This window comes from Hyla sarda, chromosome 1, assembly GCF_029499605.1.
Source record: "Hyla sarda isolate aHylSar1 chromosome 1, aHylSar1.hap1, whole genome shotgun sequence".
NCBI lineage: Eukaryota > Metazoa > Chordata > Amphibia > Anura > Hylidae > Hyla > Hyla sarda.
The window spans coordinates 583,734,888-583,806,976 of NC_079189.1; the positions used below are offsets into that span (position 1 = coordinate 583,734,888).

At 44.4% G+C, this 72,089-nt stretch overlaps 2 protein-coding genes across 7 annotated transcripts in view; both read right to left on the reverse strand.

The window, feature by feature from the left end:
- Positions 1–6,571: 6,571 nt before the first annotated feature.
- SMAD4 (SMAD family member 4) lies at positions 6,572–54,157 on the reverse strand. 3 transcript variants are annotated; one of them, XM_056545125.1, is made up of 12 exons: positions 53,871–54,157; positions 43,217–43,509; positions 33,142–33,316; positions 30,732–30,761; positions 24,711–24,929; positions 20,173–20,292; positions 19,182–19,295; positions 13,107–13,157; positions 12,503–12,686; positions 9,248–9,416; positions 8,517–8,655; positions 6,572–8,415 (listed from the first exon to the last, which is right to left on the reverse strand). In XM_056545125.1, the coding sequence occupies exons 2-12, from the start codon at positions 43,454–43,456 to the stop codon at positions 8,204–8,206; spliced, it is 1,653 nt and encodes a 550-aa protein (XP_056401100.1). In that variant the 5' UTR covers positions 43,457–43,509; positions 53,871–54,157; the 3' UTR covers positions 6,572–8,203. The 3 variants fall into 3 exon arrangements, with proteins under 3 accessions (XP_056401100.1, XP_056401093.1, XP_056401108.1); XM_056545118.1 differs by having other exon boundaries at positions 19,182–19,298; positions 53,871–54,156; XM_056545133.1 differs by lacking the exon at positions 19,182–19,295.
- Positions 54,158–61,959: 7,802 nt separating this feature from the next.
- Positions 61,960–72,089, reverse strand: part of ELAC1 (elaC ribonuclease Z 1) — a 16,584-nt gene continuing 6,454 nt past the window's right edge. For 3 of the 4 annotated variants that reach the window (XM_056545155.1, XM_056545168.1, XM_056545158.1), the window contains exons 3-4: positions 64,988–65,452; positions 61,960–62,523 (exon numbers count right to left, since the gene is read on the reverse strand). In XM_056545155.1, coding sequence (XP_056401130.1) covers positions 62,054–62,523; positions 64,988–65,452 — 935 coding nt within the window. In that variant the 3' untranslated portion in view covers positions 61,960–62,053. The remainder of the gene's footprint in view (positions 62,524–64,987; positions 65,453–72,089) is intronic. The other variant, XM_056545174.1, reaches the window with a different exon arrangement.

Consider the following 72,089-nt stretch of genomic DNA (forward strand, 5'->3'; position numbering starts at 1 on the left):
TTGTGTGCATTACCGATCACTAGTCCTGCCTTGTGTGCATTACCGATCACTAGTCCTGCCTTGTGTGTATTACCGATCACTAGTCCTGCCTTGTGTGTATTACCGATCACTAGTCCTGCCTTGTGTGTATTACCGATCACTAGTCCTGCCTTGTGTGCATTACCTATCACTAGTCCTGCCTTGTGTGCATTACCGATCACTAGTCCTGCCTTGTGTGTATTACCGATCACTAGTCCTGCCTTGTGTGTATTACCGATCACTCGTCCTGCCTTGTGTGTATTACCGATCACTCGTCCTGCCTTGTGTGTATTACCGATCACTCGTCCTGCCTTGTGTGCATTACCGATCACTAGTCCTGCCTTGTGTGCATTACCTATCACTAGTCCTGCCTTGTGTGTATTACCTATCACTAGTCTCACTGCTGCTATTCCTTTGCACTTTGCTTTTCTTGTTGCACTGTTCGTAGCTTTTTTGCACACAGCACTTTATTGATTGGTCATCTGTAGTTTAATTTTAGCACATATGCTAGGCAATTGTTAGCAGTTTCCCTATATTACTTTATTGCACTTTACTTCACTCCCCCTCATGCAGCAGTGACCTTATTTAGTGTGTATATAGACCTAATTGATTTTATATATTTTACTTGGCAATTTCTTGGACTTCCCTCCTGCTCCCTGTAGATTTTATCCATTTAAAACACACATATATTTTTATACTATTTTTTTATCATATTTTTTATTCAGTCCTTGTGTGTAATATATTGGTGCAATGATGATTTAATAAAAGTTTTTTCAAATTTTTTTTTGCTCATTTATTCAATTTTGGATTTTATTTGGGGTTATTTGTGTTATTAGAGATGAGCGAATTTACAGTAAATTCGATTTGTCACGAACTTCTTGGCTCGGCAGTTGATGACTTTTCCTGCATAAATTAGTTCAGCTTTCAGGTGCTCCGGTGGGCTGGAAAAGGTGGATACAGTCCTAGGAGACTCTTTCCTAGGACTGTATCCACCTTTTCCAGCCCACCAGAGCACCTGAAGGCTGAACTCATTTACGCAGGATAAGTCATCAACTGCCGAGCCGAGAAGTTCGTGACAAATCGAATTTACTGTAAGTTCGCTCATCTCTAGTTTAATTATTACAGGTGTAGTCTTATTACAGTGTTTCCCAACCAGAGTTGCCTCCAGCTGTTGCAAAACTACAACTCCCAGCATGCCCGGAAAGCCTTTGGCTGTCCGGGCATGCTGGGAGTTGTAGTTTTGCAACAGCTGGAGGCAAACCTGGTTGGAAAACATTGGATCTTGCCACAAGAGGGTGTAAAGGTGCTTCCATGTTGCCTAATAAAAATGCTCTCAGGCACTACTTTAGGGTAGTGTACCTCTTGATGAGAGGACATGGATCAAGACATTGCTCTACAACACACAAGATGACATTAATCAGAGTTGACAGACTTAGATGAGGCGGCATCATTCAAGAAGAGAAGCAGGATGGTTGTTATGACGAACTGCCTGCCATCTAGACCAGTGTTTCCCAAGCGCAGTCCTTAATTCCCCCCAACAGGTCATGTGTTGAGGATTTCCTTAGTCTTTCACAGGTAATATAATTGTGGTGTTCCTGATGCAATGAACATAAGTATATCACCTGTGAAATATTAAGGAATTCCCGAAAACATGAACTTTAGAATCCTTCTTTGAAAACACTGGCCTAAGCCATTTGGATCAAGCTGTTAGGTGAGGGCACGCGTGGTGAACGGGCTTCGGCTGGCCCACACAGATCACCAGTACAGAGGATTGTTTGATTTGCTGACAAGCAGGAGCAGATCCCAGTTTTCTTATTCACTAGAGATGAGCAAACTTACAGTAAATTCGATTCGTCACGAACTTCTCGGCTCGGCAGTTGATGACTTATCCTGCATAAATTAGTTCAGCTTTCCGGTGGGCTGGAAAAGGTGGATACAGTCCTAGGAGACTCTTTCCTAGGACTGTATCCACCTTTTCCAGCCCACCGATGCACCTGAAAGCTGAACTAATTTATGCAGGATAAGTCATCAACTGTCGAGCCGAGAAGTTCGTCACGAATCGAATTTACTGTAAGTTCGCTCATCTCTATTATTCACTATCCAGACACAAGTGGCTCCTTCATTACACACCGTCTATGCCAAAACTATTTTCAGGTGCTCCGTAGACCCTATTATCTTTAGTAAGGGTGCATTCACACAACCATCTGTCCCCGTTTTTTTTATCCCCACTTCAGTTCCGTTCTTGCAGGCTCTAAATAGATTAAAACCAGTTTAAAAAAAAAAAAAAACACAACAACATTCATGTCAATGAGATTTTTTTTACAATCTGTTTACATCCGTTTCTACCCGTCTGCGCTCATTTCCGGTTTTTGGACGGAAGAAAGAAAAACAGCACTTCCGTCAAAACAAACAGAAGAAAAACGGACACAGTAAATTTAACATGGAAGTCTATGGAAAACGGATGAGCCTTTAACCTCTTAAGGACGCAGGGCGTACCTGTACGTCCCGAGTCCACTCTCTTTCTATAACGCGGGGCCACAGCGTCATAGTGGATCGGGACCCGTGGGTAATAGCGTGTGGCACTGATCGTAGTGCTGGGCGCTATTAACCGTTTAGACGCAGTGTTCAAAGTTGATCGCCGCGTCTAAAGTGGAAGTAAACTACTCCCGGCTAGCTCAAAATTGCGTCGTCCCAAACAGCTGGAACACACAAGGAGGGCTGCTACCTTACAACTGCGAGTCCGATCGCCGAATAACTGCACAGAGCCTGAGATGTAGATCTGTCTCGGGCAAATATGTACGTTATTACAGGTTATTACAGCTAGCAGGCATGAGCAGTCAAGCGGCAAAATCATTGATCAATGTTATCCTATGGAATAACAATGATCAATGTAAAAGATCAGTATGTACAGTGTTATAGTACCCTATGGGAGCTATAACATTGCAAAAAAAAAAAAATAAATAAACAAAAAAGTAAAAAAAAAAAAAAGTTAAAGATCATTTAACCCCTTTCCTAATAAAAGTTTGAATCGCCCCCTTTTTCCCATAAAAAAAAAGTGTAAATAAAAATAAACCTATGTGGTATCGCCGCGTGCGGAAATGTCCAAATTATAAAAATATCGTTAATTAAGCCGCACGGTCAATGGCGTACAGCAAAGTAATTAAAAAAGTCCAAAATAGCGTATTTTTGGTCACTTTTAATATTTAAAAAATGTAAAAGCGATCAAAAAGTTCGATCAATGCAAAAATGATACCGCTAAAAACTTCAGTTCACGGCGCAAAAAATTAGCCCTCATCCCGCCCAGTACGCAGAAATATAAAGTTATAGGGGTCAGAAATTACAATTTTAAAAACGGATAAATTTTCCTGCATGTAGTTATGATTTTTTTCCACAAATACCACAAAATCAAACCTATATAAGTAGGGTATCACTTTAATTGTATGGACCTACAGAATAAAGAGATGGTGTCATTTTTACCGAAATGTACAGCGTAGAAACGGAAGACCCCCAAAAGTTACAAAATGACGCTCTCTTCAATTTTGTCGCACAATGATTTTTTTTTTCCGTTTCAACGTAGATTTTTGGGTAAAATGACTGACGTCATTACAAAGTAGAATTAGTGGCACAAAAAATAAGCAATCATATGGATTTTTAGGTGCAAAATTGTAAGAATTATGATTTTTAAAAAGGTAAAGAGGAAAAACGAAAGTGCAAAAACCCCTGAGTCTTTAAGGGGTTAATGTCATCCATTTGCCTCTGTTTTTTCAATCGTTTCTTTATCAGTTTTTACTTCTGAGCATGCTCAGAACAAAAAAATTTTATTTTTATTTACTGAACAATAACGGATCCAAACAGATAACATCAGTTATTGTCAATTTTTATTTTTGACGGGAGAACAGGAAGTATCTAGACGGCCGTGTGAACGCAGCCTAACAAAACTAGGTTCTATATGGAGGTCTGGTGGTGAGCACCTCAATTCCTCCTTTGCTGTGGAGCAACATCATATCCCAACTGCTGGTGTGATGATCCGGGGAGCCATTGTATATTTAGTCGGTCACCCCTAGTAGCGATATCTCACGAACAGCTCAGCGATATGTGCCAGACATTCTGCCGCCACGTGTCACCCATCATGGCTTCCAGCAGGATAATGTTTGCCCACACACTACAAGGGTCTCCCAGTAATGTCTCCACCAGATTGCAACACATTTCTGGCCGGCCCGGTCCCCAGATTTATCACCCATAAAGCATTTTTGGTTCCAGTTTTGGCAACCTACAAACGTGCAGTATCTACAGGCCCAGCGGCAACACCTGTGGCCAAGTGTGCTGTAGTATGCAACACGGAATCTGTATTCCTCCATGTATCTAAAATGTATCTCATCTTAGGGCAGTGGTCTCAGACTGTGCCCCCCCCACCCAGATGTTGCAAAACTTCAACTCCTGGCATGCCCGGACAGCCAACGGCTGTCCGGGCATGCAGGGAGTTGAAGTTTTGCAACATCTGGAGGGCCACAGTTTGAGACCACTGTCTTAGGGCATTCAAGTCTCCTTTTAATTGTATGATTTTCTCCCAAAAATGTTTTCCATCTGCTCTAATATTGTAATCACAAATATCATTACAGTCACATATAGAAAGTTTTCTTCTATTCCAATAACTCACTGTGTGTGTTATGCATAGAATATAATATATATATATATATATATATATATATAGACATATATATACATATATATACATACACACACACATACCTACAATATATATGTGTGTCTGTATATAAATATATATATGTGTGTGTATATATAATTTTTTTAAATAGGTACATTTATTTGATGAAACATTAATTTTTTTATTCATTCTCCATTATGAAAAGATTATCGCAGTCGCTCTTAATAAACCGATGTTTATTGAGAATTAGTAATTTGTTAGAACACAAGTCACTTTCTACTTTACAAGTCAACAAATAAGAGACACTACAACTGCTTGCTGTATAGAAAATTAAAACCACAGTAAGCAAAATCGGCTAAGAGTTGTGGTGCTACCATCTAGATAAAAAGCATACATGTCCCTCTGATGAATACGCCCTACCATCGGGATCATCTCATATATACAAGGCTGCTTAAGGTACGGACCTGTAATGGTATGGGGGGGGGGGGAGGTGCACGTAGTCTCCATCATGAACGATGCCTGTCATGCTTTCATGTGTAAAACTAGTACAGGTTAAGACAGAGTGTGTGTGTATGCGTGTGTGTTTGTGTATGCGTGTGTGCGTTTGTGTGTGCGTGTGTGTGTGCGTGTGTGCGCATGCGTGTGCGCGTATGCGTGTGTATGCGTGTGTGTGCGTATGCGTGTGTATGCATGTGTGTATGCGTGTGTGTGTATGCGTGTATATATATATATATATATATATATATATATATATATATATATATACACACACACATATATATACATACACATACATACACACACATACACACACATACATACACACACACACACAATATTTACAATGGGTAAGTATATAGCAAAATTAAGATAAAAAAAATTTAAGGATCATAAAATTGGAAAATTTACAATGATCATAAAGTCCTGTAGGGGCTGGTAAAGCCACATAAAGAACAAAAACACAGACCGAATTTAACAGTGTGTGTTAAGGGCAGGGTCACACAGAATGCATCCACAGTATGTTTCACGCTGCTGATGCACCGACTAGTCACCAGAGCTCCCTGCTGCGGGTGGGCAAGCTGTGTGTGTCCGCTCGTAGCGGTGATTTCTCGCTGCATGTCTGCTACCAGCAAGCACTGTGTCTGCAGTGGGAAATCTGCTAATATGAGCGGACACACAGAGCCACCTCGCCGCAGCAGCGTGTTCGCTCCTGTGCCTGCTGTTGGCTCATCCGCAAGTTAAACACGTTGTGGATGCGCTCCGCGTGACCCTACCCTAAATGTGTATTTTGCATATGTATTGCTGCCAGATATGGTCATTAGAAACACAGCCAGTCCAGGATTTACTTCCCTAACCCGGACTCAAAGATTAGTGCGAGAGCAGCCATAGGGTCCGTGCGGAACAGAAAAGCTTTGGACTTCTACCAAACAGGTGGATGACACTTTAAAGATTTATTCACATGCTGCACTGAAACTGACTTGTGGTACAGATGTTCACAGCGGCTTTCACCCCTTTTCCATATATCAGGACTAAGCGTGGACTTCTAACCCAGTGAGGTCACACCTGACGCTATCTAGCTGTTGAATGAGTGAACTCCTCCGAAAAAAATGGAGGTAACTTCCAAACTTGTTAAATATAAAATAAACTATATTTGGGGGGGACGACTAGAAATATAAAAACAATATGTTTCAGATATAATCCAGACCGCCTAGGCGACACACACTTCTCACTCGTGAAGAATACTGGATCATAGGGTTAAATACTCTGACACCTACTAATGCAGTGTTTCCCAACCAGGGTGCCTCCAGCTGTTGCAAAACTACAACTCCCAGCATGCCCAGACAGCCTTCGGCTGTCCGGGCATGCTGGGAGTTGTAGTTTTGCAAAAGCTGGAGGCACCCTGGTTGGGAAACACTGCTCTAGCTGGTGCAAACCTGCAACTCCCAGCAGGTTTTGCAACGGCTGGGAGAGCCATAGGTTGGACTGAATCCAAAACGTTAAAAAAAAGGTAAAACAATGAGGCGCGCACATTAACATGGTGTAGTATAAGGCTAGGTTCACACTGCGGAATCTCTGGGCAGAAAATTTCCACCCGGAGATGCCGAGTGCGGCCAAAGCCGGCTGAATCAGTCGGCACTAGGACCGTGCGGACACTGCAGTCTCCAATAGACTGCAATGTGATCCGCGAGTATTTTGAGAATTTTTTTTAAGGGAATTTTCCGTTCACAAATTGCGAGAAATTTTAAAGCGGAATTTTCGTTCACAAATTCCCAAGTGTGAATTTGTGAACGGAAACCCATTCACTACACTAGACATTTTAATAAGCGGAATTTCTGCCTGCAATTTAAAAGCGGAATTGCAGGCAGAAATTCCGTAGAGTGAATCTAGCCTTACAAGTCTTCAGTGTACATCACCTCCAATTCCATGACACAGTATATAGAAGTCAGGTTTAACCATTTCATGTTGCAAGACAAGGACACGGTGGAAAAAAATTTGGATAACCCCAACAAAGGAGGAACAAGTTCCCATTACAGAACAGAAGCAGGAAGGTGCCTTATGCCTCAAAGACGATAACATCCGAACTCTATAATAAAGCTCCCTCCGCTTTGTGCCAGTGCTGGTTCCTTGGATACAGCGAGCCCTGTCAAATATGGCAATAAATTAAAAAGAATTGCATGATCACGACTTACAGACAGGCATTGAACATTTGAGGGATCTGCAGATAATCCGCTTAGTGTATGAATCTACTCTTCAAATCTGTATTTAGGATGAGAATTAGACACGGTGAGCTTTAATGCTGTGACATGTAAAATCGGCATCATAGAAAAAAAAGAGAACGGACATTCACAAATAAAGGCAAAACAGGACAGAAGGACATACTGTAGTGATCACGGAGGGGCCGGGATATTTAGGGACACCACTTCAGTTATCAGAAAGTCTCTGTGGTTGATAACAGAACAATTAATTGAATCCATATGCGCAGGTAGATATAAGGTCTATTAGGGGGCCCCTTTAAATCCATCCATCCCATTGTTTATGAAATTACTGGTGTGGGGGGAGCAAAAAGAATTTAAAACAAATAAAAAAAAAATTAAAAAGTTGACAGAACTTTAGTAAAGTTTCCCTAATTTTCTGGGCAAATACCAAAGTGGTAAAGCTCAGCAAGATGGAGCTGGGTAGAAGAGCACAACACGTCCTGGTCTGAAGGCGGCTGCCGCTATTCTCCACGAGGCATTGGTGACGCCTTCACATCCTATTCATGAAGTCAGCAGTACCCAAAACTCTATGTAATTTCCACAGCAAAGAAAAATAAAAATGCTGTTATGCAGCAAAAAAGGGGACCAGGAAAAAAAATGTTGAATTCCACCCTGACTTGGAGTAAGCGGAAGATGATATGTGCATATATTTATATATATATATATATATCTATTTATATATTTTCATGATTACAAATAATGACCGATTTTTAGTCCGCCATCCAGACAGTGTAACCGATACATCTGATGGTGTCTTGACTCATCAGTCCAGGGGCTGTGGGTCTGCGATGGGCATGGTGTGAAGGACTTCATCCAGGAGCTGGAGAGCGCGGTGTAAGTGAATTTCTATCCAGCAAGGGGTCTCTTTTATACTCTGTCTAGGGTAATCTGGACCCCAGCCCTTCACAAAGCTCATCCGCAGGATACAAAGTCTTCGGAGATCATCTACTCCGATACCTGCAGCTGCAGAAAGACCTGAGAAAGAAAAAATTTATTAAAAAAAACAAAAAAAAAAAACTTTACTTTTGAGCAGATCTGGGGGAAAAATAATAAAATAAAATGGTGATGCCACTTACTGATTGCTGGAGCAATCCCACCCACAGATCCTGGACCAGGTATATTCCCGGCTACTGCTGCCGCTTGAGCTGCGGCTGCTGCCTGCGCCGTCGCTGCCTGCTGCTGCATTTGTCTGTGACACTGACGTAAGTCGAATACCTTAAAGAAAAAACATGGTCAGAAAACCAGGTTAGTTACAAAATCATGGGTAAACCCCTTTAAAGGAGTACTCTAGTGCTGAGTATTCCTGCTACGTCCTGCCCGGGCTGCAAAATAAATGAAAATGAACCATCACTCACCTCCTTGGGTTCCCGCGGAGCGTCACTACAGCTGATCGGTGCATCTCCTTCATACTTCCGGGTGTAACGAAGCGTCAAATGGCGCTCAGCGTATCGCCGGCCGAGGCTGAACATCGCGGCGGCCGCACCATGTGACGCTTCGTTACACCCGGAAGTATATCGAGGATGTACCGGAGGACTAATCAGCTGTAGTGACGCTCCGCAGGAACCCAGGGAGGTGAGTGATGGTTCATTTATTTTGCAGCCCGGACAGGACGGAGCAAGAATACTCTGCACTAGAGTACTCCTTTAAGGCATTACAGACATGTCAAAAGTTTTGATCGGTGGGGGTCATAGGTCTGCAAAAACAGACAGGCAAAGTGGGGCTTGACTCCCCAGCCCTGCACTCATTGACGGAGACTGGCTCCATTGTAGTAACAGTCATTTTATTTTTCCACTTAAGCGGTTATTACCTTAATGTAAGCGCTGGGATATATCTTGTGGACTGCGTCCCCGGGGGCTCGTCCTGCCTCTCTATCCAGGTAGTAGCTCTGTACAAACACTGCATGATCACTGAGACATCGCACCCAGACGTCACCTTCTCCTTTACACTCCAGCTGGACGCCTTTCCCTATGTGTAACCTGAAATTAATACAGAACACAAGGGGTAAAGTTCGTTCTCCCACTATGCTAACATAGATTATCAACCTAGAGAGCAGAGAGATTTACCAGGAAACAGTCAGGGGCTCTAAAATATTCAACTTCCAGTAATTTGTATTTTCACTACTACATTGAGGCAAGAACAATACATCCTGTACTGCTTCAAGCAGGAGTATGTGATGAGCAGATGTATCATGGATGTAGTGTTCTTTAAAACCGCTGCCCCCATTACACGCCCAAATTTATACCCATCACATACTTCATATTCCATGTAAATATTCAGAATAAGCAGTTATGTACAGGTATTTCTGATCTACAATGTCACCTGTATGATGCTCTTCTTACTTCCACAGTAGGAATTTATATAAAAACTAGCTGAGTACCCGGCGCTGCCCAGTTTTTCCTACATAATCTTTGTGTGGGGGGGGAAAAGCAACAAAAGGAGATAGCTTTTGTTCCCATACCCCAGCTTCATTTCTAATCCTCATATCCCGTCCTCAGGTGGGGCTGAGTTGTGGTAAAGATATTGTAAACTGAATATAAAAAGGGGTGTGGCTTAAAGGGTGGGCGTGTCTTTGCAAGATGGGCATGGAATGTGGGGAGGGTGTGGCTTGCCAGCCGGACTGACGCATTCACCAGGAGATGCAGAGCAGAGATTGTGGAGTAAGGAACCGGAAGTTCCATATACTTACATGGGACAAGAAACAAAAACCCCAGCCGATACGTTAGGGTTAATTTAATTATATATCTTTATTTGACATATAAGCAACATGTGACCAAATTAGCTAAATATCTCCGGCCGGATGGAAGTATGCTGGAACATACATTTCTTCTAGATTTGCGTTGGGCTTTAAACAAAAACCCCGACCCTCACAAATGAGGGTAGGTTAGGGTTAAATTAACTATCCAATATTTTTAGTGGACGTATAAGTAACATATGACCAAGAATTAGCGAAATATCTCCAGCCCTTTGGAAGTCATGACGTAACGTATTTACCATAGTCTTAAAACACAAACCCAGACCCTGACAAATGGGGGTGAGTAAGGGTTAAATCACCTATACTAGGTTTGTTGTAGACAGATAAGTAACATGTGGCCAAGTTTCATGTTAATATCTTTAGCCGTTTGGAAGTGATGCTGGAACATACATACATACATATATACACACACATACACTGGGGGAGATTTATCAAAACCTGTCCAGAGGAAAAAGTTGCTGAGTTGCCCATAGCAACCAATCAGATCTCTTTAATTTTTGACAAGCTCTGTGAAAAATGAGAGCGATAGAGAGAGAGAGCGAGCGAGCCAGCGATACAGAGAGAGAGCGAGCGAGCCAGCGATACAGAGAGAGAGCGAGCGAGCCAGCGATACAGAGAGAGAGCGAGCGAGCCAGCGATACAGAGAGAGAGCGAGAGAGAGAGAGAGAGAGAGAGAGAGAGAGAGAGAGAGCGAGCGAGCCAGCGATAAAGAGAGAGAGAGAGAACGAGCCAGCGATAGAGAGAGAGAGCGAGCGAGCCAGCGATAGAGAGAGAGAGCGAGCGAGCCAGCGATAGAGAGAGAGAGCGAGCGAGCCAGCGATAGAGAGAGAGAGAGCGAGCGAGCCAGCGATAGAGAGAGAGAGAGCGAGCGAGCCAGCGATAGAGAGAGAGAGAGCGAGCGAGCCAGCGATAGAGAGAGAGAGAGCGAGCGAGCCAGCGATAGAGAGAGAGAGAGCGAGCGAGCCAGCGATAGAGAGAGAGAGAGAGAGAGCGAGCGAGCCAGCGATAGAGAGAGAGAGAGAGAGAGCGAGCGAGCCAGCGATAGAGAGAGAGAGAGAGAGAGAGAGAGCGAGCCAGCGATAGAGAGAGAGAGAGAGCGAGCCAGCGATAGAGAGAGAGAGAGAGAGAGCGAGCCAGCGATAGAGAGAGAGAGAGAGCGCGAGCGAGCCAGCGATAGAGAGAGAGAGAGAGCGAGCGAGCCAGCGATAGAGAGAGAGAGAGCGAGCGAGCCAGCGATAGAGAGAGAGAGAGCGAGCGAGCCAGCGATAGAGAGAGAGAGAGCGAGCGAGCCAGCGATAGAGAGAGAGAGAGAGAGCGAGCGAGCCAGCGATAGAGAGAGAGAGAGCGAGCGAGCCAGCGATAGAGAGAGAGAGAGAGAGCGAGCCAGCGATAGAGAGAGAGAGCGAGCGAGCGATAGAGAGAGAGAGCGAGCCAGCGATAGAGAGAGAGCGAGCGAGCCAGCGATAGAGAGAGAGAGAGAGCGAGCGAGCCAGCGTTAGAGAGAGAGAGAGAGAGCGAGCCAGCGATAGAGAGAGAGAGAGAGCGAGCGAGCCAGCGATAGAGAGAGAGAGAGAGCGAGCGAGCCAGCGATAGAGAGAGAGAGAGCGAGCGGGCCAGCGATAGAGAGAGAGAGAGCGAGCGAGCCAGCGATAGAGAGAGCGAGCGAGCCAGCGATAGAGAGAGAGAGAGAGAGCGAGCGAGCCAGCGATAGAGAGAGAGAGAGAGAGAGCGAGCGAGCCAGCGATAGAGAGAGAGAGAGAGCGAGCGAGCCAGCGATAGAGAGAGAGAGAGAGAGCGAGCGAGCCAGCGATAGAGAGAGAGAGAGAGCGAGCGAGCCAGCGATAGAGAGAGAGAGAGAGCGAGCGAGCCAGCGATAGAGAGAGAGAGCGAGCGAGCCAGCGATAGAGAGAGAGAGCGAGCGAGCCAGCGATAGAGAGAGAGAGCCAGCGATAGAGAGAGAGAGCCAGCGATAGAGAGAGAGCCAGCGATAGAGAGAGAGAGCCAGCGATAGAGAGAGAGAGCCAGCGATAGAGAGAGAGAGCCAGCGATAGAGAGAGAGAGCCAGCGATAGAGAGAGAGAGCCAGCGATAGAGAGAGAGAGCCAGCGATAGAGAGAGAGAGCCAGCGATAGAGAGAGCAAGCCAGCGATAGAGAGAGCGAGCGAGCCAGCGATAGAGAGAGCCAGCGAGCCAGCTTTAGAGAGCGCGCAATAGAGCGAGCGAAAGAGAGATATATATATATATTATTTTATACATATATTATACACTATAGTTAACAGAAATGCTGCACTTTATCAGTTACATCAGTTACCTTGCTCGCTCAATGGCTTCTGTCCTGTGAACATTGGACAGTTGTCCCAAGCAGAACCGATCACCACCGGATGGGTCCACATAACCGTCGACAGTAACAATGGGGCAGCTCGATGGGACCTTGAACGTTTCTCCCACCTGAACATCCATTTCAAAGTACGCGATAGAGCACCAATATTCAGGAGCTGCAGAAGAAATGCAAGCGAGACCCAAAATATTACACAAGACTTAGGAAGGCCATATGCCCCATTTCTCTAATGCAGCGTTTCCCATCCAGGGTGCCTGCAGCTGTTGCAAGACTACATCTTCCAGCATGCCCAGACAGCCTTCGGCTGTCCGGGCATGCTGGGAGTTGTAGTTTTGCAACAGCTGGAGGCACCCTGGTTGGGAAACACTGCTCTAATGTGTATGGGAGCCTTTAGGGGGTGCTACAACTGGACAGAATACAGGAAGAGGATGCCGGAGAAGATATCATGATCTTTTGGACTTAGGTTGACTTCATTCCATCTTCCTTTGGAAAATAAAACAAATACCAAACAGGGTCAGGTAAGTGTGCCCTAAAAATAATACAAGACACATAATGAAGGATGCACTAGACGACTTACCTGGGTGATTAGAGATCGGAGGCTGGAATGCGAGCTCATTGTGCACAGGCCCTAAAAGACACAAATCACTGTTAGGCTGGGTTTACACCACATTTTTGCAATACAGTTCCCGTATCAGATTTTTGATTAACTGATTCCTCAAAACCTGACTAAACTGTATCAAAACGTGTGTACAAATCTTACTCCGTATACGGTTCGAAAAATGACATCAGGTTGAATCTTTTTTTTAAGAAACGTATAAGTTTTTAACTTTTCATTCCATTATGGATAAAGTTTTACTTGTTTGACTGAAAATCCAAGAAATAAAACTGTGCAAAGTCAAAAAACGATGGATCCGTACTCCCATACGGTCCTCTACAGTTCCCATTGACTCCCATGTTTAAAAAAATAAATAAAAAAAAAAAACACGTATACGTTTCAATACAGTTTTTCACCTGGACCAAAAACCGTGGTAGGCTTTTGGGTACAGGAAAAAAAAAAACTGACAAAACTGTACAGGATGCGAAATGGATACAACCTGATGCATCATTTGTCATACGGTTTTCAATGGAGAGTCAATGCATACAGTTTTCAATACGGTTCCATATCGTTTTCAAATTGAAAATGTATACGGGAACTGTATTGCAAAAATGTAGTGTGAGCGCAGCCTTAGTTGAGAAGTCCCATTATTTGCTGGTGTCTAAACCTAAAATTGTGCGATAAGAACACTTTCCATTTAAGAAGCCACCAAGCAAATAATGCTAAGTCTCTTTAAGGTGCTATGCCTGCCCATCATCTCCATATTCATTTTTCTCCACTTACAACCTAGTGACAGAAGAGTGAAGAAAAATTAAAGGGGTTATCCAGGAAAAACATATATTTGTAAATGACTTCTATTAAAAAAAAAAAACTTAATCCTTTCAATACTTATGAGCTGCTGAAGTGGAGTTGTTCTCTTGTAAGTGCTCTCTGATGACACCCGTCTCGGGAACTGTCCAGAGTAGAAGCAAATCCCCATAGCAAACCTCTTTTACTCTGTGCAGTTCCCGAGACAAGCAGAGATGTCAGCAGAGAGCACTGTTGTCAGACAGAAGAGAACAACTCAACTTCAGCAACTGATAATATTTTCAATAATTATCAGCTTTTGAAGTTGAGTTGTTCTTTTCTGTCTGCCAACAGTGCTCTCTGCTGACATCTCTGCTTGTCTCGGGAACTGCACAGAGTAAAAGAGGTTTGCTATGGGGATTTGCTTCTACTCTGGACAGTTCCCGAGACAGGTGTCATCAGAGAGCACTTAGACAGAAAAGAACAACTCAACTTCAGCAGCTCATAAGTGCCAAAAGGATTAAGATTTTTTAATAGAAGTCATTTACAAATCTGTTTAACTTTCTGGAACCAGTAAATATATAGAGATATATCTATATATCTATATATCTATATATCTCTATATCTCTATATCTCTATATATCTATATATATATCTCTATATAATTTATTTTTTCCTGGAATACCCCTTTAACATGTATAAGATGTACAGGCATAGGGCAGAACAGAGAATGGAGGCAGGGCAACTCGGCAAAGCCAGCTCCCCGCCACTAATGTGAACTAAAGACATTTAGTATTATAGAAACGTTTAAACTGCAGGACTAGTTCCAATAAGTGATATCTCTTTTTACTCCTGTTCACCCGCACTATGACCCAGTATATTGGTTTAGTGCGGATGAACAGTTTGTCAGATTCCCTTTCAACCTCACTTTACCCAGGGCCTGGTACAATTCAACTGAAAAAAGGGGTTTTCCCCGGCTGCATTAACCCCTTAAGGACCGTTTTTTTTTCCGTTTTTGCACTTTTGTTTTTTGCTCCTTGTCTTTAAAAAAAAAAAAATCATAACTTTTCAATTTTGCACCTAAAAATCCATATGATGGCTTATTTTTTGCACCACCAATTCTACTTTGTAATAACGTCAGTCATTTTGCCCAAAAATCTACGGTGAAACGAGAGAAAAAAAATCATTGTGCGACAAAATTGGAAAAAAAACGCTGTTTTGTAACTTTTGGGGACTTCCGTTTCTACGTAGTAAATTTTTCGGTAAAAATGACACATTATTCTGTAGGTCCATACGATTAAAATGATCCCCTACTTATATAGGTTTGATTTTGTCGGACTTCTGGAAAAAATCATAACTACATGCAGGAAAATTAATACGTTTAAAATTGTCATCTTCTGACCCCTATAACTTTTTTATTTTTCCGCGTATGGGGCGGTATGAGGGCACATTTTTTGCGCCGTGATCTGAAGTTTTTAGCAGTACCGTTTTTGCATTGATAGGACTTATTGATCGCTTTTTATTCATTTTTTCATGATATAAAAAGTGACCAAAAATGCACTGTTATGGACTTTGGAATTTTTTTGCGCGTACGCCATTGACCGTGCAGTTTAACAATATATTTTTATAATTCGGACATTTCCGCACGTGGTGATACCATATGTGTTTATTTTTATTTATACTGTTTTTTTTATGGGAAAAGGGAGGTGATTGAAACTTTTAATAGGGAAGGGGTTAAATGATCTTTATTCACTTTTTTTTCTGCACTTTTTTTTTGCAGTGTTATAGGTCCCATAGGGACCTATAACACTGCACACACTGATCTATTACATTGATCAATGGTTTCTCATAGGAAACCAGTGATCGATGATTCTGCCGCTTGACTGCTCATGCCTGGATCTCAGGCACTGAGCAGTCATTCGGCGATCGGACAGCGAGGAGGCAGGTAGGAGGCGGCTGTCCTGTAAGCTGTTCGGGATGCCGCGATTTCACCGCGGCTATCCCGAACAGCCCACTGAGCTAACCGGCAGTTTTTACTTTCACTTTTAGCCGCGTGGCTCAGCTTTGAGCATGCGGCTAAAGGGTTAATAGCGCGCGGCACCGCGATCAGTGCCACGCGCTGTTAGCGGCGGGTCCCGGCTTCACTATGACACCGGGCCTGCCGTGATATGATGCGGGGTCACCGTGGGACCCCGCGTTATATCACGGGAGCGGGACCAAGGATGTACTCATACGTCCTTGGTCCTTAAGGGGTTAAAGGGGTATTCCAGGAAAAAACTTTTTATATATCAATTGGCTCCGGAAAGTTAAACAGATTTGTAAATCACTTCTATAAAAAATAAAAATCCTTCCAGTAGTTATCAGCTGCTAAAGTTGAGTTGCACTTTTCTTTCTGACAACAGTGCTCTCTGCTGACACCTCTGCTTGTCTCAGGAACTGTCTGAAGCATTAGAGGTTTGCTATGATATTTGCTCTTACTCTGGACAGTTCCTGACATGAACAGAGGTGTAGCAGAGAGCACTGTGGTGAGACAGAAAAGAATAACTCAAATCCCGCAGCTGGTAACTACTGGAAGGATTAAGATTTTTTTTAAATAGAAGTAATTTACAAAATATATGTTTAACTTTCTGGAACCAGTTGATATGAAAATTTTTTTTACGTTTTTTCCTGAAATACCCCTTTAACTTGGAAGCGGCACTGCCTTGCCTTGTTAACCAAAGAAGAATTGCAAGAATTTTAAAGTATTAAACCATTATTATTGGTGGTACAGGCACATGTAGGCTACTTTGCATTATTTCTTTCCAGTGGATCATTACATGGCCTATACGACTCCACACACTTTTTAACGTCCTCCTAAAGCATAAACATTTTCCCTCTTTTAATGCCTGTAGAAAGCAACATATAAAAAGGAATCCGCTCCGCAACGCACAAGAGTGAGCACCCTGCTGCGGCTGGGTAGCTCTGGGTGTCTGCTTTTGACTGGCGGCAGGAAATTCACGCGACCCTACCATTAAAAAAAAAGGGGTTTTCCAGGAATATTTTTTTATTGATGGTTTGTTTTCCCTAGGATAGTCCATCAATATGCGATGGGTTGGGGTCTGACTCCAGGCACCCACGCTGAATGAAGAGACCGCTGTGCTCTTGTAAGGACTGTGGCCTCTTTCATTCCTACTAAGCATAGGATCTGTTCACTGAATAGTGAGTATACTTTGTTTTGGAGCTCCTCCCATTAAAATGAATAAAAATGAGCTTCAATACCAGGTGCAGCTGCTTGCCAGTGTATGGGACAGGCCATCAATATGTTTAAAAGGGGTACTCGCCTGGAAAACATTTTTTTTATATCAACTGGTGCCAGAAAGTTAAACAGATTTGTAAATGACTTCTATTTAAAAATCGTAATCCTTCCAGTACTTATCAGCTGCTGTATACTACAGGGGAAGTTCTATTCTTTTCGAAATTTCCTTTCTGTCTGGCCACAGTGCTCTCTGCTGACACCTCTGTCCATTTTAGGAACTGTCCAGAGAAGGAGCAAATCCCCATAGCAAACTTCTGTTCAGGACAGTTCCTGACATGGACAGAGGTGTAAGCAGAGAGCACTGTGGTCAGACAAAAAAGGAAATTTGAAAAGAACTTCCTCTGTAGTATACAGCAGCTGATAAGTACTGGAAGGATTAAGATTTTTAAATAGAAGTAATTTACAAATCTGTTCAACTTTCTGGCACCAGTTGATTTAAAAGAAAATGTTCTCCAGGGGAGTACCCCTTTAAACATATTGATGGCCTGTCCTATACGCTGACAAGCAGCTGCACCTGGTATTCAATCTCATTTTGATTCATTTTAATGGGATGAGCTACAAATCCAAGTATACCGTATATACTCGCGTATAAGCCGAGTTTGTCAGCACGATTTTTCGTGCTGAAAAAGCCCCCCTCTGCTTATACTCGAGCGAACTGTCAATCCCTTCTCAGTGGTCTTCAACCTGTGGACCTCCAGATGTTGCAAAACTATGTTTGGTACCCACCTCCCCTCGGTGGGAAGGAAGGGTGAGCTGGTCCGGGCCATCTATGCTGCAGGGACCCTCCGATGGGGAGGGTTAGTCGTTGCGGGCTGTCCATTTTCACCGGGGGGGGGGGGGAGGGGGGGGTTCTCTTCTCCGCGCTTTGGGCCCGGCCCCGGACTAGTGATGTTGTCTTGACAACGACGCACAGGGACGTTCATGCGCAACGTCCCTGTGCGTCGTCGTCAAGGCAACGTCACTAGTCCGAGGGGGCAGGCCCGAAGCGCGGAGAAGGGGCCCCCCCCGGTGAAAATGGACAGCCCTCACCCTTCCTTCCCACCGAGGGGAGGCGAGTACAAAACAAGGTGGGGGGGGCTGGATGATGACGAAGGCCGCAGTGGTCTTCAACCTGAGGACCTTCAGAAGTTTCAAAACTACTACAACTCCGGTGGCTGTCCGGGTATGTTGGGAGTTGTAGTTTTGCAACATCTGGAGGTCCACAGGTTGAAGACCACTGATGAAGGGATTGAGAGGCTGTGATGATGGAGGGGGGGGGGGGGGGGGGGGGGAGAGATGATGATGGAGGTCCGGATGAATACATGGGGGGGATGATGCATTTCCCACCCTTGGCTTATAGTCGAGTCAATAATTTTTCCTGGGATTTTGGGGTGAAATTAGGGGCCTCGGCTCATATTCGGGTCAGCTTATACTAGAGTATATACAGTAACTGCTATTAAGTGACCAGATCCTATGGTTAGTAGGAATTAAAGAGGCCACAGTCCTTGCAAGAGCACAGCGGTCTCTTCGTTCAGCGTGGGTGCCATTATGAAAAACTTGTGACACGTCCTAGAGCAGTGTTTCCCAACCAGGGTGCCGCCAGGTGTTGCAAAACTACAACTTCCAGCATGCCCAGACAGCCTTCAGCTGTCTGGGCATGCTGGGAATTGTAGTTTTGCAACACCTGGAGGCACCCTGATTGGGAAACACTGTCCTAGAGACATGTTAAAAGTTTTGCATGGGGAGTCTGGGTGTTCAGCCGTGAGAAGTCTGGGTTGCCGCACGCTCCCCTCACTGTACAGCAGTCACATGTTGCTCAACTGCAACATGTGACTACAACTGGACATAGTGGCAGAAAATCAAAGAGTTTGGAAATGACAAATTAAGTGGAAAACCCATAAAATAAATAAAAGTAAAATAAGTGTATGACTGATCAATGGTTAAAAAAATTAAATTAAAATAAAAAAGGTAAATTAATATTGGAAAGTCAAACTTACAGTAATGTCCAGGATGGGGCATGGGTGGATGATGCTGAAGATGTCCATTCTGGTGGTGAGACATATTGGGGGTGTAAGGTGCTGTTCTACTTCCAGTCCAGGTGGTGGTACTGTCTACTAAAACATCACACAGAATATGGTTACAATACCAGCCCTTGTAATATGTCTCCAAAGCACGCATGGAGTAACATGGCATGGGAGGCATTGACAGAATTTTAGTTTTTTAAAGGGGTACTCCGGTGGAAAACTTTTTTTTTTATCAACTGGTGCCAGAAAGTATAACAGATTTGCAGTGCTCTCTGCTGACATCACAACCACCGTGCTCTGCTGACATCACAACCACCGTGCTCTCTGCTGACATCACAACCACCGTGCTCTCTGCTGACATCACAACCACCGTGCTCTCTGCTGACATCACAACCACCGTGCTCTCTGCTGACATCACAACCACCGTGCTCTCTGCTGACATCACAACCACAGTGCTCTCTGCTGACATCACAACCACAGTGCTCTCTGCCGACATCTCTGTCCATAGTAGGAGAAAATCCCCATAGCAAACATATGCTGCTCTGGACAGTTCCTAAAATGGACAGAGATGTCAGCAGAAAGCACTGTGTTCAAAAAAGAAAAAAATTCCTCTGTAGTATTCAGCAGCTAATAAGTACTGGAAGGATTAAGATTTTTTTAATAGAAGTAATTTACAAATCTGTTTTACTTTCTGCCACCAGTTGATAAAAAAAAAAAAGGTTTTTCACCGGAGTACCCCTTTAAACCACTGGGATGAGGGGCAATGAAAAGAAAATAAGTGTAGAATAAGTCAATGGCAAAAGGGATGCTACACAATAGAGGAAGCCATTTATTGGTCATGAAGCAAATCAGCACAAATGCTTCCTCCACTGTGTGAGTGCGATAGTGGATTATACATGGTGCAGGGAGGCAATGAGGCACATTTGGTCTCTTATCTGTTTTTAGACACTTGGCAGCCACTTACTGTGATGATATGTGGCTGGCTGAGCACTGAAGCCGTTCTGTTGTGTCCCCTGAGGAGGCACCGAGGCGATCTGCAGCAATCCCTCACCGTGTGACGCTGCCAACAAACTGGTCGGCTGACCTGTGGAGGGAGAGAACATAGTCAGTCTTCCGGGATCGATACTGCCAATAGCTTTGTCTCTCGGCAAATCTGAAATTTACAATACAAATCGTCTGCTGTCACCCATTAACCCCTTCATGACCCAGCTAGTTTTGGCCTTCATGATCCAGTCCATTTTTTCAAATCTGACATGTGTCTCTTAAGTAGTAATAACCCTGAACTGCTTTTACCTGGCAAAGTGATTCAGAGATTGTTTTTTCGAGACATATTGTACTTTATATTAGTGGTAAATTTTTGTTGATGCATGAAGCGATTTTTGTGAAAAACTCAAATATTGTGAAAAATTGAGATTTTTTATACTTACCGTAAAATCTCTCTCTCGAAGGATCCATTGGGGGACACAGACCTTGGGTATATGCGGCTGTCTCTAGGAGGCTTGACATTATGGTAACCAAAAAGTCAGCTCCTCCCAGCAGGATATACCCGCCTCCAGGCCACTGAGCTAATCAGTTTTAGTCCCAGAACAATAGGAGGAGACCGACAGGTCAAAAGAAAAAAAACATGAACTGACCGAGAACCAGAAGAAAAATTTACTGAACACTCCCTCGGACAGATAACCGAATAGGAACCCCAGAAAAGGGCGGGAGTTGGACCCTTTAGAGGGGCCAGAAGTCCGAAAGGAAGAAGACTTTCTGCAGAAAGAAGTGCTAGACTTGTTTTGAGGTAATAAAGAGCTCTTGCCATCCGTCGCCTCAGAGAATTTCATCCAGGCGCTTGCCGAAAAGTCGGGAACCGGCAAAAGGAATCTCTGTGAGAGACTTCTTGGATGCAGCATCCGCGTTCCATGCTTTAAGCCAAACGGAACGATTGAGAGCCACTAGGTTACCGGTGGCAAAGGCAGTACAGCAAGCTGAGTTCAAGGAAGCAGAACACAAAGTCTCCAGCTTTGGAACATTGGAGGGCCAGAGCAGACAGTTCTTCTGGGGGAGATCCCGAAAGAATGCCCGGACGGAGTTGGGAATACCAAATCGAAAGGGCCTTTGACACCCAGGTGGAGGCGAAGGCAGGAAGCAGGGAGGAACCCGCTGCTTCAAAGGCATACTTCGCTAAAGACTCAACCTTCTTGTCTGCTGGATCCTTGAAGGCAGCTGCATCCGCCAGCGGCAGAGTAGTAGCTTTAGAGAGGCAGGAAACCAGAGGATTCACTGCCGGAGAGGAAGACAACTTAGAGACGAGGTCCTTGGCAAAAGGATATCGCGCTTGAACTTTCTTCAGTCCCTGAAACAACTTCTCAGGGTGCTTCCAGGCAGATTCAAGAAAGGCATCAAATTCAGCATGAGAGCTGAACACTTTGGGGGTCGGACGGGCACGATGAAAGGATACTTCTGGAGCTACGTTCGAAGTTCCTGGGTCCTCTAGGTTAAAGGTGTCTCTTATGGCCATAACCAATGAGTTCACCATGTCCACCGAGTCCGAACGGTCCAGAGTCAGATGCCGAATCGGAAAGCTCGTCCGCCAGTTCTCCAGGAGAGTGCGAATGAGTGGAGGCAGCCCTAGAAGAGGGAGACTCCGACCGGGTACGTGGCTCAGGGGAGTCAGAGCGGTGACCAAGGGAACGTCCTCTGGAAGAGTGACGCGTGTGGCCTGAAGAAGCAGCTGGGCGAGACCTGAGAGTGGAATGCCCGTGCCTACCAGAAGACTCAAGGGATGAGTCAGAGGAGACACCCCTAGTACGCTTGTGTGAAGCATAGGGAGAAGGGGAACGGGACCTTCTAGAGGGCCGGTGAAGGGTAGACCTCTCCAAGGCAGTCACCACTGAACGGGAGACCTGTGCCAAGTCGGATATAGACAGAGAGGGAGGAAACTCAGGCTGGAGGGGGCGGCCGAACCCACCGGGTCTGAAAGAGCACCTGGGTTAGAAATGGCAGGGGGGTCTGGGAGAGCAGTAGAGCAGGCAGAACAAGTGGGTTCAGCAGAACCAGGCATTCTTGCAGAGCAGTTTGTAAAAGCGTAATGAGTAACTAATATTCCAGATATCTGTTTTGAGGGAGGGACAGTTCTGGGCACGGACATAGCAAAAAATGAACAGTCGCACCCAAGTCTGTGTCCCTAGGCAGCTGCTGTGAGGAGAACTCCGCACCGGGGCTGTGAGGAGAGAGAGAAGCCGGCCAATAGAAGGAAGGGGCCGGGTCAGATGCAAGGGCTTTGAAATTGGCCCTTGCATGGTCCCAAACACGCGCACAGTGCTGATTGGTGGCTCAGTTTGCGCTCCTGAAGCACTTCTGCTGTTTGGTGGGAGGAGCTAACGTCCGCCAGGCCACCGAAGAAATACAGATTAACTTAATAATGGCGCCCGCTCCGAACCACGAGTGCACACGCCGCCTGTAGTGAACGCCTATGCGCCCAGGGGACGGGGCGGGCGAAGTAACAAAGTAAAACGGCGCGCATGTCCGCAGTGAAGAAACCTCCGGCGCATACATTTCCACACAGACTGCCCAGATAAAGTGCCCCTCTACTGTGAACACACTGCTCCCCCATATAATAAAAAAACATTCCCCCTGCAGGGAAAGATAAAACTATAAAATGGCCAGCCCCAGGTTCAGGAAGAATAGTGGTCCAAAAAAGGGGTCTCCAGCTGTTGCAAGACCTAAGGAGAAAAAAAATACTCACCTAAGAAGTCTTCAGAATGTAGTCTTCAGTCAGCATTGTCACCTGCAGCAAGCCAAGCTCATAGCGAGGCGAACAGGGAGGTAGGGGGACCCATGAGGTACAACCCCAAGCGCTGACCGTTTGCGAGAGGGGGTTAACAGTACATTCAGGATGCCTGCCACCTCTCGCAATGGGGAAACAGTGAACCACAGTTCCTGAGTTCCTGACTAAAAAAAGAAAGAAAAAGGAATAAAGCACTAACACATTCCCTAAACCAAAAAATAAAAAATATGAGACCTGGTCTGGAGAACTCCAGACCAGTGACTACCTCCTTAAGACACTAAGCTAAAACTGATTAGCTCAGTGGCCTGGAGGCGGGTATATCCTGCTGGGAGGAGCTGACTTTTTGGTTACCATAGTGTCAAGCCTCCTAGAGACAGCAGCATATACCCAAGGTCTGTGTCCCCCAATGGAGCAGATAGATAAATTCTCATTTCTCTGTCTGAAACTCTACTTGTAAGAGACATAGTCATGCCAAATAAATGTACTTATTAATTCACATCCAGAACATGTCTACTTTATGCTGGCATCATTTTTTAAACATTCTTTAAACTTTTTTACGACATTAGAAGGCTTATATTATGAGCATTTTTTTTAAATTTTCTACAAAAGTTCAAAATCCAATTTTTTGGGGGAACAATAAATATATATACACACACACACACACACGTATGTTTGTGCGCATGTATATATACACACACATACACATAAACATGCAGTAACAGGTTTAGGACACTAGAGGGAGCTGTTGTACAACGAAACAGCTCCTTCACAAAAAATAAATAAATAAAAAGTGAAAGTGAAACTAAAGCATGACGGGCACAGCGTCGGCAGCTCGGGATGGGTAAGGGACACTGGGGTCTCCTAGCACAGCAATACACACTGCGCTGCTCAGGATTTTTCTCTACGAAACGCTGCCATCAGCTAGTCAGATTTGACTAACCCCCTAGGTCCCGAGGCAAGATGGTTGACTATCAGTGATAGTCACCATTTTATCGGGCACGTCGGGAAGCCTCTGCATGACGTATATGTACATCATAGGTACATCATAGGCACATCATAGGTCGGGAAAACCTTCCCGGTCATGATGTACATGTATGTCATGGGTCGGGAAGGGGTTAAAGGGGTTATCTAGGAAAAAACAAAAATTTTTTATGTATCAACTGGCTCCAGAAAGTTAGATTTGTAAACTACTTCTATTAAAAAAATCTTAATCCTTTCAGTACTTATGAGCTGCTGAAGTTGAGTTGTTCTTTTCTGTCTAAGTGCTCTCTGATGACACATGTCTTGGGAACTTTCCAGAGTAGAAGCAAATCCTAATAGCAAACCTCTTCTACTCTGAGCAGTTCTCGAGACAATCATGTCAGGATTAAGATTTTTTAATAGAAGTAATTTACAAATCTGTTTCACTTTCTGGAGCCAGTTGATTAAAAAAAAAATTTTTTTCCTAGAATAAACCTTTAATAAAAAAATTGTCTGAAATAAAATGTTCATTAGGTTGTTTTTTTGTTTCCTATTTAATTTTTGTTGTTCAAGTAGGAGAATTTAGCTTTAAGGAATGAGTTCTGGGCCATGTAAAATAGACCTCAAACTTTCCTAGTATAGCACAATTGTGAAAGTGTTGGTATATAAATTGACACTTTGACATTCAGGACCCAAGGCAAGCTGGTTGTACAAGTCAGGAGATATTCGGTAAGTATTGTTATACAGTGAGAATCCTTGACACTTACTTGTTGAAGGGACGGGGATGCTAGAGAAGGTGGAGGCGTTGGGGGTGCTGGGCTCGCTAGATGCCAGCAGTGAGGAGTTGCTGTAGCTCTCGCTAGATGACCTGTTACTTGGTGGGTGCTGGATGGTTTGTATTGAATGCCCATCAGAAGAGGAAATGCTCTGCTGTCCTTCCACATAGTCATGGCCATACTCGTCCTTCACCAATAAGCCAGACGGAGCTGTGACACAAAGCAAGACCGGCAGACAATGAGTTACAATACTACCAGAGAGGGAATAACACAGTAAGAGATGAATCAACTCTATATGGTCCTTGTATTCTTTGCTTTTCTCTTTTGTGTTACACAATTACTCCTGAAGAAAGATGAATGACAAGTGCTGTAAGGATCGCTAGAAAAGATGGCATCTTCCTGCAGCAGGTGATCTCATAGCCCTACACAAACTACTCTCCATGTGAACATGATGAAATATGATGATATTTTTCAAAACACAATACCAATATGAAAGATTTAAGTGTATAAGGCTTAACTGATATACAATATATACCATGTATGAGTCAGTGTTAATGTTGAATTTTTTTTTTTATATATTTATTTATTTTAGGGATCGACCGATAGTGTTTTTTTTAGGGCTGATACCGATAATCGGTGGAGGTTAGGGCAGATAGCCGATAACTTATACAGACATTCCGGTATAAGTTATCGGCTATTTATCCCCCCTCGACACGGCTGCAGGTCATTGATTTAAAGCGGGCGCTTTAAATCAATGCACTGCAGTGGCTTTTGTGGTGCCATAGGCCGCCGCCGCCACCCGCTTCTCTCCCCCTACCTGTCAGGGTGGTCCGGGCCATCCATCCTTCCTGTAGTGTCCAGCGGCATTCCGGGTAGAGGGTGAACCGGTCCGGGCTGTCCTTCTCCGGGGGTCATCTTCTCCACTCCGGGCAGGCTCCGGCCTAGTACGCTGCATAGACGCCGCTGCGCAGTGACGCCCGTGCGCAGCGACGCACCTGACGTCACGGCGTAGCGACGTCTATGCAGCTGGAGCCTGCCCGGAGTGGAGAAGATGACCGCCGAAGAAGAAGGACAGCCCGGACCGGTTCACCCTTCACCCGGAACGCCCCCGGACACTACAGGAACGATGGATGGCTCGGACCACCCCCATTACGGCTAAGTTTTTTTTTTTTGTTTTTTTATTGACTCGGAGGGTGGGTGAGGGGCCCGACCGGTATAGCGGTATGGGCAAAAATCCATACCGGTATACTGCCCAGCATCACCGTGGGGGGTGCAACGCGGTGCGGTGGGTCGGTTGCGGTGTGGCCGGGGGGGGTTGGCGGTCGCGGTGCGCGGGGCATTATCGGCAAGGTAATTGCCAATACCGATAATGCCCAAAATCTTAATTATCGGCCAATAATATCGGCCATACCGATAATCGGTCGATCCCTAATATATATATTTATTATATTTATTATATATACACATACATATACACACACACACACACGAATACACACACGAATACACACACACAAAAACAGAATGGCTGCAGCACTCAAAATGTGGTGAAACAACAAGTGGGTAGCTTTATTCCATGGTAAAATACAGATGGAATATTTCGTCTGCCTGTGCAGCCTTTTTCTAGCAGGGACCTGTGACTGGGTTTGATTGGCCACCTGCACCGCCTTGCTTTTCTGTTTTTGGTTGTGCCGCTACTCTGCTATTTTTATATAAATACAGTCATGGCCGTAAATGTTGGCAACCCTGAAATTTTTCAAGAAAATTAAGTATTTCTCACAGAAAAGGATTGCAGTCACACCAATGTCACATAATGTCACCCCAAACTCCAAAAATGGGCTGGACAAAATTATTGGCACCCTTAATATTTGGTTGCACGCCCTTTGGAAAATATAACTAGAAATCAGTCACTTCCTATAACAATCAATAAGCTTCTTACACCTCTCAGCCGGAATGTTGGACCACTCTTCCTTTGTAAACTGCTCCAGGTCTCTCTTATTGGAAGGCCCCTTTTCCCAACAGCAATTTTAAGATCTCCCCACAGGTGTTCAATGGGATTTAGATCTGGACTCATTGCTGGCCACTTCAGAACTCTCCAGCACTTTGTTGCCATCCATTTCTGGGGGCTTTTTGACATATGTTTGGAGGTCATTGTTCTGCTGGAAGACCCAAGATCTCTGATGCAAACCCAGCTTTCTGATACTGGGCTGTACAGTGCGACCCAAAATCCATTGGTAATCCTCAGATTTCATGATTCCTTGTACACATTCAAAGTACCCAGTGCCAGAGGCAGCAAAACAACCCCAAATCATCATTGAACCTCCACCATATTTCACTGTAGGTGCTGTGTTCTTTTCTTTGTAGGCCTCAATACTTTTTCGGTAAAAAGTAGAATCATGCGCTTTACCAAAAAGCTCTCTCTTTGTCTCATCTGTCCACAAGACGTTTTCCCAGAAGGATTTTGGTAACAAGTTCATTTTGGCAAAATGTAGTCTTGCTTTTTTATGTCTCTGTGTCAGCAGTGGGGTCCTCCTGGGTCTCCTGCCATAGCGTTTCATTTCACTTAAATGTTGACGGATAGTTCGCGCTGACACTGATGCCCCTGAGCCTGCAGGACAGCTTGAATATCTTTGGAACTTGTTTGGGGCTGCTTATCCACCATCCAGACTATCCTGTGTTGACACCTTTTATCAATTTTTCTCTTCCGTCCACGCCCAGGGAGATTAGCTGCAGTGCCATGGGTTGCAAACTTCTTGATAATGTTGCGCACTGTGACAAAAGGCAAATCTAGATCTCTGGAGATGGACTTGTAACCTGAGAATGTTGATATTTTTCCACAATTTCGGTTCTCAAGTCCTCAGACCGTTCTCTTCTCTTCTTGTTGTCCATGCTTAGTGTGGAACACACAGACACACAATACAAAGACTAAGTGAACTTCTCTCCTTTTTATCTGCTTTCAGGTGTAATTTTATATTGCCCACACGTAACTTACCCCAGGTGAGTTTAAAGGAGCATCACATGCCTGAAACAATCTTATTTTTCCACAATTTTGAAAGGGTGCCAATAATTTTGCCCAGCCCATTTTTGGAGTTTGATGTGACATTATGTCCAATTAGGTTTTTTTCCCCCTCCTTTTTTTGGTTTAGTTCCTACTGACATAGAACACCACTATTTCTGTACACAACAGGGTGGTCGTGAATATTGGTTACAGAGTAAACCATATAAGCACACAAGTGTATTGAATCCGAAAAGGATACAACCACAATCGAAAAAATGATTGCCCTACAAAATTGTTCAATTTTATAATTTTTTTTCCAATTTTGCCCTACATATAATTTTCTGGCTTCGTAATACATAGTACAACTTGTCACACAGAAAATAAGCCCTTTTACAACTGTCAGTCGAAAAATAAAGTTAGGGATCTTAGAAGGTAAGGAGGAAAAAAACATGAGCCAGAAAAAAAAAAAAAATGCTGGGTCAAGAAGGGATTAAAGGGGCATTCCAGGAAATATATTAAATATATATATATTATATATTATATATTATATATTATATATTCTATATATATATATATATATCTATATCGATCTATATCTATCTATCTATCTATCTATCTATATATATATATATCTCTCTCTCTCTCTCTCTCTCTCTCTCAACTGGCTCCAGAAAGTTAAAAAGATTTGTAAATTACTTCTATTAAAAAATCTTAATCCTTCCAATAATTATAAACTGCTGAAGTTGAGTTGTTCTTTTCTGTCTGACAACAGTGCTCTCTGCTGACATCTCTGCTTGTCTTGGGAACTGCATAGAGTAGATGAGGTTTGCTATGGAGATTTGCTTTTACTCTGGACTGTTCCCGAGACAAGTGTCATCAGAGAGCACTTAGACAGAAAACAACAACTCTACTTCAGCAGCTCATAAGTACTAAAAGGATTAAGATTTTTTAATAGAAGTCATTTACAAATCTGTTTAACTTTCTGGAGCCAGTTGACATTAAAAATAAAAAAAATAAAAAAAAGGATTTTCCTGGATAAAGTTAATCTTTCTATTTCTCTTTCTCCTTACTCCTCAGGTCTGTATTCTGGGACTCATTGCTGCTGTTTATTCAGGCCCTTATAGGCGTTTGTTGATTCGCTTCCTCCTTTTTAGTGCTCAAAAGGATGTGTGATGACTTAGAAGGATGTCTCTCTCCCTCCGTTGTCCCGATGGATCTGTCTGGTTAATAAGTAAATGCTTTGTATCATGCGTTGTATACTAGTCGTAAATGCCCGAAGAAATTCAACAAGGTATGGATTCCTTGGTTGCTCCTTAGTGCATCTGCTGACTCTCCTAGTCTTAGGTCTTCGTGACTTGACTCTGCCTGAATCTATGCATGTTTTCTTAAAGCGGTACTCGGCTGTCAGACATCTTATCCCCTATCCAAAGGATAGGGGATAAGATGTCTGATCGCGAGGGGCCCGCCGCTGGGGACCCCCACGATCCCCCCCTGCAGCAGCCCGTTGCAGAGTTTTCTCTGAGGCTGATGACTGGTGGTGCAGGGGATGGGGCATCGTGACGTCACGTTCTCCCCCCTCAATACAACCCTATGGAAGGGGCATCACGCCCCCTCCCATAGACTTGTATTGAGGGGGCGATGCATGACATCACGAGGGGACAGGCTGTGACGTCACAATGCACCGTCCCCTGCACCACCCGTCATCAGCCTCAGAGAAAATGTCGCTCCAGGCTGCTGAGGCACCGGGCTGCTGCAGGGGGATTGAGTGGGGTCCCTTTTGGATAAGGGATAAGATGTCTAACAACAGAGTATCCCTTTAATGGGTCTACTGTATTCAATTATGGTTTAAAAAGTAGATAAAGTTAAAAAAAAAAAAAGTTAATCTCTCTAAACAGATGACTAACAATAAGGACTGTCAACTTTTACTACGCTATATTTATGTAATGTCCTAATGTCCGCCATTTTCCAATAAGAATATAATAAACATCCATTTTTATTTTTTTTATAAAGAAATTGTTCTGAAGTCCGTATATCATGAACATACAGTGATCCCCCAACTTACAATGGCCTCAACATACAATAGTTTCAACATACAATGGTCTTTTCTGGACCATTGTAACTTGAAACCAGACTCCACATACAATGCTATGGAATCTGCAAAACATGCCAATGGCTGGAAGAACCGACCAATCAAAATGGATATTTCACTGGTAAAACCCCTGTATTACTGAAGCGTATGCACTGACTGGTGTCTGGCAGTGCCCCCTACAGTACAGAGAGGTAGTACATGTTCTGTACTCTTTACCTGTGCCAGAGTTAGTTGCTCCTTTGGACACCAAGTAAGGTCGACTCCATGTTTTTTATATTATATTATATTATATTATATTTTATATATATATATATATATATATATATATATTTATTTTTTTTTAGGACATTGCGTGTTCTGTACAGGACCCTGAAGAAGCGCCTTTCCTCTACATAGACCAGTGTTTCCCAAAGAGGGTGCCTCCAGCTGTTGCAAAACTACAACTCCCAGCATGCCCGGACAGCCTTCGGCTGTCCGGGCATGCTGGGAGTTGTAGTTTTGCAACAGCTGGAGGCACCCTCTTTGGGAAACACTGAAATAGACAGTCATTTACAGCTCCCAGCAGATCTTTCTTACTTTTATATGTAAGGATTTGCTTTATCTGTATTAGTTATCTACTTATTTTTCTTTAATCCTCACTTTTTACTATTTTTGGATGACAATTTGGGGCTTCAGAAACAATTACCAGGTTTCCATATAGAGTTATAGTCTCTACATACAATGGTTTACATATATATACACACACACACACACAAATATATGTGTGTGAATATAAAGGTATTTATCACTGACCGACAGTGACCGTCTCCATCAACAACCTGCACAGAAAAGAGATGAGGATGCCAAGTGGCAGCACAATATGATCAAGGTCAATTCTGTTCCCAGTGGCAGCTAAAACGACTCATTTTATAGGAAAATGACTTACCTGTACTTTGAATGGTTAGCCCCGACAAGTCTGAAAAAGAAAAAGCATAGCATTATACAGTAAATAAGAACCAGGAAAGCCCACCAGTTTTCTATTCAGGATCCAGTGCTTTTTGTTCAAGACATATTAAGTGTTCATAAAAAAAAAAAAAAAAAAAAAAAAAAAGATTTAAGCAGAGGCAAATAATCTAAAATACAAAAATACTACAAGACAAAAAAAACTAAAACTTTCCATTTAGTGAAACACACGTGTGTAATGCAACGCCCTCTTGTGGAAGTCAGGGGTAACGTTTTTCTTTCACTTATTCTTTTAGCAGAGGTTGTACATTCAAGTTAACATAACCCCTAAATGTACTTGAGCAGAGTTGTCTTTGGAAGAATATTTATATTTTTAACCCCTTAAGGACCAAGCGTTTTTCTGCTTTTTGCACTTTCGTTTTTTCCTCCTTACCTTTTAAAAATCATACCCCTTTCAATTTTGCACCTAAAAATCCTTATGAGGGCTTATTTTTTGCGCCACCAATTCTACTTTGTAATGACATCAGTCATTTTACCCAAAAATCGACGGCGAAATGGAAAAAAAATTATAATTGTGCGACAAAACTGAAGAAAAAACACAATTTTGTAAATTTTGGGGGCTTCTGTTTCTACGCCGTAAATATGACACCTTATCTTTATTCTGTAGGTTCATACGATTAAAATGATACCCTACTTATATCGGTTTGATTTCGTTGTACTTTTGGAAAAAATCATAACTATATGCAGGAAAATTTATACATTTAAAATTGTCATCTTCTGACCCCTATAATTTTATTTTTCCACGTACAGGGTGGCATGGGGACTCAGTTTTTGCGCCGTGATCTGAAGTTTTAATCGGTACCATTTTTGTTTTGATCAGACTTTTTGATCGCATTTTATTCCTTCTTTTATGGTATGAAAAAAGTGACCAAAAATATACAATTTTGGACTTTGGAATTTTTTGCGCGTACGCCATTGACTATGCGGTTTAATTTACGATACATTTTTATAGTTTGGACATTAACTCACGCGGCGATATAATATATGTATATGTTTATTTTTATTATGTTTATATATTTTTATATGGAATTTGGGAAAAGGGGGTGATTTAAACTTTTAATAAGGAAGGGGTTAATGTGTGTTTTTAAACATTTTTTTTCCCCCCACACTTTTAATCCCCTTAGGGGACTTTTAGGAGGAATCATTAGATTCCTCATACAGATCAATGTGATTACATACAATCCCATTCATCTGTGTGCTCTGCGCTCGAATGATAAAGCCTGGTCCTGCCAGGCTGTATCATTCAGAGAGCTGGAGCAGACACGGTAGGGAGGTAAGCCCTCAGGCTACCTCAGCAGTGAATCACCTCCCCGAGATCGCACTGCGGGGGGACGATCCACCCCACTGGACCACCAGGGACTGAATACAGGCACCTTTAGATGCCGCTGTCAACTTTGACAGCGGCAATCTAAAGGGTTAATAGCGCCCCCCCCCCCGCATGTCCTCTATTAACGCCAGCCCCCAGCTACAGGAATCAGCTAGGGGCCGGCCGGTATGACGCGGGCTCAAGTCAGGAGCCCGCCTCATACCCGGTTTACGGCCATTGGACGTGTATACACATCCATGGTGCTTAAGAGGTTAAATAAGAATAAAAACACCAAGAAAGGTAGGTATCATTATATAAGAACAGCTATAATGACATCAGAGAAACCATTAGTTTCATGTGGTGGTCAACCTATGTGGAACACATTTTTATTGATGTAGGCACAGACAGTACTGCCTGCTTGTAATAATGTAGGACAGCGTTTCCCAACCAGGGTGCCTCCAGATGTTGCAAAACTATAAGTCCCAGCATGCCTGGACAGCCCTTGACACTACTTCCTGATTGAGCAGTTGCTCAGTATTACAATTACCAAAATGCATTGCTTTCTCTAAGCTTTTTGATCACAATCCTCTTTCCTTGCCTCCTACCTCTCCCAGAATATTTCAGTACCCAGCACACCATTACACTGCAGTCAGTAAATCTGTAGTACCTGCTGCATTCATTCCCTGTCTGCTTCTCTGCCTGTTGCTTTGCACAAGGCAGCATGCTGTAAACACGCCAAATTTTTCCCTAAATGTCCCATAAAAGATATATGTGAATATGAAAGGTCGATGTTGATGTAGCTGTAGAGGCTGGTCAGAGGTCATGACATCACTCAGGGGGTTGGACCAGAGCTCAGAGCAGTCTTTCCCAACCAGTGTGCCTCCAGCTTTTGCAAAACTTCAACTCCCAGCATGCCCAGACAGCCTTCGGCTGTCTGGGCATGCTGTGAGTTGTAGTTTTGCAACAGCCGGAGGCACCCTGGTTGGGAAAGACTGCCCTGATGGAACAGAACACAATGGCCTCTTACCTATTCCAGGGGAAACAACCCGCTCATAGTGATAAGGGTTGACACACACACTGTCGCACTTCAGATCAAACGCATACTGACAATATTTCACATGTTTCAGTTCGTTCTTGTGAAGATCCGGCCACCTCCAGAGACGGGCATAGATGACGTGAGGGAAACCTTTCCTGCCAGCAACCTGTAAGACAACAGAGAAATCAGAAGTCACCTAGAGATCTGCAGTTAATGAATTCGCTAAGGGACTGACAGTACTACAACACAGCGATATCTGGTGATCTTCTGATGACATGTACAGTGAATTCCTTCTAATGCTGAACATTACATAATAGACAATAAACACACACAAGACATGTACAGAAACAATACGCTCAGTGAAGAAATGATCTGTCCACGGACTTTGTCATTCAAGTGAATACTGCAATAACCACGGTCCAACAAGTGAAGCCCTGTTCCAGGAAGGAGGACATGTTTTCACTTATTACAGTGTTTAAACTCTTAAGGACGCAGGGCGTACCTGTACGCCCTGTGCCCGGTCCTGGTATATAAGGCAGGGTCCCGCCGTGACCCTGCGTCATAGCCAGGACCCTGGGCTAATAGCGTGCAGCACCGATCAAAGTTGATCGGCGAGTCTAAAATGAAAGTAAAAGCTTCCCAGCAGCTCAGTCGGGCTGATCGGGACCATCGCTATGGGAGCTATAACACTGCAAAAAAAAAAGTTCTAAGGTCATTTAACCCCTTCCCTAATAAAAGTTTGAATCACCCCCCCTCCCTTTTCCCATAAAAAAAAAAAAGTGTAAAAAATATAAAAATAAACATATGCGGTATCGCCGCGTGCGGAAATGTCCAAACTATAAAAATATATCGTTAATAAAACCATACGGTCAATGGCGTATGCACAAAAATATTCCTAAGTCCAAAATAGCGTATTTTTGGTCACTTTTTATATCATGAAAAAATATATTAAAAAGCGATCAAAAAGTCCGATCAATACAAAAATGGTACCGATAAAAACTTCACATCACGGCGCAAAAAAATGAGCCCTCATTCCGCTTCATACGCAGAAAAATAAAAAAGTTATAGGGGTCAGAAGATGAGAATTTTTAACATATAAATTTTCCTGCATGTAGTTATGATTTTTTTCAGAAGTGCGACAAAATCAAACCGATATAAGTAAGGTATCATTTTAACCGTATGGACCTACAAAATAATAAGGTGTTATTTTTTACTGAAAAATATACTGCTTAGAAACGGAAGCCCCCAAAACTTACAAAATTGTATTTTTTCTTCAATTTTGTCGCACAATGAATTTTTTTGCCGTTTTGCCGTGGATTTTTTGTTAAAATGACTGATGTCACTGCAAAGTAGAACTGGTGGCGCAAAAAATAAGCCATCATAGGGAATTTTATGTGCAAAATTGAAAGCGTTATGATTTTTAGAAGGTGATGAGGAAAAAATGAAAATGCAAAAACGCTGAGTCCTTAAGGGGTTAAAAAAAAAATTTGTATTCTAGGAAATGCTCCCATATCTACTGCTATAGAAAACAGTGTATAATATAAGATATCAATAACCACAGCCCGGAACATTCATTTGTCAGCAGATCTACTAAAAAAGCGGACGTCACAGGCCTGAAGACCGTTTGTAACCAATGAATAATGAGCACAAGCTGCGGGAACTCTACAGCTTCACCTCCATCATAAGACATAATGAAAGGAAACTAAATAGCCTTAAAGGGGTACTCCGTCCCTAGACATCTTATCCCCCATCCAAAGGATCATTGGGGGGGGGGGGGCGGCGTTCCGGACGCTATCTCAGGACCAAGCTCCAATGTTTGTTAAGTCATGCCACAGCCCCTCCATTCATGTCTGACAGCTAAAACCAGTGGTCTTCAAACTGTGGCCCTCCAGATGTTACAAAACTACAATTCCCAGCATGCCCGGACAGCCGTTGGCTGTCCGGGCATGCTGGGAGTTGCAGTTTTGTAACATCTGGAGGGCCACAGTTTGAAGACCGCTGGCTAAAACAGTCGTCAAACCATCATATGGCAAGAAGCGAAGTTCGCTCTGTGCACAGGATGACTTTGGCTCCACACTGGAAATTGCGGGGGTCCCGGCAGCTGGACCCCAACGATCAGACATCTTCTCCCCTCTTCTCTGGATAGGGGATAAGATGTTTAGAAGCAGAGTACCCCTTTAAGGCCATTTATTGATTTTTCGGACAGCACTCCACTTACTTGCTATGGGACAGATAAACATGCATTGTACTGAACGGGACAGTGATTAAAACACGTGCGCTGCCGCTCTCTGTTCTTGTAATATTGCTGGGATCCAACCCGGACTGATACTTTCATAATCACCCACTGTCTCCCAATGGTGGAGAGTAGTGCTGGGTGGTATGACCAAATGTGTGTATCAGTGTTTTTGCAACTTTCGGCGGTTCCACTGTATATAACGGTATTTCCTTCAATGCAAGCTTCAGGGCGGAGCGTGACGTCACACGGGGGCGGGGCCGTGACGTCACAATGCTCGGGCCCAGTGATCCCCAGTAATCAGACCCAGAGCGAACATGCACTGGGGACTGTTTGTAACGGGGTGCTGCGTGCAAGATCACCGGGGTCCGCAGCGGCAGGACCCCCACGATCAGGCATCTTATCCCCTATCCTTTGGATAGGGGATAAGATGTCTTAGCGCCGGAGTACCCCTGTAAGGCCCAAATAGGATGTGTCAGGCCACTCCCCCCTCAAATGAATGAATGATATAAATGGTTAAGTTGCCGGCGCTTTAGATGGTTAAGTTGCCAGCCGCCTGCGCTTTAAGCGAATGAGATGCGAGCCGCGGCAAGCGGTCACCTCCCCCTGCAAGCGCTAAAAGCCTGGCTTTTAGCACTGGCAGGAGGAGGTGACTGCTTCCGGCTCGCAACGTAAACATTTCCAGCGCCGCAGGCCGGTATGAGGTGGAATTTTGCAACCTCACACCGGCATCTCATTCATTTAAAGCGCAGGGGGCGGCACCGTAACCATTTAAAGCGCAGGGGGCGGCACCGTAACCATTTAAAGCGCAGGGGGCGGCACCGTAACCATTTAAAGCGCAGCGGGCGGCACCGTAACCATTTAAGGCGCAGCGGGCGGCAACGTAACCATTTAAGGCGCAGCGGGCGGCAACGTAACCATTTAAGGCGCAGCGGGCGGCAACGTAACCATTTAAGGCGCAGCGGGCGGCAACGTAACCATTTAAGGCGCAGCGGGCGGCAACGTAACCATTTAAGGCGCAGCGGGCGGCAACGTAACCATTTAAGGCGCAGCGGGCGGCAACGTAACCATTTAAGGCGCAGCGGGCGGCAACGTAACCATTTAAGGCGCAGCGGGCGGCAACGTAACCATTTAAGGCGCAGCGGGCGGCAACGTAACCATTTAAGGCGCAGCGGGCGGCAACGTAACCATTTAAGGCGCAGCGGGCGGCAACGTAACCATTTAAGGCGCAGCGGGCGGCAACGTAACCATTTAAGGCGCAGCGGGCGGCAACGTAACCATTTAAGGCGCAGCGGGCGGCAACGTAACCATTTAAGGCGCAGCGGGCGGCAACGTAACCATTTAAGGCGCAGCGGGCGGCAACGTAACCATTTAAGGCGCAGCGGGCGGCAACGTAACCATTTAAGGCGCAGCGGGCGGCAACGTAACCATTTAAGGCGCAGCGGGCGGCAACGTAACCATTTAAGGCGCAGCGGGCGGCAACGTAACCATTTAAGGCGCAGCGGGCGGCAACGTAACCATTTAAGGCGCAGCGGGCGGCAACGTAACCATTTAAGGCGCAGCGGACGGCAACGTAACCATTTAAGGCGCAGCGGGCGGCAACGTAACCATTTAAGGCGCAGCGGGCGGCAACGTAACCATTTAAGGCGCAGCGGGCGGCAACGTAACCATTTAAGGCGCAGCGGGCGGCAACGTAACCATTTAAGGCGCAGCGGGCGGCAACGTAACCATTTAAGGCGCAGCGGGCGGCAACGTAACCATTTAAGGCGCAGCGGGCGGCAACGTAACCATTTAAGGCGCAGCGGGCGGCAACGTAACCATTTAAGGCGCAGCGGGCGGCAACGTAACCATTTAAGGCGCAGCGGGCGGCAACGTAACCATTTAAGGCGCAGCGGGCGGCAACGTAACCATTTAAGGCGCAGCGGGCGGCAACGTAACCATTTAAGGCGCAGCGGGCGGCAATGTAACCATTTAAAGCGCAGCGGGCGGCAACGTAACCATTTAAAGCGCAGCGGCCAGGGGAGGAGGTGGGAATCAGTTAAATACCGTGGAACCGCCATAACTTACAAAAATACTGTGCTATGCATTTTTGGTCATACCGCCCAAGACTAGGGGGTCCTATTAAAAATAAAGCCAGTTAGGTAGAAAGATAAAATTAAAAATTTAAAAAGGACTGCTTTAAAGAATAGTACATGTAATAAAATGCTAAATCGTTAAGTGTTTAGTCATTTAGGTCTACTCTGGTTATTGACCCCTTCAAAGGATACTCTGACATCAGGCAGAGAAAAAATTTATAAAAACACTATAGAAGCATCTTGGGACATATAGGGAGAATTAGGTGTGTCTACAGCTGATCAGCGTCACAGGCAGAGGAGCAGACAGGGAAAGATAACAACAGGTGCTGCAACCTCGCTGATTGTAACAGTCTGCTATGAAATGTTCTTCAACAGCCATAGGCAGGAGACTGCCAGGGGTCCTATGAAAAGAGAGTTGGCAGGGTGGGAAGTCTGTGACGAAGACCTGAGGAAGAGCAATGCATTCTGGGAATTGCATAACTGAGCAACTGCTTAAAGGGGTACTCCGGTGGCAAAAAAGTTTTAATCAACAGGTGCCAGAAAGTTAAGCAGATTTTTTAATGACTTCTATTAAAAAATCTTTATCCTTCCAGTACTTCTTAGCAGCTGTATATTACAGAGAAAGTTGTTTTGTTTTTGGATTATTTTTTTCCAGTCCACAGCGCTCTCTGCTGACACCTCTGTCTGTATCAGGAACTGTCCAGAGCAGCATATGTTTTCTATAGGGATTTGCTCCTGTTCTGGACAATTCCTGATACAGACAGGGCTGTCAGCAGAGAGCACTATGGACAGAAAAAAAAATTAAAAAAAAAAGATCCAAAAAGAAAAGAACTTTCTCCATTGTATATAGCAGCTAATAAGTACTGGAAGGAGTAAGATTTTTTAACAGAAGTAATTTACAAGTCTGTTTAACTTTTTTAATTGAAAAAATAAAAATAATTTATATATATATATATATATATATATATATATATATATATATATATATATATATATATATATATATGAAAACGTCCGGCACTCGGGAAGATGCAGGTAAAACTTGTCAATGGCTTTATTCACACGCTTAGGCAGGACACAATCTGACGCGTTTCGCACACTCAGGTGCTTAGTCCTAGATAGACATACACTCAATAATGCGGGTTAAAATACACATGAGTTTGGTCACATGACCACATGAATCTTAATTAAAAACAGTTGGTTACAAAACCTGGCATTGGGAATCATGATCACATTTGATCGTTCGGAGCTTTTCAGACCCTGAAAGTTCCCAAGAGGAAAATACAGGTGCACAATACTCATCAGTACAACAACAGAAAAAGAAATTAACATCGATTGCCGCACCATCTAAAGAACTTGGAGCTGTTCCAAAAAACCGTCTGGGCCAGACCGACAGCCTAAAGGGTCAAAAGCAAGGAGAGCTGGACGCAAACATAGAAGAAAGAAGATACCCCCTGCGCTCGCTACTGGTTCCGAGATAAATCCGGTAATGAACTTATCTGCATGCATCTTATCTGCTGACCAGATTACTGTACTTGGTAAAGGACTGAATTTTGTGCCGACAAGTAAGTTTGAACTTTAATACCATACTAGATGTTAATAAATTGGCAAGAGGACTCACTCTCAAAAGACATTTTCACAAGGGGGTTATGAGTCATGAGGAGGGGGAACCTTCATGTATAGTTGTGGAAGGATCAGTAGCGAGCGATGGTGATGAAATTAATGTTAATGTTACTAATTTCAAGGATCAAAATGTATTATTACAGCTTACCTGCTTGCAGAAAGAAAATGCAGTTGTTGATGATAGTCGGAATAATAACTACCGCTCGGCCAACCCTGGTTTCTATCCTGTTGCCTCCCGTTCGGAGGCGCTGGATAGATTCCAGGAGTTGGTCGAGCGGGACCTAGTGAAACTTAATGAACAGGTGTCTCGTGATAATGTTTATGATAATCTAAATAAAAATGAACGTATAGCATTGAAGGAATTATCTGAGAATAAATCTATCGTAATACGTAATGCCGATAAAGGTGGAAATATTATTGTTCTGGATTCAGGGTTATATAAACAACTCAATGAGGATATGTTATCAGACACATCAACTTACTGTAAATTAAAAAATGACCCTACTAAAAACGTACCAAATGGAACTTAAGAAAATATTGGAAGAGGGTGTAGCCCTGGGGGCAATCAACAAAAAACTGGAAGAATATCTATTTGTAGAGAATCCAGTTACCCCAGTGTTCCACTCACTCCCCAAGGTGCACAAAGGTATATTCCCACCTCCCCTTCGACCAATAGTTGCTGGCATTGGGTCGCTGGGGGAGCGCCTTGGGGAGTGGGTGGATCACCATCTCCAACCCCTGACTAAAATCACCCCCACGTTCACACAGGATACTAAGCATGTGATCAATATCTTAGAAAAAATTGCGTGGGATGAGCAGTTGTCATGGGCAACCTGTGATGTTATAGGCTTATATCCATGCATTCCCTGGTCTAAGGGCCTAGAGGCCCTGTCCGTCCATATGGAAAAATTCAGCACATACTCCCCTGGTCTGCAGGAATTTATCACCATCGCCACGGAGTTTTTGCTTAAACACAACTACTTTGTGTTTGATGGTGGTTTCTACCTGCAGACCAGGGGAGCATCAATGGGTGCCAAATATTCCCCGTCTTTTGCAAATATCTACATGTTTCATTGGGAGCAGCTCTTTATTTTCAGTGATAAAAACCCATATTATGATAATATACACTGGATCAGTCGTTACATAGACGATTTATTGATAATTTGGAGGGGTACGGAGACACTATTTTCGGAATTTGTTAAGTATATTGGGAACAACAACTTAAATTTGGGGTTCACCTCACATTTCGATAAAAATACAATTAATTTTTTGGACATTTCGCTGAGTAGTGGGAGTGATGGTATAGAAATTCGCCCCTATAGAAAAGATACAGCCTCTAACTCTATTTTATTGGCCTCCTCCTGCCATCCACGACATGTCCTGGATAATATTCCCTATGGCGAATTATGTAGAATAAAACGTAACTGCTCTAGTGAGAAACAATTTAAAATTGCAGCAGAGGAACTTCATACTAGATTGGAGCAGAGGGGTTATAGCGAAAAAATACTAAAAAAAGCAGAAATAAGAATAGAGGGACGGGGGCGTGAGGAACTAGTATCCTATTCCAGTAGGCATCAAAATAGAAGGGACTCATATAAGGTTGGAGGCAAATTAGCTAAAAACACAATCAAAAATGAAAATATAAATCCGAGTAAAGATAGACCACCATTTTTCGTGACTTCATACAGTACTCAATTTGGACAGATTAAGAAAATAATAAATAGATATATTCCGGTATTAGAAACAGATCCAATATTAAGAGACTTATTATCAGAGGGTATTTCTATTGTGTCCAGGAGAGGCCCCACTATTGGAACCAGAGTCTCACCCAGTCTATTTACCAGTCAAAAGGAAAGTGTAAAGGACCGGGACTGGTTGAGGAATATAGGTAATCGCAAATGTGGTCATACTAGATGCATCACATGTACACACATGGTAAATTCAAATACCGTAACGTCTTGCACAACAAATAGGACATACAATATACACCAGTATATCAATTGTAACACTAAATCCATTATATATGTAGCAACATGTATTGCTTGTAATTTGCAATATGTAGGATGCTCGGGTAATTCATTAAAAGTGAGGTTTAGGAAACATATTACGGATGCTAAAAGTAGTTTGACAAGCATGTCTATGCTATCACGTCACTTTAGGGAGTCCCATTCAGGGGACACCACCCATTTACGAGTATTGGGGGTACAAAAAGTCACCTTAGGACCTAGGGGAGGCGATCTTAGAAAGAAACTATACAATAGAGAGGCACATTGGATGTTCCTCTTGGGAACAAGATTCCCGCAAGGGTTAAACAAAAGATTGGATTTAATGTTAACGTGTGCATAAATTGAATAAGAGAATATAGTTGATGTATACAATTTATTATTAATCACGTATGTTTAGTTCCCGGTCCAATATGCACTCTTCGTTTCTTGTGCACATATAATAAATTCTGAATTGTCGCAAATTATAGGGGGATGTTATAGGGGGACACGGTGAGATGCACATTATGCGGTTATTGATCTATATATAAATATTTGGGATCTTGATGTGCAGGTATAGTTCAAATTGTTTATTTCGGTAAATATGTACCTCCAAATTAATATGAATATCGGTAGTATTGATAAACTAGTTTTTAGACCATTCGAGATTGAAATTTAAATGTTACTCAAAATTTGAAACAAAGCCGCATTGCCTGCATCCTTGTGTGAACTCTCTCCGAACGATCAAATGTGATCATGATTCCCAATGCCAGGTTTTGTAACCAACTGTTTTTAATTAAGATTCATGTGGTCATGTGACCAAACTCATGTGTATTTTAACCCGCATTATTGAGTGTATGTCTATCTACGACTAAGCACCTGAGTGTGCGAAACGCGTCAGATTGTGTCCTGCCTAAGCGTGTGAATAAAGCCATTGACAAGTTTTACCTGCATCTTCCCGAGTGCCGGACGTTTTCTTTTCTGTGTGATTTCTACTAAGCCGGGAGCGGTACCGGTGTCCGTAGCACGAGATAGTGCAGCAAACGCGAGAGTGGTGAGCAGCCTGACCTTATCTGCATATATATATATATATATATATATATATATATATATATATATATATATATATATATATATATATATTCATTCATTCCCCTTTAACCAGAAAATACAGCTTGAAAGAAAAACATTGCTTGGTGCCATTATAACAATAGTAGTTGTATAGTTTTGCCATGTCTTACTACAGTAAAAAATGTTGTTTTACTTTTCTGTTTATGAAGTTGTGTGGAGGCTCATTTCTTGTGCCATAATTAGAGATGAGCGAACGTACAGTAAATTCGATTCGTCACGAACTTCTCGGCTCGGCAGTTGATGACTTTTCCTGCGTAAATTAATTCAGCCTTCAGGTGCTCCGGTGGGCTGGAAAAGGTGGATACATTCCTAGGAGCACCTGAAAGCTGAACTAATTTACGCAGGAAAAGTCATCAACTGCCGAGCCGAGAAGTTCGTGACGATTCGAATTTACTTTAAGTTCGCTCATCTCTAGCCATAATGTGTTGTGTAGTTTACATTAGATTTTAATAGCTCAGACATTGCCACCAGCAGTAATGCCAAATATGTTTTTCAATTCAATTAATTGATTTTTCTGTGTTTCCACAGTACAGCCTATGGCAGTGTTTCCCAACCAGTGTGCCTCCAGCTGTTGCAAAAATACAACTTCCAGCATGCCCGGACAGCCAACGGCTGTCCGGGCTTGCTGGGAGTTGTAGTTTTACAACAGCTGGAGGCACACTGGTTGGGAAACACTGGTCTATGGCATGGGAGTCCGAGTCATTCGGCAGGCCTCGGGCAGCCATGACAACAGACCAGTTTCCTGCGATCTTAGGGGGCCAATCAAACCCCTATATCACAGATACGAAGCAAGACAAGTACTCAGACAAGGACTGTATCCACCTTTTCCAGTCCACCGGAGCACCTGAAAGCTGAACTAATTCATGCAGGATAAGTCATCAACTGCCGAGCCGAGAAGTTCGTGACGAATCGAATTTACTGTAAGTTCGCTCATCTCTAGTTTTCACCTATAGCAAACGGCTGGTACAGGCAGGGCACATCCAAGATACCTTTTATTTTTTACCTAGAGAAAGGATATTTACCTGAAGCCGGCCGTCTAGTGTTCTCTGGATGGTGACACATTTGCTGGGATGTGCGCCATTTGTAGTAATCGCAGTGATCAGTGAATCTAATTCATCCTTCTTCTCCTTCAGCTTCTTTACTAAACTCTCGATGGCTCTCTTAGCAAAAGTCTCACTCTCGCCCCCCTGGCGGTGACACATGAGGCTGTGGACGATGCTCAGACAAGCGTCATTGCTGGTGGGGGTGCTGGTGATGGACATATTGTTGCCAGGATCCGGTTACACTTCTCACTTCAACGTTTCAGCTGTCGGGCCTAAAAAACAGTAAAATCACAAGTCAGAAAGGTCTATAGGTCGGTAACCCATAATGCCACACGTCAGGTGAATCATACAGTACTGATCTGGGCAGGACAATCTGGTAAATGGAACCACAAAGGGTTAACATAAAGGCAGTCACAGGAGTGGGAGTTAAAGGGTTACTCTGCTGCCACAGTATTTTGAACATATTTTTCTGAACATTTGGAGCGGGCGTCAGGGGGGGTCGTGACGTCACGCCCCCTCAATGCAAGTCTATGGGAGGGGGCGTGACATCCGTCACGACCCCTCCCATAGACTTGCATTGAGGGGGTGTGGCGTGATGTTGCGACCCCTTCCGCCTGCTCCAAGCATTCTAAATGAACACCAGGTGTGGGGGGGGTGCCCCTATCCTTAGGATAAGATGTCTAGGGGCGGAGCACCCATTTAAATGTTGTGTAACAACCATGTTTACCAGCCATTAGGGATGTAAGAAAAAAAAAATCGATTTGCGCGATTATCACGATTTTTTCATTTGGCGATACTGAATCGATTCAAAATATTTTTGAATCGATTCTTTTAGGGATGTGAAATTTGTATCTCCTGACGCCAGGAACAGCATGTCCCGGGCATCAGGAGATACAAGTTCCACATTTGTGGAGCCGGGCAGGCCGGATCTGACGCGGCGGCGCTCTGGGTGTACGGAGCGGGCTCCGACTCGTGCCCGCTCCGTACTCTGTGACCCCCGGCTGATTTCAGTAGCCGGGGGCCGCTGATGCATCACCGCCGCTAGTATCCAGCATGTGGTGCTCTGCATTGTGTATGGAGCGGGTTCCGGACTCGTGCCCGCTCCATACTCTGCAGCCCCCGGCTGTTCTCAGTAGCCGGGGGCCGCCGCTAATAGCCAGCATGCAGCGATCGCCGCGGCTGGCTATTAAAGGAGTACTCCGGTGCGCACTTTTCTCGTTTTATCCCGTCCGGGCTGCAATATAAAAGAAAACACACTTTCTCTTACCTGCCAACGAGCCCCCGGAGCTCCGGTACACTCCGGTACAGGTGTTCGGTCCCCGGGCTGTATTCTTCTTACTTCCTGTTAGCCCGGCACGTCACACGGAGCTTCAGCCTATCACCGGCCGCAGCGATGTCCCGCCTCGGCTGGTGATAGGCTGAAGCTCCGTGTGAAGTGCTAAGAGGAGGGAAGAATACAGCCCGGGGACCGAACACCTGCACCGGAGTGTACCGGAGCTCCGGGGGCTCGTTGGCAGGTAAGAGAAAGTGTGTTTTCTTTTATTTTGCAGTCCGGACGGGATAAAATGAGAAAAGTGCGCGTTGGACTACTGGGATCTATGAATGCTCCTAGGTGGGCGATGTATCGGGATATATCGTGATGTATCGTCACCTAGATGGTATTGCGATATATCGGGATATATCGAATCGCCGCACTGGTATCGCCATTCGAATCGTATCACCAAATTCTTTGCCATTCACACCCCTACCAGCCATACTTGCATACATTCAGTAAATAAAGGAGTAATCCAACCAAAAATGAGGATATCCTCAGGATAGATATCAATATATTTCGGTTGTGTCTGACTCTAAGCACCCCCGCCTATCAGCTGTTTGAAGAGGTTGTGGTGCTCATGAACAGCAAAGCTTTACTCTTTATGGGGACGGTGCAAGGAACGAGTGGCGGTAAACACTGAAGAGACTGCAGGGCTCAGCACCACAACCCCTTCAAACTGCTGATAGGCGGGGAAGTCAGGAGTCAGACCCCCACTAATCTGGATAATCCCTTTGTAACAGGTTTAAAACCACTGATGCAGGGAACCAGTGTCACCTGTCTACATATGGATAAAACTTAAAAGGGGTACTCCAGCCCTAAGACATCTTATCCCCTATGCAACGGGACTCCCGCGATCTCAGCTGCGGCACCCCAGACATCCGGTGCACGGAGCGTATGTCAGTGTCATGCCCCGTTTGTGACATCATGGCCAAACCCCCTCAATGCAAGTCTATGGGAGGGGGCGTGACGGATGTCACACCCCCTCCTATAGACTTGCATTGAGGGGGCTTGGCCGTGACGTCACGAGCCTCCGGCGCTGCACCTGACGCTCTAAACGAATGCAGGGTGCAGCAGGGAGATCACAGGAGTGCCTAATGGTGGGACCCCCGCGATCAGACATCTTATCCCATATCCTTTGGGTAGGGGATAAGATGCCTAGGGGCGGAGTACCCCTTTAAGTTCTAACATCTACTACAGTTAGGGTTTAATTTTCTCCCCATTTTAACGATATGTTTGTTATCAGTGATTCAGAACACTCCTATCTATACCCAGAGACAGTAAACCTGTGTATTACTAGTCCTACTCTTAACCGAAAAAGCAGTTAGAATAGTATCCAGTCTAGACAAATGCTCTGAGCTCACAGAGCATTGTTTAGCTCACTGAGCATTGTCTAGACTGGATACAATTGTCTTCACTTCTCAGTTGAGAGCAGGACTAGCTATGTACAATGTATCAGTCTGGGGTCCAGGCTGTTTAGCTCACAGAGCATTGTCTAGACTGGATACAATTGTCTCCACTTCTCACCTGAGAGCAGGACTAGCTATGTACAATGTATCAGTCTGGAGTCCAGGCTGTTTAGCTCACAGAGCATTGTCTAGACTTCTCAGCCAAGAGTAGCAGTGGCTATTAGGGATCGACCGATTATCGGTTAGGCCGATATCGGCCAATATTCACGATTTTGGACATCAGTATCAGCAATTACCTTGCCGATAATGCCACGCCACCCGCACCGCGGCCAGAGACTACCGCCTCCGCCGCTGCCCCATTGCCTCCCCTATCCCCGGTTTTATAATTACCTGTTCCCGGGGTCCGTGCTACTTCTGGCTCCTGCAGCGTCCTGCGCTGTTGCTGTGCGCAATGATGAGCGCCGTCCTCAACGCGATGTCACCGTCAGTGCGCAGTGACAGCTCAGGACGCCGCCGGAGCCAGAAGTAGCGTGGACCCCGGGAACAAGTAATTCTAAAACCGGGGATGGGGGAGGCAATGGGGCAGAAGCGGTGGTTGGACTAAGGAACGGCAGGGGGAGAGAAGCGGTCGGCGGCTGTCTCTGGCCAGAGGATAGGCAGGGGGGTATAGCGGCGGTGGTAGGACTCAGGACAGGCAGGGGCCTCTGTCCCCGCAAAGCCACTGCAGTTCATTGATTTAAAGCGCCCGGAATATCAGTATAAAGTTATCGGCTATCGGCCTCAAAGTTCACAGATTATCGTTATCGGCCCTAAAAAAATCAATATCGGTCGATCCCTAGTGGCTATGCAGAAGATTTACTGACAGAACATAAACAGGAGAGATCGCATTCACTTATAGTAATGCAAAAAGTGAAAGCCGGAGCAGAGAGTCTGCCGCAAAACCTGCCTGACCTGTAGTTAGGAGCCAGCACTGTCCGAGTGATGGGTGACGACAAACGTTCCAAAACTTGCAGACCAATAGTTTTTGTAAAGCTTCTGTTCAGCTTGCTTGTAAGTAGGCGCTGTTGCTATATACAGACGATCAATAATATAAACCCAATAAAAATCAGATACAGACCATGGCTCACACATTGATCGGCCAGCAGCTCTGCAGATACCCATCAGAGAAGACAATGTGGATCACGTGCCGCCCCATCCCCTCCCGTCCCTTAATAATAGGAGCCATAAACACAACACACATGGAAAATTCTGCTTTGTCCGGCCAAAAGCAACAGCGCAGGAAACCACCGACTGTCAAATCAAAGCGCAGCGCGGGCATTAACCCTTGGCATTGCTTTAGGCTCTAATGGCTAACGCGATAGATGATGACGCAGGTGACAGGCGGCACATTAGAGGCCTCTAATGTACGGAAGGAGGACAGACTGGCAGCAGGTCTGCAGTAATGTACAGCCGAGAACTTGATATCTTAATGGGCCTGAAGATGTGTCAACTCCTTGGGGGGATATAAATCCTACCACAGCGGCCTTATGTCACGTCTCAGGAGCAAAGCTGTCAAGATACGATGAGAATGTCGGCGAGAACTGGAAGACACAGCGCCTGACCGAGAGAGTCCTAAAAAGAAAGGCATCAGAAACCTATGAAAAATCCAGGTTATTACGGAAAGAAAGGTTACAAGGGAAGCCAGGGGTGTGGACTAAAACAGAGCACAATCTACTTGTCCTGGTACATAAAATTATTTCAACCAAAATAGTCTGTAAATAAGGTCTTTATTAATTGAAAATTAATAGGCAGACCAGTACGTCACCAGATAGATGTGACCCCAATCATGTAGGGCTTCCCAGTAGGTACACAGGCCCCCAATAGATATGACCCCAATAATGTAGGGCTCCTCAGTAGGTAGACAGGCCACCAATAGATATGACCCTAATCATCTAGGGCTCCTCAGTAGGAAGACAGGCCCCTCAGATATGACACCCATCAGGTGAAGCTCCCCAGTAGGTAGACAGGCCCCAGATAGATATGATCGCCATCACTGATGGGGGTCATATCCATTTGGGGGCCTGTCTACCTACTAGGGAGCCCTACCTGATGATCAGGTAGGGCTTTCCAGTAGGTAGACAGGCCCCCAGATGGATATGACCCCCGGCAGGTAGGGCTCATTTTAACCCCTTAAAGGGGTACTCCGCTACTCTGCTTCGGAAGCTCCGCTCCCCAGCGTCCGGAAGTTAATTGTTCTGAACACTGAGTGCGGCCTACCGCGTTCAGGTCCGCCCTTCGTGACATCACACCCGCCCCTTCATTGAAAGTCTATGGGAAGGGGGCGTGACTGCCGTTGCAAAACTACAACAGCCTTTGGCTGCCCGAGCACGATAGGAGTTGTAGTTTTGCAACAGCTTAAAGCACCATGGTTGGAAAACACTGGCTTAGGGGCTACAGCACTGTCATCGAGCAATAACCAGCTAGTCCGAAAGCTCTAAATAAGAGCTGCCAATACTGAAGATGGGTCTTTACATGAAGACAATACAGATCAGAATATCCAGGTCAATTTTTAACAGGTTATTCCAATCACAGAAATTTGCAGCGAGTTCTATAACTTCCATGAATGTAGAGCGCTATACACGTGCCATGAGCTCTAACCTTCCTACTCCTATGAACTGCAACAAGGGTTCATTGCAAGCCCATTCTCCAGAGCAGTGGGGGACCCAGAAAGAATCCACCTCTCATAGCTATGCGGTAAAAGTATCCGCGGATGGCTATTAACCCTGTAGATCGCCACTGTCAAAGCTGACAGCGGCATCTAAAGGGACTGGTTAACCATCCGTGGTGGCCTAGTGGGGTGGATCGCAAGGGGGGTGATCCACAGTGGAGATAGCTGGAGGGCTTACTTCTGCATTCATGGCTGCCCCCCTGGATCTACATTTGATTGAGCCTGCCTTGAGTGGGCTCAACCAAATGAACACAGATCAATAGAGTTCAATAGAACTGCATTGATCTGAATGGAATCTAATGATTCCTCTTAATAAAGTGTATAAAAAAAGTTTTTTATAATAGTTTTAAAAAACACCCAATAATCCCTTCTATATCAAGTCATATCACCCACCATTTTCCATATAAAAATTATGTAAACATAGTAAAAGAAAAAAACATTTGGTATTGGCGCATGCGTAATTGTCCGAACCATAAAAAAAAATAATTATATATCCCGTACAGTCAATGGCCGTAACAAAAAATTAAGATACCAAATCACAGAATTGCGTTTTCTATGTTTATAACATCATATCCCAGAAAAAAAATATGAAGTGTTCAAAGAGTTTGACCAATACCAAAATGGTACCGATACAAACAGCAGATTACGGCCCAAAAAAATTAGCCCTCATACCGCCCAGTATACGGGTGTTTTACCAGTGAAATGACCCATTCTGATTGGTCAGTTCTTCCGGCCATTGGAACGTTTCGCAGATCCGGACTGTCTGTAGCATTGTATGTTGAAAATATTGTAACCTGAGGCCATTGCATATCTATTCGTTTTATTTATTTTTTTATTTTGAAATTGGAAAAAGAGCGGTGATTTGAATTAGGGATTTAAATTTTTTTTTTTTTTTTTTAGATAGGTGTCTACCAGTGGTGCACCAAAATGAAAATTTAGGATGCGCTTGGGCATTGATCTGTTACCGGCGCTGTTATGGTGCAGCCCCCCATAGACAGGCTGTATCCACTGCGGAGCCTCCACAGGCACCTGGCTGCCCTGAAGACTGATCTGCACCCCCTGGCCAACCTGCTGTGTGTGTGCCAAAATTGTTTAAATGCTGCAGTTGTGGCATTTAAACAGTTAAATGACAGAAATCTATATGACTTACTCCATGTCTATACTCCCCCCGACTGGATCAGAAGATTGGGCTGACTGGGTCAGAAGGAATTTTTATTTGACTATACTACAGGGGCTGTAAAGTTAGTGTAGTTCATAATATAGTGTCTGTACCTGTGTTTGTCTGGTCTCGCAATTCTTCTGTGATTTTTGCCCCAATGTTTATTTTTAACAGCATAAAAGATGTGTTGTCTTAAGTTTTCCCAGGCTGCCCGAGACATTACATCACTAGTGAGGTGATGAAAGGGAGCCTGTCTTCGCTTCCGTGGGTGGAGTGACCGCTGGGTGGGAGGGAGATCATTTTGCAAGGAAGTGGATTTTTGCCACAGCTGGAGGTACCCTGTTTAGAAAACACTGGTCTATTGCACGGAAAGGGAACACGTGTGTTTCAATGGGTGGCGTGGCTGATGTGTGGGAGGGAGAAAAGTGACCTCACACTTAGAAAGAATTCTGGAACTTAGTTGGAGGGAGGGAACGCCAACAGGAAATGGCCATTTCACAAAAAATAGCCTCAGCGTTATGGTAATCTCACAACCCAGCTATGATAAGCGCAGATCCTTCCTAAGCATGTCCATTAGTGCTGGGCGATATGACCAAAAATGAGTATCACGGTATTTTTCTAAAGTATCACGGTATTTTTTTTTTTTACATTGAGACTTGCATTGAGGTGGAACTTTTGGAACTAAATGATCTGAACACTGGGGCAGTGGAGTACCCTTTTAAATAGATGTAACAAACAACCCTACAGCCTCCAACTGTTGCAAAACTACAACTCCCAGCATGTTGGACTATATAGTAGTGTATAGTATAGGTCAGTGTTTCCCAACCAGGGGTGCCTCCAGCTGTTGCAAAACTACTACTCCCAGCATGCCCGGACAGCCGTTGGCTGTCCGGGCATGCTGGGAGTTGTAGTTTTGCAACAGCTGGAGGGCCTACTGTAGGTATAGTATATTATACAGACCCCTGTCCATCCCAGAACCCTGATTCACCTTCCCAGTTGCTGCAGGGACCATCCGGGGAGGGTGGTCCGGGCCATCCATCCTTCCTGTAGTGTCCGGCGGCATTCCGGGTGGAGGGTGAACCGGTCCGGGCTGTCCTTCTCCGGGGGTCCTCATCTCCACTCCGGGCAGGCTCCGGCCTAGTACGCTGCATAGACGCCGCTGCGCAGCGACGCACCTGACATCACAGCGTCAATGCAGCGTACTAGGCCGGAGCCTGCCCGGAGTGGAGATGAGGACCCCCGGGAGAAGGACAACCCGGACCGGTTCACCCTCCACCCGGAATGCCGCCGGACACTACAGGAAGGATGGATGGCCCGGACCACCCCCATTACGGGTAAGTTTAATTTTTTTTATTGACTCGGAGCGTGGGGGAGGGGCCTGACCGGTATAGCGTTATGGGCAAAAATCCATACCGTGGGAGGAAAAAAAAAAAAACGGTATCTGGTTCATACCGGTATACCGCCCAGCACTAATGTCCATTACTGTCAGGCATGTATTAAAATCACCTTATGGTGGAGAACCCCTTTAAAAGGAGTTTTACTATAAATGGAAAAAGATGGCCTCCTGGTCTACCTGATTCCATTGACGTTAATGGGAGGTGCGCAAATGGAGTAGTGCTGGGGGCGAGGATTTATATGTAACGGAATAAATAGGAATCTGTGTATACTGGGGGCTATATATGACAAAGCCCTTGGGGTCCTATGGTCATCTAGTACATCATCTCTCTGGCTGTCTAGGCATGCAAGGAGTCCTAGTTTTTCAACAGCTGGAGGCACCATGGTTGGGAAACACTGGCCTAGCCAAGCTCGGCTGTCGACACTAGGGATCGACTGATTATCGGATTGGCCGATATTATCTCACGTCTAAGCGCAGCACCGCCACGTCCGAGTTCACTGTGCCACTGATCAGCGCGCCCGCCGCCTGCTTTCTCTCTCTCGCACAGGGCCCTGCTTTAAAATGCCCAAAAATTTTAATGCACGGAATATCGGTATAAAAGTTATCGGCCTGAAAGTTCACAGGTTATCGGTATCAGCTCTAAAAAAAAAAAATCTATATTGGTCGATCCCCAGTCGACACCGTTCCTGGCAGTTTAACCTGTTACATGCTGCAGTCAAATCATGATCATAACAAAAGGAGCAGCTTTCTTACCTCACCACGGCTCGGCAACACCGTTGCAAGTTGCCCCTAGGTCTGGCAAGATGTTTTGGAGGCATAATACTCTGCAATACTACGTTTTATGAACCCCAACATGGTGCCATTAAAAAGTATATTTTATCCCGCAAAATATATATACGGTATATTTTACATTGTAACGAAGAAAAAAAGAATAAATAAATAGAAAAAAAATGAAAAATTCATCCTTAAGGGTTTAAATGCACTGATGTTAGTCACATTGCAGAATAAATAAGTCTGTTGCTGGTCTTCATTTTATTTATTTTGCCCTGCACATTCTGCACCCCACGCATTGAAACACACATTCCCTTTCCATGCAATAGACGTGTGTTTTCTAAACAAGGTACCTCCAGCTGTGGCAAAACTACAATTTCTTGCAAAATGATCTCCCTCCCACCCAGCAGTCACTCCACCCACTGAAGCGAAGACAGGCTCCCTTTCATCACCTGACTAGTGATGTAATGTCTCGGGCAGCCTGGGAAAACTTAAGACGACATTTTTTTCTGCTGTTAAAAATAAACATTGGGGCAAAAATCACAGAGGAATTGCGAGACCAGACAAACACAGGTACAGACACTATATCATGAATTACACTAACTTTACAGCCCCTGTAGTATAGTCAAATAAAAATTCCTTCTGACCCAGTCAGCCCAATCTTCTGATCCAGTCGGGTGGAGTATGGACCCAAGTCAAACAGATTTCTGTCATTTAACTGTTTAAATGCCACAACTGCAGCATTTAAACAATTTTGGCACACACACAGCAGGTTGGCCAGGGGGTGCAGATCAGTCTTCAGGGCAGCCAGGTGCCTGTGGAGGCTCCGCAGTGGATACAGCCTGTCTATGGGGGGCTGCACCAGCACAGCGCCGATAACACATCAATGCCCAAGCGCATCCAACATTTTCAGCCTAAAATTTTCATTTCGGTGCAACACTGGTAGACAAATATTTTAAAAAAAAAAATTTTAAAAAAATCCCTAATTCAAATCACCCCCCTTTTTCCAATTTCAAAATAAATAAAAATGAAAAGATAGATATTTGGTATTTGCAGCACGAAGAAATTTCGGAATTATTGCAGAGCTGGACAAATCAAATCACAATTCCCGTGATTTTTCCACTGACGACGTATTTTTTGTGTGGGACAAGCTGCACTTTTCATTGGCACAATTTATTTTATCATATAATGTATTACAAAGCCGGGGGGGGGGGGGGGGGGGATTATTGGTAGGGGGAAAAAGGTAAAAATAAATAAATAAATAATAATTGATTTGCACTATTTTATGGGGCAATAAATTTTTCGTTGTTCACAATACGGTTAAACTGACTGCACTACAATCAGATGTTTTTGCACTGTAATTCTTTAACAATCAGATCTCGCTCTGTACAGTGATCCTCATACAATCTTATTACACACAACCAGATGTCATTGTGCTGTGATCGTTACATAACCAGATCTCACTGCACTGTGATTGTTATACAACCAGATCTCAGCCAATCTGATCACCCACAACTAGACCTCACTGCACTGTGACCATCATACAATCACATCTCACAGCACTACGATTTTTATAGAATTAGATCTCAGCTAACCAGTCCTGAATACAACCAGATCCCACTGTAGTGCAAATGTCATACAACCAGATCCCCATACAATCAAAATCGATCACAACCTGATCTCACTGCACCATGATCGTCATACAATCAGGTTTCAACCACATTATCATACAATCTTATGGCCACACGGATCTCACATGACCTTTGCTCGTTATACAATCAGATCGTTTTACATTCAGCTTCCAGCACTAGACCACGGACTGTCCCCAAGTCCCTCCGATGAGGCCCCGGGCCGGACCCCTCCCCTTCCCCGCAGTTACCTTCTTCCAGCCGGACACCTTCTCGGATTCCTCAGCTCTGGCCTCCTTAATCCTCCAGCCCTGAGGCCCGCACCGTGAAGGGCCGCCGTACGGGGACAGGCACGGATCTCCGCTCCACCTCCCGGGTTTCTCCGAGCGGCACAGGCCGCAGACAACAAACCCTCCCGGGTCGAGCATGCGCAAGAGCTCCAGCGGCGGTAACATCCGGGACACTGAGCAGGGATATGGGAGGAGCTACGAGCAAGCGGGAAACGGGAGGTGTGGTTAGCGTGAAATCGAAATGTGAGGACTAGGGAAAAGGGGCGGGGGCTGAGATCGCCATGGAAACGGGAGCAGTGATTGACGGGAGTGTCCAGCTGGGAGATGGGCGGGAAATATCATCATTAGGGGTTTTACCTCAGGGGGCTCACGATCTTACTGCGCATGCGCGGAGGTCCTTCCTGTCACTGCTCGCTGTGTGGTAGTGTATGATGTATTAGTGGTTTCCCAGCCAGTGTGCCTTCACCAGGCATGCTGGGAGTTGTAGTTTTGCAACAGCTGCAGACACCCTGGTTGGGAAACAGTGCCCTAAACCTATACAGTGACCCCCCCCCCCCCGACATATGATCATTTCAACATATGATGGGCTCTCAGAGGCCATGTTGAAGGCAGCATCAACATACGCTGCTTTTGTATGTCGGGGCCATCGCATAAACGGCTATCCGGCAGCGCAGACTGCTTCAGCTACCACCGGATAGCCGTTTACGGTGCCCCGTGTGGTCCGCTGACGATCACTTACCTGTCCTCGGGGCTCCGGCGCGTCCTCTTCAGCATCCCCTGCATCGTTGGCGCTCTCCATCGTCGTCATCACGTCGCTGCGCACAACGTCCCGTCATCCAATAGGAGCGTCGTGCGTAACGACGTGATGGCGGCGACAGAGAGCGAGGATGCCAGGGAAGCAGAGGCCTTGCTGGAGCGTCAGGGACACCCCGGGGACGCGGCGACAGCGATGGAAGGCGACATCCAGGGCAGCGGTGACGGTCCGGAGCGGCGGGGACACGTGACTATAACCTCCAATACAGTGGTCTTCAACCTGCGGACCTCCAGATGTTGCAAAACTACAACTCCAGCATGCCCGGACAGCCGTTGGCTGTCCGGGCATGCTGGGTGTTGTAGTTTTGCAACATCTGGAGGTCCGCAGGTTGTAGACCACTGTCCTATACTTTACATTGCACGGATCCCTCAACATACGATGGTTTCAACAAACGATGGTCCATTTGGAAAGGATTACCATCGTATGTTGAGGGACCACTGTATAGACCCCAAAAATTAATATAGACCAGACCCCCCTATAACCCCTTAAAGCGACCCCCCCCCCCCCCCCCCCCCCCAGACTACCCACAGGAGCTCACTCTTGTGAACACATATAATGCAGACATACCTTTGGCTGCACTTCTGGCTACTTTATCCGGGTGAAAATCATGTTTGGATGCCGGTCAGCAACAGTCAGGTGTGGCTGGGCTTCGCAATGGCCTTCACAGCGCAAAAATGAGCCCTTGTACCACCCCGTATACGGAAAAATGAGAAACTTATAGGTGGTCAAAATAGGGCAATTTCAAACATACTAATTTTGTTAAAATAGTTTGAGATTGAGTACACTTATAGAAAAGCATATAACATGGGTATCATTTTAATCGTATTGACCCGCAGAATAATCAATTTTACCGTAGAGTGTACAGCGTGAAAACGAAACCTTCCAAAATTTGCTAAATTGCTGTTTTCTTTTCAATATCCCCACATAAATAATATTTTTGTTGTTGTGCCGTACCTTTTATGGTAAATTGAGTGATGTCATTACAAAGTAAAATTGGTCACGCAAAAAACAAGCCCTCATATGGGTCTGTGGATGACAATATAAAAGAGTTATGATTTTTAGAAAAAATGAAAATGGAAAAATAAAATTGTCCCAGTCCTTAAAGGGGTTATCCAGGAAAAAACTTTTTTTATTTATATCAACTGGCTCCAGAAAGTTAAACAGATTTGTAAATTACTTCTATTAAAAAATCTTAATCCTTTCAGTACTTATGAGCTTCTGAAGTTAAGGTTGTTCTTTTCTGTCTAAATCCTCTCTGATGACACCTGTCTCGGGAACCGCCCAGTTATGAAGCAAATCCCCATAGCAAACCTCTTCTAAACTGGACGGTTCCCGAGATACGTGTCATCAGAGAGCACTTAGACAGAAAAGAACAACCTTAACTTCAGAAGCTCATAAGTACTGAAAGGATTAAAGGAGTACTCCGGTGAAAACCTTTTTTCTCTAAATCAACTGGTGGCAGAAAGTGAAACATATTTGTAAATTACTTCTATTTAAAAATCTTAATCCTTCCTGTACTTATTAGCTGCTGAATACTACAGAGGAAATTTTCTTTTTGGAATGCTCTCTGATGACATCGCGACCACAGTTCTCTCTGACGTTATTATAATAATAATACTTTATTTATTGTTGTCCTTAGTGGGATTTGAACCCAAGTCAATGCAGCAGTGCTAACCACTGAGCCACCATGCAGTGTGCCTCCAGCTGCTGCAAAACTACAACTCCCAGCATGCACGGTCTGTCAGTAATGCTGGGAGTTGTAGTTTTCAAACAGCTGGAGGTTTGCCGTACAGGGTACATTCACACGGACAGGTTTACAGTAAATTTCCTGCTTCAAGTTTGGGCTGCGGCAAACTTAACGCCGCAGCGCAAACTCCTAGCAGGAAACTCACTGTAACCAGCCAGAGTGAATGTACCCTAAAAACACTACACTAACACATAATGAAGGGTAAAACACTACATAAACACCCCCATAAACTGTCCCCCCCCCCCCAAATAAAAATGAAAAACGTCTTGTATGGCAGTGTTTCCAAAACGGAGCCTTCAGCTGTTGCAAAACAACAACTCCCAGCATTTCTTCTGAGTAAGAACATACCCCATATGTGAATGTAAAGTGCTCTGCGGGTGAACTACAATGCTCAGAACAGAGGGAGCGCCATTGGGATTTTGAAGAGAAAATTTGTCCAAAATTGAAGGCCACGTATGTTTACAAAGCCCCCATAGTGCCAGAACAATGGACCCCCCCACATGTGACCCCATTTTGGAAACTACACCCCTCATGTAGTGTAATAAGGTGTACAGTGAGCATTTACGCCCCACAGGTGTCTGACAGATTTTTGGAACAGTGGTCCGTGAAAATGAAAAATAAAATTTTTCATTTACACAGCCCACTGTTCCAAAGATCTGTCAAACGCCAGTGGGGTGTAAATACTCACTGCACCCTTTATTACATTCTGTGAGGGGTGTAGATTACAAAATTGGGTCACATGTGGGGGGGGGGGGGTCCACTGTTCTGGCACCAAGGGGGGCTTTGTAAACGCACATGGCCCCTGACTACCATTCCAAACAAATTCTCTTCCCAAATGCTCAATGGCACTCCTCCTCTTCTGAGCATTGTAGTTCGCCAGCAGAGCACTTGACGTCCACACATGGGGTATTTCCATACTCAGAAGAAATGGGGTTACAAATTTTGGGGGTCATTTTCTCCTATTACCCCTTGTAAAAATGTAAAATTTAGGGGTAAAAACAGCATTTTAGTAAAAAAAAAAATTTTTTCATTTACACATCCAACTTTAACAAAAAGTCATCAAACACCTGTGGATAGTTAAGGCTCACTGTACCCCTTATTACGTTCCTTAAGTGGTGAAGTTTCCAAAATAGTATGCCATGTGGGTATTTTTTGCTGTTCTGGCACCATAGGGGCTTCCTAAATGTGACATGCCCCCCCAAAAACCATTTCAGCAAAATTTGCTTTCAAAAAGCCAAATGTGACTCCTTCTCTTCTGAGCATTGTAGTGCGCCAGCAGAGCATTTTACGTCCTAACATGGGGTATTTCCATACTCAGAAGAGATGGGGTTACAAATTTTGGGGGGCATTTTCTCCCATTATCCTTTATAAAAATGGTAAATTTGGGAAAAAAACTGTGAAATTTTTTTTTTTCCATTTACACATCCCTATGGGGGCTATAACATTGCAAAAAAAGTTAATAAACATGATTTAAGCCCTTCCCTAATAAAAGTTTGAATCATCCCCTTTTCCCAATTTAAAAAAATGTGTAAAAAAAAAACATATATAAACATATGTGGTATCGCCGCGTGCGTTAATGTCCGTTATAAAAATATATCGTTAATTAAACCACACGGTCAATGACGTACACGTAAAAGAAATTCCAAAGTCTAAAATAGCTTATTTTTGGTCACTTTTTATTCAAGAATTTTTTTAATAAAGAGTGATCAAAACAAATATGGTACCGATAAAAACTTCAGATTATGGCGCAAAAAATGAGCCCTCATACATCCCTGTATGCGGAGAAATAAAAAAAATGATAGGGGTCAGACGAGAACGTTTTTAATTTTCATGCATGTAGTTGATTTTTTCCAGAAGTACGACAAAATCAAACCTATATAAGTAGGATATAATTTTAACCCTTTAAGGACCAAGGACGTACCGGTACATCCTGAGTCCTTCCTATAACGCAGGGCCACGACGTGGCCCCGCATCATAGCGGGTCGGGCCCGGCCTCTAACAACGGCCGGGACCCGTGGCTAATAGAATAATGATAAGGTGTCATTTTTACCGAAAAATGTACTGCGTAGAAACAGAAGCCCCCAAAAGTTACAAAATGGCTTCTTTTTTTCAAGTTTGTCTCACAATGATTGTTTTTTTCCGTTTCGTCGTAGATTTTTGGGTAAAATGACTGACGTCATTACAAAGTAGAATTGATGGCGCAAAAAATAAGCCATCATATGGATTTTTAGGTGCAAAATTGAAAGGGTTATGATTTTTTAAAGGTAAGGAGGAAAAAAAGAAAGTGCAAAAACGGAAAAACCCCTGGTCCTTAAGAGGTTAATCATATGGACCTACAGAATAAAGAGAAGGTGTCATTTTGACAGAAAAATGTACTGCGTAGAAACAGAAGCCCCCAAAAGTTACAAAATGGTGTTTTGGTTTTTTATTCAATTTTGTCGCACAATGATTTTTTTTTTCCGTTTCGCTGTAGATTTTTGGGTAAAATGACTGATGTCATTACAAAGTAGAATTGGTGGCGCAAAAAAAAAAAAAAAAGCCCTCATATGAGTCTGTAGGTGCAAAATTGAAAGGGTTATGGTAAGGTGAGGAGGAACAAAACGAAAGCGCAAAAATGGAAAAACGCTCCGTCCTTAAGGGGTTAAGTCCCCATAGGGACATAAAATTGCTAATATTGTTTAGTGCTATAAATATACATAGCACTGATCAGTATTATTGGCGATCTTCTGCTATAGTCTGCTGGAAAGAAAACCAGAGAAGAAAAGGCCTGGAGAGCGGCAGACAATGAAAGACTTCTAGCGGGAGCTGCAGGGTAAAGAATCGGCACTGGCTGGAACGGCCACAGGTAAGGAATACTGGTTATTCTGAAACAATGCAGCACGTTTCACCGCGCATGCGCAACTTCATCAGGCGAGCAGCAGAGGCAGGTGAGGGGACCTCCGTCTGGGCCATCTTGGCTGATCTGATTTCTGCGGTGATCAGATCAGCTATTAGAAGCCTCTGGCGCAATTTGTATTGATCACGTGCATAAAGCGAGCACATTTACAGGACGTATATCTATGTCCACTGTCGTTAAGAGATAAAGGATGCAGGGATTTTTTATTTCCATACTTTAGTTTTTTCCTCTTTGCCTTCAAATAGCCTTCATGCTTTTTCATTTTTAAAAACATTATTAAAAAATAAATAAGAGTACGCTTAAAATTGTCCTCTTATGATCATTAGAACACTTATTTTTCCGTATAGAGGGCTGTATTGAAGACTCATATTTTGCACCATGATCTGTAGTTTTTATCTCTGCCATTTTTTTTTTTTGTATATATAGTGACCAAAAATACTTTAAATTTTGGATTTTTTGTACGTGTACGCCATTGACCTTGCAGTTTAATTAACGTTATTTTAATAGTTTGGACAGTTATGCACATGGTGAAACCAAATTTTACACTAATTTAAAAAAATGGAAAAGGGGGTGATTCACATTTAAAGGAAATCGGTCACCTGTCGGTACCGTTCCATGGCGGGGATCTCGGGTAATCTTGTCCGTTCGCTCCAGTCCCGCCACGCGACTTGGGACACGGGTGGAGCTTAGTGATTTCACTGCTGCTGTTCTGTAACAACGGGACCCAGCAGGGAGCAGCAGCGGTAAAGTCATTAAGCTCCGTCCGTGCCCCAAGCCGGGTGCCGGGACTGGAGCTAACGGACAAGATAACCGGAGATTTCCTCCACAGAACGTGACAAGGTGAGTACCATTGTCATCAGTGTCACCTGCACTACCTGTCAGTACCGACAGGTTAGTTCAGGTGACACTGGTGACAAATTTCCTTTAAATGGGCACTGTCAGATATAAAAACTTTTTATGTGTTGTACATCTTGGCAAAACAATAGTTTTTATAATATACTTCCGTTTTTGCACTTTAGTTTTTTCCTCCTCACCTTTAAAAAAATCCTAATTCTTTCAGTTTTGCAACTTAAAATCCATATGATGGCTTATAAGACATAATGCTGGGGACCCCCGCATTCTACCATGCGGCACCCACCTGTAACGGCTTCTGGAACCGCTGGAGGCCCTCAGTCTAATACCATCCCGACCACGAGAAGGGAAGATCGTGACATCACGACTCCACCCCTGTGTGACATCACACCCACCCTCTCAATGCAAGTCTATGGGAGTGGGCGTGGCGGTCTGATGAAGTACAGATGAATGATTAGGCTGTGACCTCGCTGGGGAATCCGGCGCTCCTGTTTCCCCGATTTCATTGTTTGACACTGCACCACGTTTGATTGAATAAAGAAGATCTGATGCTATGTACCTGGTGAGCGCTGCCCGTCATTTTCTTTTCTTCTATTTGTACTGGATGTCTAATTGTAAAGCTACAAATCCCAGAATGCATAATGGTATAAATGTGTGTGAGTGAATCCAAGGACTAAGCACAACAATATATGTGATCCCTCAACTTACAATGGCCTCAACATACAATAGTTTCAACATGCAATAGTCCAGAAAAGACCATTGTAACTGGAAACCAGACTCAACATACAATGCTACAAACAGTCCAGATCTGTGAAACGTATCAATGGCTGGAAGAACTGACCAATCAGAATGGACATTTAACTGGTAAAACCCCTGTATTACTGAAGCGTATGCACTGAATTCCTGTCTGGTAGCGCCTCCTACAGTACAGGGAGGTATTACATGTTCTGTACTCTTTACCTGTACCAGGGTTAGCTGCTCCTTTGGACACCAGGTGAGGGCGGCTCCATGTTACTTTTTTAGGACACTGTGTTCTGTACAGGACCCCGAAGAAGCTCCTGTCCTCTACATAGACAGTGATTACAGCTCCCAGCAGATCTTTCTTACTTTTATATGTAAGGATTTGATTTATCTGTATTAGTTATCTACTTATTTTTCTTTAATCCTCACTTTTTCCTATTTTTGGATGACATTTTGGTGCCTTTAGAACCAATTACCAGGTTTCCATAGAGTTCTGGTCTCAACATACAATGGTTTCAACATACAATGGTCGTCCTGGAACCGATTAATATTGTAACTTGAGGGACCACTGTACATGTGAGTTGTTACATCTTGATGGACTGAAGAACAATGCTTGGCATGCTGAGAAATGTGATTCTGTGAGGGTGTAAGTAGAGATGAGCGAACTTACAGTAAATTCGATTCGTCACAAACTTCTCGGCTCGGCAGTTGATGACTTTTTCCTGCATGAATTAGTTCAGCCTTCAGGTGCTCCAATGGGCTGGAAAAGGTGGATACAGTCCTAGGAGACTCTTTCCTAGGAATGTATCCACCTTTTCCAGCCCACCGGAGCACCTGAAGGCTGAACTAATTTACGCAGGATAAGTCATCAACTGCCGAGCCGAGAAGTTCGTGACGAATCAAATTTACTGTAAATTCGCTCATCTCTAGGTGTAAGTAACTATGTGCAGGGGGTTTACTCTCCTCCGGTCACAGAAGTCGATGCAATGAGCAGCCCAGGGTATAGACATTTTATTGAAGACCCCCCACAGCACCCACTCACATTAATAAAATATAAAACCACCTGTAAAAAACATTAAATATCAGCACACCGACTATGACAGTTTTTGTAGTGGAATGTTGATGGTTAAAAAGTCCTCGGCTAAAATCACGCTGTGACCTATCAAGACATTTTCTGCTTGTGTCTTAAGAATGGTCACGTCTTCATCCCCTTCACTCATCAGTCCTGGAGGCTTGTATCTCTGACTGAAGTGATTCAGCACCAACCTCTTGGCGCTACACAAATTAGCAAAATCGGCGGCCATCTTTGGTGTGCTGTGGCCATGCTCCTTGGCTTTGTCCATCTGACTGTCATCTAATGTGGCTTCATGGACCAGAAGGTCGGCATCCTGACAGAGACGAGCGGCTCCCGATGCAGTGACACCCGAGCAGTCGCCCAAAATGCAAACCTTCCTTCCTGGAACCGGGTCTCCTACTACATCACAGGGCGAGATGGTCTGTCCATTCTCAAGGGTCACAGCAGAACCCAGCTTAAGCTTTCCATATAATGGACCAGGGGGAACACCTGTAAAAAAAAAAGAGGAGAAAAAAAACAACATTATCACAAAAAACACACAAAGGGGAACTCGAGCCAAAACCTTATGGTTATTACCTATATCCCAGAGATTAAAAGGGGTACTCCAGCCCTGAGACATCTTATCGTGAGGGTCTTGCCACTGGGGACCCCCGCAATCTAGCATACAGCACCCACCTGTGAGCACTGCATGAAGCGCTGGAGGCTCCAAGTCTTACGCCTCATGACCACGGGTGACGGAGTATCGTGACGTCACGGCTCCGCCACCCGTGTGTTGTCACGCCCTGCCCCCTCAATGCAAGTCTATGGGAGGGGGCGTCACGCCCCCTCCCTTAGACTTTCATTGAGAGGGCAGCGTGTGACGTCACACGGGGGCGGAGCCGTGACGTCACACGGGGTGGAGTCGTGTGTGTCACAATACTCCGTCCCCGTGGTCAGGAGGCATAAGACTTGGAGAGTCCAGCGCTTCCTGCAGTGCTCACAGGTGGGTGCTGTATGCTAGATTGCGGGGGTCCCCAGCGGCAGGACCCCCTCAATCAGATATCTTATCCCCTATCCTTTGGAATACCCCTTTAAAAAGGGATTTATCAGTAAAATACAGTGATACCACGTACTAAGGCCAAGTCTGATGGAGATCACATGTGGGGCATTCTACAATACTGGAGGACATTTAGCCCCCCCATTACTGTTCTCCCTATGAACACCCAAAATGTATCAACTTATAACCAGGGAGCAAATTTGCTGTTCAGGAGTCTGAAAAAAATGTATATTCTCTTTTACACACAGACCCAAAAAACCTGTACAGCTGAGAGTTTGTTACAATTGTATCAATATAGATAACCCTTTGTGAGCATCAACTACAGTCATGGCCGTAAATGTTGGCAACCCTAAAATTTTTCTAGAAAATGAAGTATTTCTCACAGAAAAGGATTGCAGTAACACATGTTTTGCTATACACGTTTATTCCCTTTGTGTGTATTGTAACTAAACCAAAACAGGGAGGAAAAAAAGCAAATTGAACATAATGTCACACCAAACACCAAAAATGGGCTGGACAAAATGATTGGCACCCTTTCAAAATCGTGTAAAAATAAGATTGTTTCAAGCATGTGATGCTCCTTTAAAAGGAAATCTGTCACCAGTGTCACCTGCACTAACCTGCTGGTACTGACAGATAGTACAGGTGACACTGATGACAACGGTACTTACCTTGTCCCAGTCTGTGGCAGGGATCTCCTGTAATCTTCTCAGGTATCTTCCCTCTGGGCACCGTCTTGGGGCACGGGCGGAGCTTAATGATATCACCGCTGCTGTTCCCAGGACCCAGCAGAGAGCAGCAGCAGTGACGTCACTAAGCTCTGTCCATGCCCCAAGCCGGTGCCCTGAGCTAACCTACCGGAGAAGATTACAGGAGATCTCCGCCACGGACCGGGAAAGGTAAGTACCATTGTCCTCAGTGTCACCTGCACTACCTGTCGGTACCGACAGGTTAGAGCAGGTGACATTGGTGACAGATTTCCTTTAAACTCACCTGGGGCAAGTAACAGGTGTGGGTAATATAAAAATCACACCTGAAAGCAGATAAAAAGGAGAGAAGTTCACTTATTCTTTGCATTGTGTGTCTGTGTGTGCCACACTAAGCATGGACAACAGAAAGAGGAGAAGAGAATTGTCTGAGGACTTGAGAACAAAAATTGTGCAAAAATTTCAACAATCTCAAGGTTACAAGTCCAAATCCAGAGATCTAGATTTGCCTTTGTCCACAGTGCGCAACATTATCAAGAAGTTTGCAAACCATGGCACTGTAGCTAATCTCCCTGGGCGTGGATGGAAGAGAAAAATGTATCAAATGTGCCAACGCAGGATAGTCCGGATGGTGGATAAGCAGCCCCAAACAAGTTCCAAAGATATTCAAGCTGTCCTGCAGACTCAGGGAGCATCAGTGTCAGCACAAACTATCAGTCGACATTTAAATTAAATGAAACGCTATGGCGCAGGAGACCCAGGAGGACCCCACTGCTGACACAGACATGAAAAAGCAAAACTACATTGTGCTAAAATGAACTGGAGTAGCCAAAATCCTTCTAAGAAAATGTCTTGTGGTTTAGTTCCAATACACACAAAGGGAATAAACATGAGTAAAGCAAAACATGTGTTACTGCAATCCTTTTCTGTGAGAAATACTTCATTTTCTAGAAAAATGTCACGGGTGTCAACGTTTACAGCCATGACTGTATCTATTGTCCTATTTGTTACAATGTATCGGTGCAGGTAATATTTATCAGTCTGACTATTTATCCCACAGGCACAATTGTCAGCTGTGAGAAGTATCGGGTCTATACAGGTTTCATGATGTCATCAAGAAGCTCCTATCAGCCAAGTCCCCATAATAACTTCATGGTGAACAGAGGGTGATTACCAAAATGGACAACCCAAAACTGTGGCAACAACTTACCAAGTTCACGTAGTTTATTGACATCAAGCTTCCCTGGTCGATCCTTCTCATCGATCACAAACCCAAATGAGGGGATACGATGATAGAGTTTAAAGGCTTTGACTGTAAACTGTTCATTTTCAAGGAGACAGTAGGTCCCGTCAGTGGGATCAGCAGCGATGATCTGCTCGTCTGATGAAAGGGAGCAGCAGTCTCTAGTATACCTGGAGAAGTCTCTGAACTCTTCTGCCGGGCACTGATCTTCTGAAGGCAACAATTCATGGACAGTATATGGGAAAACCAGCTGGGAATGGGACACTTCCAGACTCATCCGGATGAAGCTCCTCAGACCCACAGGACCATAGATGTCCACGTGCTGCTTCGTAGGAGTGGAGCCGCACTGAAGACTGACCGTACAGAGGAGCCCAGGAAGGCCAAACATGTGATCCCCATGGAGGTGGGTAATAAAGATCTTGGTGATTCTACCTGTAGATAGAGAGACCAATAAGACTTCACATAGGACACCAGCTATACACCAGATATAGGCCCTGATTTACTAAGTGTGGGGTTATTTTCAAAGTGTTTTTTTCTCACACGTATTTATCAATGTTTCGCACATGTCGGGAAAATTCTGTCGCACAGGAGAAAAAAAAAAAGGGTTGCGCAGGAAAAATAAAAGCAAATAAATAAAGCAAAGTAACTCTGCACCAGGATGTAACTTTACCTTCATGGTCGTTAATGGGTTAACAAACAAAAAGTAAAAAAGAAAAAAAAAAAAAGGAAATGAAAGCCAAGATTAAAAAAAAGAAAAAAGAGGTTGCATAACCCAATAAAAAGAGACCGGATCAGGTTAGTAAATCAGGGCCATAGTGTTTGAATCATCCTGTCTAAGGGTGCGTTCCCACCTGGCGTATACGCTGCGTATTCCTCGCTCGCTATACACACAGGGCTTTCCGGTGGCAGCCCTATGTGTGCAGTGAGTTTTGGAGGCGGAGCCGCACGTCACCGTCACGCTGGCACACGGCCCCGCCTCCAAATCTCACTAAATGCATAGGGCTGCCGCCGGAAAGCCCTGTGTGTATAGTGAGCGAGGAATACGCAGCGTATTTCCCGCTGCTGCTGCAAATTTTGTGCAGCGTCACATACACTGCGTATATGCCAGGTGGGAACGCACCCTAAGGCTGCGTTCACACAGCCGTCTAGACCCATCCCGTTCTCCTCCTGTCAAAAAAAGAAAGGGACTTTAAAAAAAAAAAAACACGACAATAACAGATCCATTATTGTTCAGTGAATAAACCCAAAAAATGTTTTTTTGTTTCGAGCATGCTCAGAAGAAAAAACGGTAAAAAAAAAAGGATTGAAAAAACGGATGCAAAGGGATGACATTAAAGGCTCATCCGTTTTCCATAGACTTTAATGTTAAATTTACTGTATCAGTTTTGTCTTCCGTTTTTTTGACAGAAGAAAAAATACCGCATGTGCTGTGTTTTTCTGCGATCAAAAAAACGGAAACGAGTGCAGACGGGTAGAAACAGAAATAAACTGATTGTAAAAAAAAAAAATCCCATTGACATGAATGGGATTTTTTTTTTTTTTAAACCTTTTTTAATCCGTTTACAGCCTGCAAGAACGGAACCGAAACGGGGATAAAAAAAAAAAACGGGGACAGACGGCAGTGTGAACGCACACTAAAGGTTATCTCAGTGTTGCCCAGGCTGGGTGCCTCCAGCTGTTGCGAAACTACAACTACCAGCATGCCCAAACAGCCGAAGGCTGTCAGGGCATGCTGGGAGTTAAAGTTTTGCAACAGCTGAGGGCACCCTGCTTGGGAAACACTGGGTTATCTAATCTACAAAAAGTAGTATACTACGGTTTTAGGTCCAGTCACAAAACCGGATACGGGTCAAAAAATGAGCCGACCCAAGTCACCGTTTGATTCAAGTCGGCTCATTAACCCCTTAAGGACGCAGGGTTTTTCAGTTTTTGCACTTTCGTTTTTTCCTCCTTACCTTTTAAAAATCATAACCCTTTCAATTTTCCACCTAAAAATCCATAATATGGCTTGTTTTTTTGCATCACCAATTCTACTTTGCAGTGACATTAGTCATTTTACCCAAAAATCCACGGCAAAACGGAAAAAAATAATAATTGTGCGACAAAATCGAAGAAAAAACGCCATTTTGAAACTTTTGGGGGCTTCCGTTTTTACGCAGTGCATATTTCGGTAAAAATTACACCTTTTTATTCTGTAGGTCCATACGGTTAAAATGATACCCTACTTATATAGGTTTGATTTTGTCGCACTTCTGGAAAAAATCATAACTACATGCAGGAAAATTTATACGTTTAAAAAAATGTCATCTTCTGACCCCTATAACTTTTTTATTTTTCCACGTACAGGGCGGTATGAGGACTCATTTTTTGCGCCGTGATCTGAAGTTTTTATCGGTACCATTTTAGTTTTGATCGGACTTTTTGATCATATAAAAAGTGACCAAAAATATGCTTTTTTGGACTTTGGAATTTTTTACGTGTACGCCATTGACCGTGCAGTTTAATTAACAATATATTTTTATAGTTCGGACATTTACGCACACGGCGATTCCACATATGTTTATTTTTATTTACACTGTTTTATTTTTTAAATGGAAAAAGGGGGGAGATTCAAACTTTTATTAGGGAAGGGGTTAAATGATCTTTATTAACACTTTTTTTTAAACTTTTTTATTTTTTTTGCAATGTTATAGCTCCCATAGGGACCTATAACATTACATACACTGATCTCCTATGCTGATCACTGGCGTGTACTAACATGCATGTGATCAGTGTTATCGGTGCTTGACTGCTCCTGCCTGGATCTCAGGCACGGAGCAGTCATTCGTCGATCGGACACCGAGGAGGCAGGTACGGTCCCTCCCGGTGTCCTTTAAGCTGTTTGGGACGCCGCGATTTCACTGCGGCGGTCTCGAACAGCCCGACTGAGCAGCCGGGATAGATTCACTTTCGCTTCAGACGCGGCGGTCAGCTTTGATCGCCGCGTCTGAAGGGTTAATACAGGGCATCACCGCGATCGGTGATGTCCTGTATTAGCCGAGGATCCCGACCGTTGATGGCCGCCGGGACCAACCCGATATGACGCGTGACCCTGCGGCATATCACTGGAGCCGGCGGAGGACGTAAAAATACGTCCTTCGCCGTTAAGGAGTTAAAGTAAATGGAGTTCAGCGCTGGTCCGGCACCCGTAATGTAAAATCGAAGTGTGAATGCAGCCTTAGGCTGGGTTCACACTACATTTTCTCCCATACGGGAGCGCATACGGCAGGGGGGAGCTAAAACCTCGTGCTCCCGTATACCTTTCTATGCGCTCCCGTATGTCATTCATTTCAATGAGCCGACCGGAGTGAAACGTTCGGTCCGGTCGGCTCATTTTTGCGCCGTATGCGCTTTTACAACCGGACCTCAAACCGTGGTTGACCACAGTTTTAGGTCCGGTTGTAAAAGCGCATACGGCGCAAAAATGAGCCGACCGGACCGAACGTTTCACTCCGGTCGGCTCATTGAAATGAATGACATACGGGAGCGCATACGGTGACATACGGGAGCGCGAGCTTTTAGCTCCCCCCTGCCGTATGCGCTCCCGTATGGGAGAAAACGTAGTGTGAACCCAGCCTCCTTCCGGTTTTGAGGAATCCGTTTTACATCAAAAACCTGATACGGGAACTGTATTGCAAAAACGTGGTGTGAATGCAGCCTAAGGCTACGTCAACTTATTCCAACTTGCCAATTCAACTCAAACGTCACTATTTTAAAGCGGTGATAAGCTTTCGGCAATCCCTAAGCTAATCAAAGCTGACCCCCAGAAATCACCTTTGATCGGTAGGAAAACCTGGCAGTAACCGTTCAATTTCCCTGCAGCGCCACTGCAGGTGTAATAAAGAATTACACAACGTCCGTTCATAGCAAAGGGTTTCGTATGTAACGTCTGTCCTCCAGAATATAATGTAATAAACTTTTTTTTTTTTTTTTTCCCCCCATCTTGAATAAAATTACACGGTATAAATAAGTCATTCGGGATAGAACGTCGTCCCAAAAATATCTCCCAGTAGAGAAGCCCTGAAATTCTTATTTTATTCCATAAGGTGCTGGCGCTGGACTGTCACTGGATCCTGCAGCTGCCGGTCTCGGTGGAGCTGGTGACAGCTGTGATATCCACACGTCGTAAAATGTAATGGGCAGCACATGGAGCAGGATGCAGAGATTATCTCTGATGGGATCACATTTCACTACCGGGGATTACAGACACGATGTAAATAGCAGCCTAATAAATAATTACGGCTCAAGAGTCTGCACGTCCAATACATATATAACAGTGTTTTCCAACCAGTGCGCCTCCAGCTGTTGCAAAACTACAACTCCCTGCATGCCCGGACAGCCTTCGGCTGTCCAGGCATGCAGGGAGTTGTAGTTTTGCAACAGCTGGAGGCACACTGGTTGGAAAACACTGATATACGGGACCAAAGAACTGAACTCTCTAAACTCTACAAGTCATCTGCTATCATAGAATTGGGCCTTCTGGATAAGTTGGGTGACAGACAATATGGCAGCTAGTAAATCTCCCACAGGAGGACTTGCTGCATTCCTAAGCGGCGTTATGGATGACATTGGGGGAGATTTATCAAAACCTGTGCAGAGGAAAAGTTGCTGAGTTGCCCAGAGCAACCAATCAGATCGCTTCTTTCATTTATAAAAAGGCCTGTGAAAAATGAAAGAAGCAATCTGATTGGTTGCTATGGGCAACTGCACCACTCTTCCTCTACACGGGTTTTGATAAATCTCCCCCATTGTGTCTGATTATGCAAACTCTCTTTATAAAATATCCAAAAAAAAAAAAAAAAAAAAGGCAACACCCACTATGGCTGCCTTGAAGGGGTTAATTATCACTTTCATGTTGCCCGGACCACAAGTCTTTAACCCTTTAACGACAATGGACGTAAATGTACGTCATGGTGCCCTGGTACATAACGCACCAGGACGTACATTTACGCTCCGTGATGACCGCGAGCACCGGACCGGTGCTCGCGTCATGCATGGCAGGTCCCAGCTGCTATCAGCAGCCAGGGACCCACCGGTAATGGAGGACATCAGCGATCGCGCTGATGTCCGCCATTAACCCCTAAGATGCCGTGATCAATGCAGATCTCGGCATATGTGACAGTGCGGCACCTAAAATGGATGAACGGATCGCCCGCAGCGCTGCCACGGGGATCCGATCATCCAGCATGGCGACCGGAGGTCCCCTCACCTGCCTCCGTCCGTCTCCTGGGGTCTTCTGCTCTGGTCTGAGATTGAGCAGAAGATGACCGATAACACTGATCAGTGCTATGCCTATGCACAGCACTGAACAGTATTAGCAATCAAGTGATTGCTATAAATAGTCCCCTTTGGGGACATAAAAAAAATACATATACATACATACATACATATATATATATATATATATATATACACACACACACACACATATATTAAAACAAAAGTTCAAAAATGTGAAAAATCCCCCTCCCCAATAAAAATGTAAATTGTCCCCCAAAAAGCATGAAAAAAAGTTTATAAAACATATTTGGTGTTGCCGCGTGCGTAAATGTCCGAACTATCAAAATATAATGTTAATTATACCGTATAGTAAACTGCCTAAATGTTAAAAAAATAATAATAATTGCTGTTTTTTTGTCACATTTTATTCCCAAATTTTTTTATAAAAACTGATTAAAGGGGTACTCTGGTACTTAGACATCTTATCCCCTATCCAAAGGATAGGTGATAAGATGCCTGATCGCGGCGCCGCTGGGGACCCCCGTGATCTTGCACGCGGCACCCCGTTTGTAATCAATCCCCGGAGCGTGTTAGCTCTGGGACTGATTACCAGCGACTACAGGGCAGGCGGCGTGACGTCACGCCTCCGCCCCCATGTGATCTCACGCTCCGCCACTCAATGCAAGCCTACGGGAGGGGGCGTGATAGCTGTCACCCCCCCCCCTCCTGTAGGCTTGCATTGAGGGGCGGAGCATGACCTCACACGGGAGCGTGACGTCACACGCCGCCCACCCTGTAGTCGCCGGTAATTAGTCCCGGAGCGAACACGCTCCGGGGACTGATTACAAACGGGGTGCCGCGTGCAAGATCACGGTGGTCCCCAGCGGCGGGACTCCCGCGATCAGGCATCTTATCCGCTATCCTTTGGATAGGGGATAAGATGTCTAAGCACCGGAGTACCCCTTTAAAAAGTAAAAATATAAGCAAAAGTGGTACCAATAAAAACTACAGATTACGGCGCAAAAAATTAGCCCTCATACCGCCCTGTATACCGAAAAATTAGAAAGTTATAGCTGGTCAAATTAGGCTAATTTTAAACATACTAATTTTCTTTAAATAGTTTGAGATTTTTTTTAAGCGGTACAATTATAGAAAAGCATATAACATGGGCATCATTCTAATCGTATTGGCCCACAGAATAAAATAAAACACGTCATTTTTACCGTAAAGTGTACAGCGTGAAAACAACACCTTCCAAAAGTTCATAAATTGCGGGTTTCTTTTCAATTTCCCCACATTAATAATGTTTTTTGGGTTGCGTCGTACATTTTATGGTAAAATAAGTGATGTCATTACAAAGTAAAATTGATGATGCAAAAAACAAGCCCTCATATGGGTCTGTGGATGGAATTATAAAAAAAAAAAAAAAAAAAGAGTTATGATTTTTAGAAGGTAAGGAAGAAAAAACAAAAATGCAAAAATAAAATTGGCCTGGTCCCTAACCTCTTAAGGACCCAGGACGTATGGGTACGTCCTGGGTCCCGGTCCTGCGATATAACGCGGGGTCACACAGTAACCCCGCATCATATCGCGGCGGGACCGGCGTCATAGTGAAGCCGGGACCCGCCTCTAATAGCGTGCGGCACTGATCGCTGTGCCGCGCGCTATTAACCCTTTTAACGCTATTAACCCTGCGCGGCTAAAAATGAAAGTGAAAGTTGCTGGTTAGCTCAGGGAGCTGTTCGGGATCGCCGCGGTATAATCGCAGCATCCCGAACAGCTGTAGCACAGGAGGAGGTCTCTTACCTTC

Bases quoted from the DNA above. Each gene is read 5' to 3' on its own strand.
- SMAD4 (XM_056545118.1), bottom strand. From the start codon at position 43,456: ATGTCCATCACCAGCACCCCCACCAGCAATGACGCTTGTCTGAGCATC. The intron at 30,762-33,141 runs GTAAGAGGCCAT...TTTCTTTTTCAG, and splicing joins GGTTGTTTCCCCTGGAATAG to ACTTGTCGGGGCTAACCATT. The intron at 9,417-12,502 runs GTAACTGATGTA...TATTAATTTCAG, and splicing joins GAAGCCATTGAGCGAGCAAG to GTTACACATAGGGAAAGGCG.